The sequence below is a fragment of the Centroberyx gerrardi genome, chromosome 24, assembly GCF_048128805.1.
Source record: "Centroberyx gerrardi isolate f3 chromosome 24, fCenGer3.hap1.cur.20231027, whole genome shotgun sequence".
NCBI classification, from domain to species: Eukaryota; Metazoa; Chordata; class Actinopteri; order Beryciformes; family Berycidae; genus Centroberyx; species Centroberyx gerrardi.
The window spans coordinates 16,220,268-16,291,470 of NC_136020.1; the positions used below are offsets into that span (position 1 = coordinate 16,220,268).

At 42.9% G+C, this 71,203-nt stretch overlaps 4 protein-coding genes and 2 non-coding genes across 6 annotated transcripts; 4 read left to right on the forward strand and 2 right to left on the reverse strand.

Moving 5' to 3' along the window:
* Positions 1 to 10,278: 10,278 nt before the first annotated feature.
* Positions 10,279 to 15,869, reverse strand: creld2 (CRELD disulfide isomerase 2). Its single transcript, XM_078281851.1, has 10 exons — positions 15,497 to 15,869; positions 15,213 to 15,295; positions 14,633 to 14,743; positions 14,205 to 14,296; positions 13,826 to 14,002; positions 13,582 to 13,680; positions 12,577 to 12,660; positions 12,056 to 12,151; positions 11,034 to 11,174; positions 10,279 to 10,782 (listed from the first exon to the last, which is right to left on the reverse strand). Exons 1-10 carry the CDS (start codon positions 15,638 to 15,640, stop codon positions 10,670 to 10,672), a joined length of 1,140 nt encoding a protein of 379 aa, XP_078137977.1. The 5' UTR covers positions 15,641 to 15,869; the 3' UTR covers positions 10,279 to 10,669.
* Positions 15,870 to 16,182: 313 nt separating this feature from the next.
* On the forward strand, positions 16,183 to 21,522 carry alg12 (ALG12 alpha-1,6-mannosyltransferase). Its single transcript, XM_071899061.2, has 9 exons — positions 16,183 to 16,341; positions 16,448 to 16,580; positions 17,239 to 17,412; positions 18,166 to 18,360; positions 18,519 to 18,624; positions 18,779 to 19,000; positions 19,583 to 19,752; positions 20,453 to 20,528; positions 20,638 to 21,522. Exons 1-9 carry the CDS (start codon positions 16,183 to 16,185, stop codon positions 20,879 to 20,881), a joined length of 1,479 nt encoding a protein of 492 aa, XP_071755162.2. The 3' UTR covers positions 20,882 to 21,522.
* A 94-nt stretch (positions 21,523 to 21,616) lies between these two features.
* Positions 21,617 to 29,223, reverse strand: zbed4 (zinc finger, BED-type containing 4). The gene is made up of 2 exons (XM_071899055.2): positions 29,103 to 29,223; positions 21,617 to 26,368 (listed from the first exon to the last, which is right to left on the reverse strand). Exon 2 carries the CDS (start codon positions 26,167 to 26,169, stop codon positions 22,381 to 22,383), a length of 3,789 nt encoding a protein of 1,262 aa, XP_071755156.1. The 5' UTR covers positions 26,170 to 26,368; positions 29,103 to 29,223; the 3' UTR covers positions 21,617 to 22,380.
* A 1,334-nt stretch (positions 29,224 to 30,557) lies between these two features.
* On the forward strand, positions 30,558 to 47,499 carry brd1a (bromodomain containing 1a). Its single transcript, XM_078281905.1, has 13 exons — positions 30,558 to 30,697; positions 31,733 to 33,149; positions 34,068 to 34,224; positions 34,751 to 34,891; positions 35,543 to 35,671; positions 37,432 to 37,744; positions 38,592 to 38,918; positions 41,050 to 41,664; positions 42,470 to 42,599; positions 43,074 to 43,207; positions 44,165 to 44,274; positions 44,855 to 45,009; positions 45,602 to 47,499. Exons 2-13 carry the CDS (start codon positions 31,750 to 31,752, stop codon positions 45,783 to 45,785), a joined length of 3,795 nt encoding a protein of 1,264 aa, XP_078138031.1. The 5' UTR covers positions 30,558 to 30,697; positions 31,733 to 31,749; the 3' UTR covers positions 45,786 to 47,499.
* On the forward strand, positions 36,362 to 36,434 carry trnak-cuu (transfer RNA lysine (anticodon CUU)). The gene has a single exon. It is a non-coding gene; the product is annotated as a tRNA-Lys (tRNA).
* Positions 36,792 to 36,864, forward strand: trnak-cuu (transfer RNA lysine (anticodon CUU)). The gene has a single exon. It is a non-coding gene; the product is annotated as a tRNA-Lys (tRNA).
* Positions 47,500 to 71,203: the final 23,704 nt, after the last annotated feature.

The window sequence follows — 71,203 nt, forward strand, 5'->3', positions numbered from 1 at the left end:
GTTTCTGGCTATTAACTCGGTGCATGTGTGGGCCACAGTGGGCCACAGTGGGCCGGCTGGCAGGTCGCCGCTCGCTCGCACCAAGCTCGCCACCTAGTGGTCGACAGGTGTCAAGACAGGAAGTTCTTTTATTTTATTATGATTATTTTCTTTTCTCTTATCAGTCTACTCACATTCAACCTATGTATTTATAAATTTTTTTTAGTTAGGGCGCACGATATGTGGGTTTGAGAGGGAGGGGACTTAAGGGAGGGTGGGATTGTTATATAAAAACTAAGTGGAAGTTTGTGAATTTATATTCAAATTTGAATTTATTCAAATTCCTAATAAAAAAACACACACAAAAAAAAACACATGGAATGACTGGAACGCCAGTCAATGAATCTCTGTCAACGCTACACTGAGTCAAAATAAATACACTTAAACCATGGTGGTGGATAGTGGTAGTGGTTGTGTGTGTGTGTGTGTGTGTGTATGAATGTGTAGGTGTGTGTGTGTGTGTTGGTGTCGGGGGGGGGGGGGGGGGGGGGGGCGGTTGGTGCAGGTCGAAATAAGTCATTTTAACCTTGAGACAATTGATATACACATAGTGCAACTCAATAGTACGAAAGTGATCCTAATATTTTGTCCACTCCTTTTGAAAACTGCATTATTTTCAGGACATGAAACGTTTCTTAGCTGCATCCCAATCCTAACAAAATATTAAATGTGCCAGTTGTTCAAAATTGGACAGGGATGGGGGGGGCGTAAGGGGAAAAAAACACTACACCTGCCCACTACATGAATTGGACAAATCTTAATAGTTATCCCATAAGTCTGAGTTCGAGGCATTGTGTGACAGAGCAAAGTTGGAGCGGAGATGTAGGAAGTGAGAGGCTTTAACAGAGCGGACTGGAGTGGTGAATGAATGGCATGTCACTGGCCCAGCAGCCCTACATGGCTGATATATGTCCCAAACTGCTGAGCTGACAGAGGGGTGACAGGCAAGGCTTAGCTGACCCAGCAATGCTGCTCTCTCTCTCTCTCTCTCTCTCTCTCTCTCTCTCTCTCTCTGTCTGACTGCAGACTCATCAGGATAGCCTTCAATACAATATGCTCTCTCCTCCTGGAAACCTGACTCTCCCATCCACACTTTGCAATAATCTCTCGCTTTTTCTCTTCCATCCATCTGTAGATTTCATAAATGGATTAAAAAGAGGCAAATGCAGGGTTTGATTGACTTTAAATTCCACCTTCAAAACAATTTTTCAAAATTCAAAAACATCTGCTATCATAAAAGCAGCGATGACAGAGGATCTATCATGAGCGGAGAGTTGCAGTTTCGTTTTTACATGTTGACGCTGTTGAACTGAACGTGAATCAACCCTCACCCTGACCGAAAGAAGCCCTGTCAGTTACATAACCGCAGCGTCGAGGAGGTGGTCAGCATGGCTAAGCTGTGCGATCTCCTCTGCCGAGCCCTCCTGTGATCCCCTCCACTCTCCCGTCCAGGGTTCCCATCCAGAAAAAACAAAGCCATATGAGCTGATAAGGGCCAGGAAATGAGTTCCATAGAGAATGACACAAGAAGCAACGGCCTGTTTCATATCCAGTCGATTATAATAAGGCGAATATGGAATTGATGCCTGTTGTTATTGTTGTGATAGGCCACTTTTTGCTTTCATGTGGCCGTGCGTCTTTGAACTTTCATAAGAGACTCATGTCCTCTCTTATTGCGTTGCAATGAAACGCATCAGCTAAACTGCCCAATAAAAGGCGGATCAGACAAAATCACATTTAGGAATTCGGCCTAAGATGTAAGAATGTTTTGATGACCCAGTGCCGCCATGCAGTACTGGGCTATATTCTTATATAGATTTCCTGAAGCAAATGTGCCGTTGAGAAAATTGAGATTGAGAAAATCCCGTAACCAAATAACTACACTATGTGGCACATTTACAACAAAGCAACAAACACTGAAACTAGACTCAAAGAGGGAAGTTATATAGCTTTTTGCAAGTCACAACCCACTCATCGGCCAACAGCCAGTCTTCCACTTCTGAGGCGGTGTGATGTACAAAGTAAACCCCCGGAACAGCAGGCTAGTCTATCACAGAGTCTCACATCCACTACGTCTCTTTAATGCTCACAGAGGTGGGGGGTAAGCAAGCACTTGAAAGGATAAAATCCACCCTAAAACACTTTAACACTATTACAAAACAGCTATCGGCGATGTACTTTGCATTTCTGGACCCGTTTTGTTGTTTGATGGTGTATTTTTCTTATTTCTGTAGATAACTGGTCAAATGGATATGAGATGACGTCAAGTTGAGATATTTCCAGTGCAGCTTCAATGGGGTTTGATAGCAGAAATTTAAAACATCAATGGTGAACATCAGGTTTTGATGTCAGTTCCTCAAAATCAAAGAGCAAGGGCTTCTTTCTATATGTGTCATGTCATCTGCGTTTGGCCAATTATCCATAGGAATAAGAAAAACACACCACAAAACAACAAAATGGACCCAGAAATACAAGGTTCACCAGCAAAAATTGTTTTTTAGCAGTGTTGTAGGGTGGATTTTTCTTTTAAAATTGAGCTGACACATGGAATCAAACCTGTGACTTTCCGGTTACAGGACGGTCTCTCTCACCACTAGTCCGCCCTGCCGCCCCACCAGTCCTGTGCTGTCTGTCTGAGCCTGTGTGTCTTCCTCTATCCCCTGCACACAGCCACCTTGTTCCCTCTCCTCCATGTTTGTTTACACCCTGCAGTGTCAACACTGCCTGGGCGCCATGGCAACACACTGCTACAAGGAGAGGCAGGCGAGCTCCCGTTTCCACCGGGGGTTTACAACTGGTTTCAGGGACAACGTGAGGAAAATACTTTGCTCTTTGAAGTTGCATCCAACAGCGTGAGAGAAATGTGCCTTTGATGTGGAGAGTCGGCTCGTGTATTATGTTACTGCAGGTGTTAGAATAGGTTTACAATGAAAATCGCTGCCTGTTCATTCCAAAAAAATCCAGTTTTACAACCCCGGTATGAAGTAGGCCAGGCCATCACCTAGACCAGGCCTGCTAACACTTTTTTCAACCCGCCGTCTAAACTGAGGATGTTCTGCCTCATTTAGTTTCATGAAAACGTACGAGTTAATTTGGTCATGTGGGATCAAACTGGAAACAGGCTTTTGATGCATTTTAGGTTTCAACTCCTAATTAAGATCAGGGGTTCAGAAACGTATTCGGTCCGGAATGCCAAAGAGAAAATAAGTCTCTCATTCTGGTATCCAGGATTATGAAAACACTTGTCATGTGGGGGGGGGGGGGGGGGGAAGCCAGCAATAACTCCATGACCAATTTAGGGTCCGGACACCAGGGTTTAGTCCAATTCTAGTTGGACTAGAATTGGATGTTGATCCTCTATCTGGATCTATGAGAGCTGTATCAGTTCTTTGCTTTGGAGATATTATCCAGAGAAAACCCTGTGGGAGTTGGCATCATAGGTTCAGATCCCACTCTATCACTGACTCTCTAGAGTACAGTAAAGTAACATCAACATGTGTCATTTGTCTGAAAGGTGGCAGGATGGCCCATCGTTTAGAGAGATGGTCCTGCAAAAGAAAGGCCACAGGTTTGATCCCCAGAGCCAATATGTGTCCTTCAGCAACCATGTGTCCTGCAGCAAGACAATGAATCCCCTACCTGTTAGTCGCCCTGGCTAAGCGCCTAAAATGTAAATGTCTTATTCAAACAGGTGTAATAATGGTGCAAAGCAGGGTAGAGAAGTATTTAACAGCCGTCTTTCTCTGCTGACTTCCCCAGCTCTCTTATCTGAAAAACAAATAGAAGATTTTCGGAAAGGAGGACTGCAGCGTCTCTCTCTTTAAAAAGAAAAAAATAAAGTACTCTGGGAGATCAAAGTCACCCTCTCTGTCTCCTCTCATTCCTGATGGGTGTGAGAGATCAGAGGCCAGACGATACAGTCGCACTGTGGAGCTGCACGCAGACACACACACACACACACACACACACACACAGGCACACATACACACACGCATACACACACACACACATATGGGTGCTGGCTGTAAGATCAAAGAGAGGTGGGGTAACATCAATCCATCCTGCCTGTCTGCAGAATCTCTCTGTAGATGTACAATAGAGAGTGTGCCAGCCAGCGCCACGCCACTCCTCCTCCTCCTCCTCCTCCTCCCCCTCCTCCTCCTCCTCTGCCCCCCTGAGAAATATGCCTCTGACTCAGGTCTGCGGCACATTATCTCATTTAGCCTACCTGACTATTGAGTCAGTGCACTGTTCCATGGGAGGCCATGCAAAAGTGTATACACAGACTGTAGACTGAGCTGAAACTGGAAAACCTATAGCCGATAGCCTAATCATGGCATCCAGTGGCTCAGCAGGCTGAAGTGCACAATGTGCATGCAAAGCCATTAGGTTGAAGGCCCTTTTATTGCCACACAGCCAGACCGGTGAAATTCATTTCAGCACAGGTGAAAATCGCTCTGACAGTTCATCCTCCCCCGCTCTCTTTCTCCACAACTTACTTTCTGAACTCTTTACTCAAAAAAAATGTTCATGTTACGAAAAGGAAATCATGTAGTTGAAGAAACGCAACAATCTCCATTAAAACATCTTCCTTTTACTGTGGGAGTTTTAATGAAGAAAACCCATTCAAACTAAGGGGGCACTATGTTTAAAGCTTACTAACTTAAATGGGTTTTAAGTCCATGGGAATGAACTGGGAACTCACTGGCCAGGGTGAGGAGAACTTTTTAAGGGGACACAAATTTACACAAACATGTCCAAATTAGTAGACAATGCAGTAGATATTAACATAGTTATATATTTTATGCAGTTAAATCTACATTTTCCAATGCGGCAATATGTGTTGGTGCCAAAATTTTGAAAATGTGTACTTTCTCAAAGAGTTTTGGGCTACACTGCGCCCTGGGGTGAAAGAGCTGCAGCTGTTCATTTCCAAGAACATATACCCATTTAAGGTAGCATAGTATTTTTTTTTTTCTTCAAGAAAAGAAAATTATGCTTCTAGAAAAGACAAATCAAACCTGGCCATGGCCACAGCAATATGCATTATTGACTCACGAGGTGCAAGACATAAAAAAAGGTAGCAGAGAGGACTATTTTCTCTCCAACTTTTTATTTCTAGCACAATGAACCAAAGGGGCCACATGGCATAATGAATAATTGAAAATGTATGGATTGGTTCAACATTCCCATTGAACAAAAAGTAGAATATCATTTTTACACATTAAAGGAAAATACCAGTGTTATTGAATGTTTTGCTAATCTATTATTTCTCCACTGCTTCAGGCCCACCTTGGTTGTTGTTTTGTGAGAATAGTAGCACGACTCATGACCTAAATAATTCAATTTCACATTATGTTTGCCTGTTCATACAATCCCATTTAGTTTCCAACTCTCATCAAAATCCAATTGAATAGCCCATAGACGGACACACTCATCAATCCAAAACATAGTCTATAATTGCACACTCGGCAGTGTTGCTTGAGTTCAGTGTAGAGAAATAGCCTTCATGTTCTTTTTACACAATAACACAGCACACAGCAGCAACAACATAACCAGGTTTGGACTATAATTAAAACTTTAATTTTGCGTGTTTACTGGAATGATATTGTTGAGTTTGTCAGTGTTTCCTCATTCTTTCCTTGCTGCTGCCAACCTATGATATTAACACCAGATGACCTTTTGATTAAAGGAACCGTACACCAAATCATAACAATACAGCCTCGCAATGGGAAATGTCCTGGGAATTATGTAAAATATGGCTTCTATGAGGGAAATTATTTGAAAAAACAGTTTCTAGTCACCCAATCACATCCATTCTTTAGAGGAATTTAAACTGTGATGGATCTACTTCCATGTCTCAGTTTCTATCATGTCCCACCACCTCCCTCACTCTCCTACCTACTTTTATAATATTTAAAGGTCATGATGATTTTGGGCTGCAGACGAGCTAAAATAGCCTCCAACCTCCTTCAGCTGAGCACTCAATTTCACTATCATAAATGTATATTTTACATTTTTTTAAGCATTTCACAGACCTACAATGAGTAAGCGGGTAGGGATTACTGCTGGTTGTGGGTGGACACATTGGCTGTTGTGGGGATCGAACCTGTGACTGTTTACGGATTCTGGTCTCTCAAACCACTAGATCGCCCTGCTGCCCATCTTAGGCGATAACAAGAATCTGGATCTAGTGGAGATAAGAGTCATGATCGAGCACAGACCAGGTACTTCCATTCTCATCTGCAGCCTACCGTCAGTAATTAAAGTGCATATCTGTGTTCGTGTTTGTACCCCCAGATACAAATCAGATATGAAAACAAACCATCAGAAGAGCCTCTGTGGTGCAGTCCAGCACTGGGGTTCATCTGTGTTTCAGGGGTCACACAGACTGCGAGTCAGTGTATTATCTCTCTCTCTCACACAACACAATTTCCCTTTCTTAACCTCAGGCAGGCAGCTACAGCTACGCGTGCCGGCCCCAGCTGCTCCTCTGTCCTGCACCTAATGCCTTTACTTCCCGCCAAAGTCTGCGTTTTATCAAACTTCTTGGAGCAGGAGGGCTTGTCTCAGATCTTTCAACCTGGCTCTTTGCAAGCCATCTCTTTCACCGTTCCCTGAGAAACAAAACCGATCCCTGAACAGCACCTTGAGGAGTTCTTCATATGAATTCCAGTGCAGGGTCTGCTCAGCAGGGCTTCCAATTTGTCTGGCTTAATCACCGGCGGTTAGGCGTCCAGCTGGGTAAAAGGAAGACGGGCCCAACCGCATCAGAGAGGGCAGCGGGTTTAAGGAGGGCCCGAGATGAGAGGCGGCGCGGGCCGCTGACGGCTGAACAAAAGCACATGGTGGCACATCTGGCTTCTAGTTTTGAACGCAGTTTCCTTGGAAGCACCTCAGCACTATGATTATCTCTGTCCCATTGACTTACAATGGGACAAAGATGATTGTTGTTCACGGATAGTTTCGGGAAACAGCAGCCTTGAGCCTATAACCGCTGATGGAAGAGGACGAGGAGGAGGAGGAGGATGGGAGAATGGAAGAGGAAGGGTGGGAGGAGGGGGGAAGGGTTTGATGCCCAAAAGCTGGCCAACTGTTGAAACTGCCTGGGAACTATCGGTCTTCTCTATGATGTTCATCTTAGATCACTATGGAACAGGGAGACACACTAATCCCTTATATGGCCAAGACATTCATTTATACAAGTGTAACAATATCAGCACATGCTGTATGAGTAAGCACAGCAATATCAGTATTGTCTATATGTAAGTGTAGGTATACATGTGTATGGAAGAAATATTTGCAGGGATTAAGCATATGCAGGCATTAGCAAGAGAGTTGAATGTGCCAGACAGAACTGATTCAGTCTGGTTAGATAGAAATGTAAAAATGAGTGAGAATTAAAGGATACTCTAGATATTTATTCAACAAAAAAACCCAAACAAACAAAAATCCCATAATCACAGGCCGCTCTCAAGATGAAAAGCATTTCTGAATGGAAGGGATTATGATCCGAACGGCGAGTTTCAGGGCACGTTTTGCTCCCTGCATGCTGCTGGGTTTCCTCGTGCACTGGGTAACCCTGCAGTGTCCTCACAGTCACCCCCGCTGCAGCCGGACCATGTGCTGCACAGCTGAGCTTTACTGGCAGAAGAAAGCCACCACAAAGTCGAGAGAAAAGAGCACGGTACCCCTCCGACCACAGCGCACACACATGCTCGAGCGTGTGTAAACGCATGCATGCACAGGCAATGCCGTGCGTGTGCAGACACACAAGCGCCGCCCTCTTCTTGATGTGCGTTTTGTGGTGGAATCCTACCAGTGTTTTCACTCAACTTCACAAAAAGGGGATGCCGGCATGCACGCTAAAAAACACTCTAATTGCAGCAGCAGCAGCAGCAGGCAGGCCCAGTGGTTAGAGTGGCTGTCCCAGAAAGGTCACAGGTTCAATCCCCGCCACATGTGTCCTGTTGAGCAAAACACTGAATCCTTACCTGTCCACTCACTATCAGTTGCTCGGGATAAGAGCGTAAGCTAAATTCCTAAAATGTACAGTTCCTTTTTGTAAGTACTTGGGAAAACGATTGGGTTTCTCAGGGAGAGTCAAATGTGAAAACTATTTGTACTCAAAGACCCTTTCTTAAAGCTACACTAGGCAACTTTGCACATTGGCTGCTCCAAAAGGCAGCGAGGTCACTGTTTTTGAATTTGAACTTCAATACCCAGAAATCATACCAACCCAGCTGGTCACTTTATACCAAAGGGATGAGAGGCAAAAGATCTAACGTTGTGAGTCCAGCTTTCTCTGGACAAAGTGCTTGGTTGTTGCTGTTTAGGAGACAGTATTTCACTCTTAAGTTTTGATTCGTCACTTCCTATGGTTAAAAAAGTGTACATACCCAACACCAGAACTCCATTTGGGCAGAAAGAGCAAATCTATGGGTTCTCATTTAGTGGGGATGGGACGCTCTTCTCTATCGGGGTCCCACTTCATGATTTAGGCTGATAAGACGGGTGTATTTTTACAATAAAATCTTGCCTAACTTTAATCAACAACATCTCTGTTATTGCAGCTGTTGGGTGTGTGGGCTATGAGAAAAGCCCTCTAGAAAAGAGCCGCGTGAGTCTATGGTGATTACTCATGGCACTCTATAGTCACAGCATCAGCTTGCTGTGACATGATCACAAACTTTCCTGGTTGTGATGCGCCATTGTATCACTGAGGTGCTGAAAGTGGAGCGTCCGTCTTGTTTCCAAGGAATGAAGCATCATAACAGCCATTTCTCATACATCTGTCACCTTTCTATGAAAAGCTAGACAGGCTATATTTACCCAGATGGGTGTAGCATCAATTGAAGGTATTCTGACTCATGCTAATCCCCTCTCTCTCTCTCTCTCTCTCTCCCCTGCCCTCTTCCTCTATTTGGGCCCTCATCTTGCTTCAACCCCCTTATAAAAACAAACTACATCTTTATCCCTAGTGCTTCTTTATTATTAAGCTACTTACTGTAGCCCAGGAACGTTTTTACTTATTCTACTGTCTTGGCACTGTCATTTTGTCTCTCGCACTCATTATTTGTACGCTTGCACTGCTGGTGATACATAAATTTCAACTTCTTCTGCTGTTGCACTTATTTTAAGTCACTCTGGATAAAAGTGTCCACTATATGGTTAAAATGTAAATGTAAACTAATTGACATTTTTGAGTCCTACTTGACAAAATAAATGGTGGAGGTGGGAGGACTGCAAAAAATATAATTATATACTCAAAATCTGTCTCAAGGTACTAACTGCAGTATCCTGAGTTTTACTTTTATACCAGCAATCAGTGTCAGTGTAGGTGTCACATTTTCCAAAATGTGGACAACTCTTCCTGTCTTCCCTCATACCTTCCCAAGCAGTATGTCAAAAGCAGTGGTAAAAACTAAGGCTTACAGCGGAGTTAACAGCCAGGGGTGAAAAGTGGAGGGGGTGGGGGGTGTAGTGTGATTGCATCTCAGCTGCCTCACCACCAGCTCAGACAGGTCTCAACTGGCTGCTCCTCCACTCTGGCAGGCCCGCCGAGTCAAAACAGCTGACATCATCCCAGAGGAAGCCGGGAAGCCTGATTACAAGGTGAGACTCAGGTTGGAGAAATATGCTTTGATCCAGACCGGGCCGAGCATGGCCTTCCCAACAAGTATCACAGCACCTGGGTGATGAAGAAGACCAAAAGACCATATTGGTGTCAGGATGCTTCTGGGAAGTCCAGCCCGCACAGCAGTAATAATGGGAATGGATGTGGTGGTACGGAAATGCTTTAACATTGTGAACAAGATATGTAGTGTAACAATTCATCACTAATACCTGCATGTAGATTCCCCACCACACTCAAATCTGGGAATAAATCTAAGATGACTATAACGTCCTGAGGGTAAGAGATAAGTAGAAGCAGTGAGCCACGCAATCTAGTCTTAAAATATTACCTTTCCCCCTGTTATTCCATAAAAGTTACACTCAGGCTAATTATGCTCTTATCTGTATGAATACAGGTGCAGACTGAGAAGGCGAGTGTCCATATATCCATATGGCAAGACTGCCACCGTGTGGCCATCTATGAACACTGCAACACACTTTAAAAAAAAAATCTGTTGACCTTCACTTTCACCTGCTAACTTGCTGCATTTCTGTACATTTGCTCACGAAAAAAAACCCAACTAAAAATGTATGGTTGAACAACAAGACCATATGTATTTTGATTGACATGCATATATTTTAAATTTAATATCCAATTTATTTTTATTGAAACATCTTCATAACCCAGAATTGCTTTTAAAACCAGACAACAAATAAAGACAACATGTGGTAGTTTGAGCACAGCAGAGAAGCAACAATGACCAGGATACTGAGAGCTGAAAGTGTCTCTTTTTTGTCCTTTTATCCGTGATCCAGTGGGAGAAAAGTCTGTCTCGACAGCTTTGTGGGTTCTGTACAGTAAGGTGGGTTCTGTACAGTAAGTGCCATGTAGTCAAAATGTTTAAAAAGAGTGGCCTCAGACACCATAATGTGGTGAAGATGTCGTCCCAAGACTCAGCCAACAGAAATTCCAACAGTTCTTCCTGATTTGCTCCTATTGGCCCCTGCTGTGAGGTCAAAGGTCATCATGGGGGCTTGTGGCCGACTCCGACACCTCCGGCTCCTCCGACACCTCCGGCTCCTCCGGCTCCTCCGGCTCCTCCGGCTCCTCCGGCTCCTCCTCTTTTTCTGATAATGGAAGCATAAAGAAACATGCATTTTTGAAATGCTATGTCTTAAAATGGGTTTAATGGGCTCTAGCATTATGACACTTTATCATTTTGAACGTTATCGTCCCCCATGCATATTCAACTATTCTATCAACTAATGTGGTAAATAAAGGCTCACTGAACTAATGCTGATGTACTCAACTTGCTCTGCTCTCTCACAGAATAAGACACACATCGTATGAAACCAGTTAAACCAGCAGCGCTCCTGACCTGGCTGTGCTATTTGGACACACACTCCGTCTTGCTCCTCATAGCCACTAGCACAGATACACAGGTGGCTGCCTTTAGTGTTGACACAGCGCTGGTGCTCCTCGGTGCATACTGGCTCCGGCTGGGAACACTCGTCGATATCTGGCAACAAACCGCAAGACACTGTTACACCAACAGACTAGATCTGACTGAAACAACAAAGCTTTCTCTTCTATGGAAGTCATCCCAGACGGAGAGCACTCAGCAATAACTGGCAACACGTAATTATAAAAAATACAATTTAATAAAAGCACAAAGGACTCAAAATAATTGGAAAGACACAGATACCCTCCTCTTCTACTGATGGAAGATGAAAAACACTATAAACCACCAATACAATTCAATAGGGAGAAGGAGGACGCAAAATAAATGGGATGACAAATATCTTCGAAAAAAAACACAAAATAAAAAAAATATATATTTCTTTTAACAGTTATTGTTAACATTAATTACTAGCATGAATAGGCGCAGGAATGCCCATCACATTATGACATTACTGTAAGCTACATGCTCAAAGGGGGAATACACTGTAAATATTGCTTGTTCCTTTCATGAGATAGACTGAGCAGGGAGTGCAGGTCAATATTAGGGAGGCGGTCCTGATGTTTTGGACGTTAAGGAAAGTTAAGAAGAAGTAAAGAAGTAAAGAATGAGACAGAGACGGAAGTTCAAAGAGGCTAAGGAATTAAGGAATGAAAGAAATAATCAATGGATGGGAGAAAAAAGGGGGAAAATCATTCCCAATTGAGATATCCAACATTTGAAATAATGACGCTTACTCTGACAAAATGATTGATGGTAAGAAAGTAAAGCACATTATGCATTACAGTTAAAGTTATGAGTCATCTTAAGGATTTTGCTGATAAAGTAGTTGCATTTTTGAGCACAGAATCATCCGGATTTTTGAATCTCAGGTATTTTTTTTTTTTTTTCGACAATAGGAATGAAAGCCTTCAAACGGTGAAATATGTCCTAGTTCCTACCTGTGCAGGTGCCCTCTGTGTCTTGATACCCGCTGGCACAAGCCTGGCACTTATCAGGCCCGGCTCCAGTGCAGCCGGAGCACACCTTGTCACAAGCTGGCAAAGACAAACACAGGAGATATTAAAAAAAAAAAAAAATACAAGGTTACCTTAGCAAAGGCGAGTGTTTCAGCAAAATGCTACGTTTTCAAAGCCTTTCCATTGTCATTTCATGATTCCACCATACAGAAATCTCTATCAGATGAAAACATCACCAAAAAGTCAACGCTTTAAATTAACCGGGACTAGATGATTTTCCCATTTTACACCTATGAATTTTGTAAATTATACGATGCATTTTGAAAGGGTTTCACAGCCCCTGTGGTCATGAGACATCAAGCATATGTAATTTTTCCAAAAATTAACATTGGAAGTAGCCGTTTTCTATAGTACAGCAGCTTACAGGCCAAAACGTTGAAAACGGAATGACAAAGTGACACAGAGGGAGTATAACAGCAGCATAACAGCCTCGCTCTTCTTACCCTTGCAGGAGTAGGAGCCGTCTGTGTTGAGGCAATACTGATCTTCTTCACATGGAGAAGGGTCTTTGGAGCATTCGTTTACATCTGTGATAGATCAAACAGACTGCAGTGAGGAAGACTGATGTCTACACAACATCATCTAGGCCTTTACTTTCCCCATATCACACCGAAAAAAGCCCTGTATCATTCATGTTACTCAAAAAGTAGAGATTATTACTGAATTAAAAATCAATCTAGTGGGTGTGTGTGTGTGTGTGTCAGTGCTGAGCATGGAGACTAGCAGACAGAGTTTCTCTATCAGATCTCATTGTCTGGAAAACTCAAACTCCACAACACCGGTCCTTAAAGTAATTTTCCTGTATTTGTCCAACTACTCTAGGTACTGCTTGCTTGTGAGCATTGACCAAAACATTCTGCAACTTTGTTTATAGGTAAGCTAAAAATATTATAATTAGTGCTGAAACAATTAGTCGATCCACAGAAAATTAATTCATTATAATTTTGATAATCGATTAATCATTTTAGTCATGTATCAAGAAAATACCAAACATTTGCTTCACAAACACTAAGATTTGCTTGCTTTTCTCTGTTTCATATCATTATAAAATTAATACTTTTGGCTGCTGGTCAGACTAAGTAAGCAATTTTAAGACTTTTAACTTGTGATGGGCATTCGTCATCATTTTTGACATTTTATAGACTAAATGATTAATTGATAAAAAATAATAATTGATAGAAAATAATCTAAAGATGAATCGATAATGAAAATAATTGTTAGTTGCAGCCCTAATTATAATAACAATAACACTAATATTGGCCATTTGGTGGACGACTTTATCCAAACTTACCATACCATGAGTACCTACATTTATCATAGGTGGCTCCTATGGGAATCACACTCTGGCAGTGATAACGCCCCACCCACTGAGCTGTACAGGACCAGCTATTAATTTCTCCCCGACATTCAGAAACTACTACATGCAGACCTGTAGCCGGTCCTCTTACCGACACAAGCTTCCTGTTCGTCCTCCTCCCAGCCTTCCTTGCACTCGTCACAGTCCTGATTGGTTGCTCCGGAGCAGGTCTTGCAGGAAGTGTGGCATTCTGTAGGAGACAGGGAAGCTCAAATTCACACTCACTGTAGATTTACTGATCGTTCCTCACCTCGGTTGTTTACAAAAGGTTGATGACTTGTCCCAGAAATCATGGGAATTAGTGTAAAGCCTATTGAATAGTAGGTGAATTGTACCTGTGCAGAGAGAGAAGGTGTCGTTCCTGACTTCGTTGAAGTAGCCGTCGATGCAGTCGAGGCAGAACTCCCCCTGGTAACCGTGGTCACAGCTGCACTTCCCGTTCCCGCCGCGCGTCCCGTCGCCGTCACAGGCTCCGTTTCCATGGCAGGGTTTCTCTGAGCCCCCCACGCAGGCTTCGACAGACCAACACAAAAACATTTCACTCATTTCACCATCAGTTTTTTCCCCTTCTTGAGGTCATTTGTGGCACATTAGCAGTGGAAATGCCTGTGCGATGCAAGAAGTTAATATGCAACTGTATCTGGTAGTGGAATCTGTTTGCCACAAAATTAATCTATGTTGTTGTCCTGTGGTTTACCAAAGGTTTTTCCTCACCATTGCAGTCTGGTCCAAATGTTCCTTTCAGACAGCATACTTTGATGGTCTCAACGCAGAACCATTTATGCAGATCGGGATGTTTTGTTTTTCTGCATCGCAACAGGAAGGAAAGAGGAAAGAGACAACGCTTACCACATTTTATGAGGCCGAGTGATTACATCTCATTAAATGAACATAATGCCAACCGCCAGCCAAATAATTTTGGCTGTGGCTGGGAAGTCTGTCAATAGTCCTCGCCACGCTGGCAGGGAATCAGTCTGAGTGTCTTTTCTATTATACAAAGTGCTTCGGCTGTTCGGAGATCAAGTTGTCTGGTACATTTTGTGAACCCACTTGCCCCTGTGACTGGCTATCCTAAAGTTAGCTTCATACCCCGATACTGTGATTCCCTCGTACATGCACACACGCCCACACCCACCACACACCTCTTGAACCACCAGGTCTCAAAGAGCTCCTCGTGCTCCTCTAGCATGTGGTTGCAGTCGAAGCTGCTGCTGTCACACAGACCCTCCACGATCTCCATCAGACGAATCTCGCTGCGAGGAGGAGCGAGGATAAGGAGAGGAGAGACACAGAACAGAACAGGATGAAGAAATAGGAAGTTGAAAGGGAAGAGAAGAGATAGAAATAAATGAGAAGTATTGCACAAAAAGTTAGTCTTAGATTTGTGTGTGCATGCATGTGTGGGTGTGTGCAGAGGAAACAGGTTCCGGTAGTTTGTCTAATCAACCAGCCACTTTGTCAGGCAGTCTGCTGTTGTTTCAGTTGCATGTTGCTGTTCTAAAAATCTCATCAACTTGTAAAAGCAGCTGGTGACTTCTGGGTGTTCGTACCAGCGATTTTATTTTTGCTGTATGCACCAGTATTGGGTGTGTGTGTCAGTGGATGAAAAGGTTCCCGCTCTGTGGACAACAGTCTCTGGCGTAAAGCAAACAGGACTGCGATGACCTTAAACTGAATGTTTGCTGTGGCAGGGCGACCGGTGGACAGGATGCAGCGTCTCACCTCGTCTCATATTTAGACAGTTTCCTCTCCTCCCAGGCTGTGTTGCCTCCACCAAAGTTCTGCTTCACTGTCCTGTCAAATCCCTGAAATACAAAACCACAGTCATAATGCCCAAGTCAGTACAGAGAGAGGGAGAGACAGAACCATAGGAGGAACAGGAGTGAGAGAAATCATTACAAAATGGCAAATCATACATTTGGCATCATTCAACATTCATTATTAGGGAAATAAATACATTCATATGCTCAATTAAAAGAAAAACAGCAGAGAAGAGGCACTCTCACCTTGTTGAAGTTATCAGTGATCTGCTGGCAGGTAGAACAGGCGCTTTTTGAATCTTTCTTAGCATCAGAGAGTTGAACGAGTAAAATAAGAGTCACACAAGACAATAGCCGCATTAGCCGCAGCACTGGACCGGTTGACAGCATCTCAGCGGGTCAATTTCGACTCAAAGTTGCACATCAAGACACACTGTAGCCACTTGCCAGCAAGCTTGCTACAAATACAAACGTGCCGCACGGCTCAGCCACATCTAAATGAGCCGCTCTTAACATTAAATCTAAGTTAGCGTTATCTATGCAAAGCGCAACAAAGTAATATTTACATGCCGGTTGTAGAAAAAAACGATGCGATTTTAGATTTCCGCGTCAGCCTCTTGGTCGAATTGTGGCTCGTGGTGATTCGCTCTTTACACCTAGCAATCAAATATACAACCAATCACAAGCCGCCACGCGCGGGACAAAGGGTAGTTCTTCACCCACGTGGAAAAGTCAGAAAGGCTGGTAATAAAAACAATAATAATATTTTTCATTATGGATGAATTATGAAATGATATGTGAAAACAATATTTTGAACAATATCACTTGTAAAATAACGCGCGTGTTTTCACGGTAATGCACATTTTGATAATCACGATATACATTTCACTTCCTGTTTAAACCGGTAGTTCTCCAAATATCTGACAGCTGTCATGGCTGAAAAGAGGAATGTTTGGGGGCTGCCACTGCTGTTTTTGCTAATTACTGTTGTCCTATTACATTTATTTATTTGTCCGTTTACCAAAGTAGAGGAGAGCTTTAATTTACAAGCGGCACACGACATTCTTTATCACAGACTTGACTTTGACAAGGTAAGCTGGTCACATAGCTAACAGAGCTAGTTGTGTGCATAGCAACAAGGGATGCTAGCTGGGTGAGTGTTGTTGAGACAGACCCAGTGCCTCTCCTGTGTTTCAGTATGACCATCATGAGTTTCCAGGCGTGGTGCCGCGGACCTTCCTCGGCCCCTTGCTGCTCTCCATGCTCTGCTCCCCGGCTGTGTTTCTGTCTTCTCTGCTGGATGCTCCCAAATTCTACACACAGCTGATAGGTAGCTGACTAACTCCTCACTACCTCCAGTATTATCCAAGCCTTTGATATCTTAATAAATCCAAATGTCCCTTTTTTTAGGATCAGTGTTGCCTCTTGGATTTTATGTGTATGCATTATCCTGCAAGCAATATTACTGATGAAAGTAATCTTCCCTGCAGGAGATAGAAACTCTGTAGTGTCTAGTTCCAGTTGTAGGGCTAACTATTTTCATTATCGATTATATCAATTGATCGATTTGTCATTGAGTCTATAAAATGTCAAAAATAATGACGAATGCCAGAACCCAAAGTGATTCTTAAAATTGCTTACTTAGTCTGACCAGCAGCCAAAAAAACTCCAAAGTATTCATTTTATAATGATATGAAATGGAGAAAAGCAGCAAATCTTTTGTGAAGGTGTAACCAGCTGGTATATTTACTTGATAAATGACTAATCGATTTATCAAAATTATACTTGATTAATTTTCTGTGGATTGACTAATCAATTCAGCACTAATTATAGTTATGAGGTGTTTTTGCCAGTGTTCACAAGCAAGCAGTACCGTCAAGTAGTTGGACAAATATAGAAAAATGACTTTAAGGACTTATTATCGATTAATCGTTTCAGCACTACTTAGACAGACAAAATTAAAGCAGACTTTTTACTCTTCTGTGCAGTCCGAGGTTGTCTTGGAGTGTGTGTGGTCGGTGCGCTGTGGCTCATGCAGAGAGAGGTGAGGAGGCAGTTTGGCTCCACAGTCGCAGGACTCTTCTGTCTGACGTGCGCTTCACAGTTTCATCTCATGTTCTACAGCACCAGGACGCTCCCTAATGTGTTTGCACTGCCGATAGGTAAGGCGCACCAATAACAAGCTCATAGGCCAGGTACGCTTTATGTAATAACTCATGTTATGGAAATTTTGAAACTAAACATCTGTCTGTCAAGCACCCAGCTGTAAGGGCTGATGACATAAATGAACCACATCAACAATTATTCTCTCTGTTTTAAAGCTACAGTTTTTTACAGTTTATGCACTGAAATACTTGTGATGATTTATGTGGAATTGAGGGGGGCTGATAAATGAATCTTCTCTGTGAAAAGCTTTTCATCATAGTTTACATCTCTTTTGTAGGTCCAAAGCAAAAAAATTCAGCTTGAGGCTTGTAACTCTCTCTCCAAGAGGGAAAGAGCTGATCATTATCATAACACATGACTTGTAATTTGGTTGTTCAGAACAGTGGTTCTCAAACTGGGGTTCAGGACCCCACAGTAACTCACTGTGGGGTTCTGAACCCTAGTCTGAAAACAGTTTGCAAGATGATTTATGGGTGTTGTTGAAATATATGTCTTTCATCTTTGTGATAAATGCCTTTTTAGTTGGTAGATGAAAAATTTAGTTTTCTGCCCTGGCTGTGTCATTGTAAACCTACTTTTTGGATGTTATGGAATTTAGATATTAATATTCATTCATTGTGTGGCCAAAAGTTGATACAACCAAACCCCCAACCAAGCATTTTCTGAAGGTTTTGATTTCCTGGACAACAACCTTACAAATGAGCAATTTGTGAACAAATCAACAACCAAGGTTAAACTTCTCTCCCCAGTTCTCTTGGCATTCACATCTTGGATGGCTCAGAAATACGGCTCCTTCATCAGCCTCTCTGCCTTGGTCATCATCGTGTTCCGGTCAGAACTCTGCATCTTCCTGGGTCTCATGCTGCTGATGTCACTGCTGAGCAGGAAGCTGGGGCTGCTGGAGCTGTTCTGCTATGCTTTGCCTGCTGGGGCCTTGTCACTGGGTGAGTGCTGAACATGTTCACATACATGCTCAAAAAGCTTTTCACACTTTTCTGATTCATATTTTATGATGGAGTACCTCAGTATTCAGTATTGCATAAAGATGGGGACCAGGAAGCCAGCATTTTTAAATACCGTGATTTCCTTTTGTCTCTTGCAGCTCTGACTGTGGCTGTTGACTCATTCTTTTGGAGGAAGATGCTGTGGCCTGAAGGTCAGGTTTTGTGGTACAACACTATCCTCAACAAAAGCTCTGACTGGGGAATATCCTTCCATTTACATGAATACACTCCCAGTTATGTTTAGTTTGAATCCATTTGTGATGAACCATTTTTATAGCTTTAGATCTACATTTTTAAAGCCCTTCCACACGATGTCTCTGCACTCCAGCTCTCCTTGACTCTCCTCTCCCCAGTAAACCTCCCCCTTTCTGTGGTACTTCTACTCGGCGGTGCCCCGTGCCCTGGGCTGCACACTGCTCTTTGTCCCCCTCGGCCTCCTGGACAGGAGGATGAGGCTGCTGCTGCTACCCACAGTAGGCTTCATTCTCATCTACTCGCTGCTGCCCCACAAGGAGCTGCGCTTCATCATTTACACTTTCCCCGTGCTCAATCTGGTGGCTGCCCGGGGCTGCTCTTTCATGTAAGAAAAAAAAACATTTAAAAACTCGATATTTTACACTGAAAAATAGGCAGGGCATTAAATTGACTCAACAGCACCTCCAAAACACACCAGCCACTCTCACTATTTTACCAGCCAAATATGATTTGTAGAATATAAAAGAACCTCTAGAAGATGAGAAAATTACCTGTCAAAATGGCAGATAGAGTACAAAAACTTACCAGGAGCCAAATTGCTGAATGTTGTTAATTTCTCACCCTAAAAATAGATATGAAGGAGCTATTTTGTCAGGTGATATCATCAATGCCATGATCAGAAAGACATGTCATGCCTTAATAGTGTGACAGTGTAACAGTTAGAGAGTAATGGCCTTTTAACCCTTCTAACCCTTTTATATGAACCTTTTCAAAGGTTCATGTAAAAGTATTGTAATGTATTGCAATAATGTAATGTACTGTTTTATGTTTTGTGTGGATTCCAGGAAGAGTAGCTGTTGCATAAAAGCAGCATAAAAACAGCTATGTATATATATATATATATATATATAAAAACATAAAGGTTATTTTTGATAAATTCCTTACTTTTTTTTCCTATGTGCTTTAGCTTGAGCAACTACCAGAAGTCCTGGATGTATAAACTGGGCTCTCTGGTTGTGGTCGGCCAGCTGCTGACCAACGTAGCGTACTCTAGTATTTCTCTCTATGTTTCACACCACAACTACCCAGGAGGCAGTGGGATACAGGAACTACACAGGCTTTTGCCAGCCACAGCAGGTTGGTATCAGTTCCACGTCACTTTATATGCAGGCAGTTCCCCATATTTGTTTGTACACCAGTCTCCCTGTCATGTGAAACACAATATGTGACCCAATGTGGACAACACTGGGGAATAGTTTTTTGTTTGTTTTGTTTGTCATTATTGATCTTCACATTCAGAGTTTTAGTTGACATATTAACATAACAGGAGTCAGTGACTTATTTTGAGTTACTTATTAATGAATCAAAAAAGTGCATTTTGATTAAACATTTTCAGGTGTGAAAACTTTATAAAGGTAAATGTGCCTGGGTTCAATAGTGTTTAGTCACATGCAGTTGGTTTGTCAAGTGAGGGCTGTAGTTTGATAAACCTTTTTTTTTCTTTTTAGGTAAGATAGGCCATATTTTATAAGATGAATTTTTTTTTCAAGATCTTATAAACTAACTACTATAAATTAACTAATATTTACCTCTGCCAATGGATTTGGCTGAAATGTGGTGGACAGATAGCTCTTGGTCCAAGGATCGGTTGATTTTGGTGGTGATCTGGCCTTGCCACTTTTTAGATGGTTTGCACTTTGAGTGCCTTCTAGTTAGTTTTTCTTTCTTCCTTCTGTTACATAATTTGTATGTGCAAGTAGCTAAACTCATGTAAGTGATTTAGAAGCACACATGCACAACATACTCATATTGTTACACACTTGCTCTGTCCCCTCAGATGTCTTTGTTCATATTGATACCTATGCTGCTGAAACCGGAGTGTCTCGCTTCTTGGAGCAGAACAGAAACTGGAGGTTTGTGGATTTGTGTTTTGGACTGAATCTTCTAAAGTTTCAACCTATCGCTATATTATCACACAAAGGCATTTCTAAGGGTTTCACTTGTGTGCTATTTTTTCAACAGATATGACAAGCGAGAAGACTTGAGCCCTGAAAATCCAGAGATGAAAATGTACTCCCACCTGCTGATGGAGGCGAACGCCACTAAGATACTACTACTCCGAGACACTCATCAGCCTCTGGCCTTCATAGAAGGTTACAACAGCATAGCCTTGAACATGTTTCACTTTCCTCCACTCAGTGTGCGACTAGAGAGAAAAACTGTGCTGTTGGAGAGAAAGAATGAACCTCGGCAACAGAAAGAGTGAATTTACCAGAAATGTTTTGTGTGGGTTAAGGAGACACATTTTCTTAGTGACCAAAGCTGATATTGCTATGTAATACCAGTGTTTTCAGAGGTTGGAGTGGGATCAATGGGTATCTTATGGACATTTATTCTTCTAGATACGACAGCAACAACACAGGACATTTCTGTCATATTACACCACAGATCATCTGCTATGAAAGTAGCTGCAGTGTGCTACCCAAGATAGATGGACATACACTGAATTGAAACAATCATGCATCTTTACTGGTCAGGTTTAACTTGTTTAACCAGTTGAAAGTGATCACTATTCTTATGCTAAGGAATGAAAGTTGTTGAAATGCAAACTAGCCATTGGTATTTCTCATGTACACAAGGAAAGAAACTGCATTTTCTTTCAGACCATGAAACCGAATGCTTGTATCTTCTGAAAACATAACTTGGTATTTACCTCAGAACAATGTATTTTTGTATGACTTTGTAAATAGATTTTATAGATTCATAATAAAGTGCACTGTGAGCACTGGGTAAAACATTTCAAACAGTTGGGAGTGTCTGGATTCTTGGATTGGGCTTTCATCCTTCGATGTTGCAGATTACTGACAGCTATACAAATGTTCTGTACAATAAAATCAAATTTCTAAAATTGATGAATAAAACAAAAAAGAAAAAAAAACTCAGTATTGCATAAGGAAAACCTTTATTTACAAATGACCACAAAATTTGCATGGTTCCAGTCTCGATGCTAAAACATTTATCAAATTAGGTTCAGAAGTAATTTATATAAAAATGTACAGTACATTGTTTACTCAACAATAAACCCATAATTTAATCCCTTGGACATAAACTTAAATTGTGCTTAAGAGACAAATTGTATATTCCAAACAAACTGCTTATTCTGAAAATACAGCAATATTATACATGATCTTATTAGAAACATTTCAGCAAGTAAAAAAAAATCTATTTCTAAATGACAGTACCATGAGCCACAAATTCACAATGAAAGAATTAAATAACATAAACTTAAAACATCTTTCAGTCACAGCATTTATTTTTGGGCCATGTTTTCATTCAGAAAACAACTCAGCATCTATTTTTAAACCATCGTAATCAAAAGTCCTGACATGATTTGCGCAATTTAACAAAGTATTTACAGCATTTTGACCTGAAGTAGTTTTGGATAAGGCACAAGGAGAGAGCAGACACAGAAAACAAAAACATATCAATTTACAAGCAAACACATAACAACCCCTACAGCTAGAAAAACCCTCCCTCCCTGATACACTTTTGACTGAGACTTTGTGATCACATCAGCTCCAAAGTGTTTAACAGTAGTACACACTGAATACAATAAAACCTCCAAAGTCTGGCCTTTGCATTGAGAATGAATCAATCAGTGTTTAAGTTGATATCTTTTACAGTTTACCCGATACAAAAGACCCATTTCACAGCTATGTAACTTGGTCCTTGATAAAGGGTTTGCAAGTTAATGCTCCATATTCATCAGTACTGAAAATAAATCAAGGGGAGGTTGACCTTGAGAAACAGCAGACCCTCCATGTTTTCTAGTAAAGGCCTGGGCTGATTTAGGGCACAGTTCACACTAGCTGTGCTGAACAGTGTCTCTGCTGGGACGATGCTGGGAGGGCAGCCCACGTAATGGGCAGCTACTTTGGCAAGTTCGGGCCACAGGAACTTTTTCTGGTTCCAATAGTCGAGGGGGTCACAGCTTTGATCGAGTATGTCTTCCTCTAGGTACTCCAACACTGCCAGCTCTGAGGATTTTGGTTTCTCCTCCTGTTTTATCTTGTGTCGGATGTCAGCCATGAGGGACCAGAGGTTGTCCTTGTTTGAGTGGGAGCTGTTGGATGAAACAGGGGCCTCATTGCAGCCATTGGGCAGCGGAGACTTAGCTGCAACTGAGGTAGAAAAAGACAAATCCAGTTCTCGGATGAGGTCTTGTTTACATCGCTCGGCCTCTTCCTCTGTGAACAGTGAAGTCTTGTACCGTGGGTCCAGCATTGTGGCCCAGGTGTATCGTGGGTCGTGCAGAGTTGAGGACAATCGGCTCACCATGGCCTCCTTCAGAGACTTGAGCATGTTGTCTATGCCCACAGTCTCGTCAAACAGCAGGTCTATCTTTCTATTAAGGATGTGAATGAGTGGTATGACTTGTCCCAGAGTGGCAGTGCGGTTGCTCATCTCCCTGCAGGCGACTTCGAAAGGTTTCAGTGCATTGCAGACTGACAGCATCACCTCCCATTGATCACAGCTGATCATTTCCCTGAAATTGCACTCAATCGACATCTCGTCAATGGCTTTCTTCTGTTCCACCAGCCGCTCCAACATGAAAAAAGAGGTCATCCATTTGGAGGGGACATCCTGAACCAGTTGGTTCTCAGGCAGCTGGTGGACCCTCTGGAGTTCGGCCAGCTTCTCCTTGGCCTTTGCAGAGCGGTGCACGCGTTCACAGATCTTTCGTGCAATGCTCAGCAGGTTCTGAACCATTCTCTGGCTCTTTATGGCTTCGCTAACGATGAGGTCTATGGTGTGTCCGAAACACTGCACGGTGACGTGGTCATGGTCCTCCAAGGCATGTCTGATGGCATTGTTATCAGTTACAATGAAACCCTTTTTAAGCCCTGATGAGGTGATCCAAGAGTCCCACAGATACTCAAGCTGCTTCTGGATGTTAAGCATATGATCACAGTCAATTTGAGAGACGCTAAGGAGAGCGGAGCAGTGAAAGTCCTGGCCCTGAGGTCTGACACTTGACTCGTATGTCGCCCAGTGGGCAGTGAGGGTCAGGTATTCTCTTGTCTGGCTACTGACCCAAATACTAGTTGTGAAGTGGACAACACCACTTTCGGCCTCTTTCAGGTGCGTGAGCACGACCTCCTTCACCCTTTCGTACATATCTGGTATGGCAGTGCTGGTGAAGTAAGAAGAGGAAGGTAGAGAATACTGAGGCTGGAGGTACTCTAGTAGTCTGTTCAGACCAGCATTCTCCACCATAGCTGATGGCTGAAGATCCAGTGCAAGCATTTCTGCGATGAGTTTGGTGATTTTTTTGGCAACGGGGTGGTGTTCATCAAACCTCTCACCGTTCTCTTCATACACAGAAGTATCCATGAGCTCTTGTTTAACATGAATTTCAGCAGACGGCACATCACCTGAGATAGTATTGTTACTTTCAAGAACGTGTCCATGAAACCTCTGCATGTGCCTGAAAAGGCAACTTGTGCCGAGGTTTGTAGTCTTTTTGCCTCTGCTTATTGTGCGACTACAGTGCAAACAAACCACCTTTGTGGGGTCAGCAGGCGAAATGGAGAAATGGTTCCACAGTTTTGATGTCTTTTTACTGAAAACAGGCAGGGTTTGTGGCTTTTTCTCACTGGCAGGGCTCTCAGTTTCTTTGGCTGAAACTGCGTCTGTTGCAGTGAGATTGGAGTAGGGATGAGGGGAGGGTTCCTTGTCATCTATGCTTTTTTGGTTTTTGAGGACGTCTGGGTGGCGTCTCATAAGATGCCTCATCAGACAGCTTGTACCAAAGTCGCCCCGTTTCCCCCGGCTGATGACACAGGGGCAGTAACGGCACAGTGCTTTCAGCTGGTCAACCGGCGAAACAATGAAATGGTGCCACACTTCAGATTTAACCCGTTTCATGATTTTCTTGTTTTGCTGGAAAACTGAATGATCCTGATTGAGGCTGGGGCCCTCTGAGAGATCACATGGGGAGGAAGTTAAAGGTGTATCCTCCCCCTGAACTCTGAAGGAGAGATTGAGAGAGGACTCTTGTCCTGAGAGATTCAGAACCTCATCAGATTCCTCTTTCACTTCCACGCTTTCCTCCATGCTTTGGGGTAATTCATCTGATATGGTTTCCGGAGAGGATGGAAGAAGGGGTGATTCTTTTTTGATTTCCAGTGAGTCCTGCAGCTGTGTGCGGGACAAAAGTGAGGGTGGGTTTGTATAGGGCGGTGGAATGTGATTGCCCTGTCCATTTTCTTCAATGACAACCTCTTTGTGGGCCCTCCACATATGACGAATAAGACAGCTTGTCCCCAGGTCTTTCCCATTCTTACCCCGGCTAAATTCATTCATGCAATGGATACATACTGCTTTGGAGCTGTCAACAGGTGACAGGTAGAAGTGTTTCCATACAGCTGATCTGCGACGAGAACTAGAGCTTTTTGGGGTCCCTGGTAGGCGCTCAGGCCCTCCGTCTGACATATCTTCACTGTTGTTTTCACTGGAATGTGAGGATGAAAGCGTGCCGCAAGCAGTGTCAGTGTTGGCACACGGTTCTAGTTTTGGTTCAACTTTGGGTAACACTTCTTTGGATGACGGGTCTGAATTTTCAGCTGAGGAGGTGGACGGTGAAGTGTTCTTTGAGGCAGGAGTAATAATGCTATTTGTCAAGTCTCCATTTTTTGGTGAGTTTGGGGAGGGAGGTATCAAAGATGAGGCAAGAGAGCTAGTCAAATTGTTTGAGGAGGCATCTCCTCCATCTTGTAAAAGCACAGTGGGGTGAGCCCTTCGTACGTGCCTCATCAAACAACTTGTGCTGAGGTCTTTCTCATTCTTACCGCGACTGAACTCTTTCATGCAGTATAAACAGATTGCTTTGGTACTGTCTCGTGGCGATATGCAGAAGTGATTCCAGGCAGGAGATTTTTTCCTAGGGTTTGCATGGCTCCTCATGGATGACAGAAGGCTTTGAGTGACAGCGTCCATGGCAACATCATAAAGGGTGCTTGTGTATCCACTTAGTAAATTACTATAATCATCATTATCTCTAGTGACGAAAGGGCCCATGGAACTATCAAATGATAACCTTTCGTCATCTTGGGTTTCCTCCTCCATACCATTTGCATCGCCATCCTCCTCTTTGATATGTGTACTTGCTTCATTACCATTTTCAGACATTTCATTCTCTGTCTTTCCCTCAATATCAGTGTTTAGGCTTTTGTTTGAAAGAGCAGGAGAAGCTGGATGTGTCTCCATTGCTGTATCTGACTCCAACTGTTTGTCAACCTGAGAAGATAAATGTTTTGCTGCCCCCTGGAGAGAAGGGGAAGAGTCTTTATCCAGTGTTATTGAGGAAGAAGCAGGTGACTTTGCATCTGCAGTCTCATGAGGGTTAATGCTGTAGGATTTGAACACATAGCCATCCTGGCCCTCAATTTTCAGACAGGTCCCTTTTGCCTCTCTTTTCTTACTTTCTATGGAGCCATTAGGGTCACTGACCATATCCTCATTCATGTGAGAGACCTCTTCCTCCCCGTCCATCGCAGCAGCCCAAGGTTTTCTGCAGAATAATCAGGTCTGCGTTGTCAAATGGAATCTAGGATTTTTTCAGGCGTAGTCATCGATATTGCAGGTCTCAAGCAGTTATGGTCATGTGTGTGTGGCTGTCCAGAACATAGGGTGCCTGCTTGTCCCTCTCCTCCATTTATGATGGAAATAGTTCCACCTCTCCTCACAGGACCTAGGGGGAGGGAGGGAGGGGGGGAAGAGAGAGAGAGAGAGAAAATGAATATCAAATGTGTAATCTAAATAAACAAACAAAAACACTAGCTGATTCTAGAGCAACAAGTAATATGGGTGTGCTGCCCTACCAGAGAAATCCAGAGCATGAAATCAAAAACATTTTGTTTTCTAAAACTGATTGACCCATTGAAACAAACAGTGAAAACCTGCACACAGTGACTACCATCAACCCTGCATGAGCAGGCAACCATCTGGGAAACGGTACTCATCCATGAAGACCAAGACCACGCCTCACAGCTTCTTCCCCAGAGCTGTCACCCGACTCAACCAGCGCCCTGAATCATCATACAGGGTATGATGCTCTTCCCCACAATGTAAAGACTCTTTCTCACTTGGGATGCACCGATACCGATACTGGTATATGTATCGGTGCCGATACCAGGCTAAAATGGAATATCGGTATCGGAGATTTTACCCAAGACTAAAATCTGATAACGAAAGCCATGAGTAACATGTAAGAAATAAAAGCAAACTGTCTTGATTTTATGCATTTGTGGTACATAGAAGCTCGTATTTCTCAAACAAAACAAGGATTTTATCTCAATAATTTTGTCCATTGACCCCAAACTAAGGAAGTAAGCCTGCACTGTTCAGTAAAAGTAATGGATCAGATCGGCACTCAGTATCGGCAGATACTTAAACTTTCATACTCGTAATCGGTATCGGCATTGAAAAAGTGGCATCGGTGCATTCCTATTTCTCACCACCCTACAGAGCCGTCTGTAAACCTTGTCCTGTTACCACTTATAACATTTATTCTTACTGAAGATATATTTGCACAGTCTAGCAGTAATCACAATGCCTGCATAACCCAGTGTTAATGAAGAATTTGTATACCATGTCATTTCAGCTTCAGGAATTTCTTTGTATGCTCCATAATGCTAATACTTTATTTCTTATATCTCATTCAATTTAGTAAAAGTACCTCATGGCACACTGGACCTACACACAGCTGAAAACTTGCTACAACTCTACAGTTGCAACCATGTTGGATGCCATGCTGCTTGAATACAAATATTCAATCTGCTTGTAAATATTCAATATGTAAATATTCAAGCTGTATGCACATTTGTGGTGATATGTAGGTTATAGTTTGTTGCAGTGGTCTCCATCTATGTACCATTGAGAGCCTTGTGTAAGCAGGTTCTCATTCCATCCAAACACTACAGCAGGTGATTTTGCTGATTAGTGCCTTCAGCCAGGGAGGGGTAACTTATCAGTGAAATTAGCTGGTGTAGTGTTTGGTTGTAATGAAAACCAGCATACATATGGCTCTCAATAGCACATTGTTGGAGACTGCTAGTCTATTGTCTATGCCATAGAATCAGAATCTGAGTGCAACTACTAATGCATTACCAACGAAAGCCTGTCAAAATGATGATTGTGTCATTGTATGAGTAGCCTAATGTAGCTCTATATTTTGTTACAAAACCTCTCTGTGGGCTGGTAGCCATTTTATTCTATGGACTGGTATCGGGCCAGGTCCCGGTCGTTGGGAACCACTGGTCTATTGTACCTCACTTTGCACTGTATGACATGTCCTGTTATCCTTCAACAGTATATTACCAAGTATTGTGTTACTATGCAAGTTATTGATGTCTCAGTGCCATCATGATTAAGTACTGTATGTTTATTGTACTTGATTAAAAAAAGTGATCCTACCTAGTATAGTGAATACTGACACAACACTTATTCTAACTACAAAATTCCAGCTTCATGTTTACAAGATATGAATAAACAATACAATTAGTTAGTCAAACAAAAACTAGACCAGTACAAGAGGACTGAAATTCCACAAAATAGCCTACATGTGTACATGACTGGTCAGTTAAGCAGGCTGTATCACTCAAAACGCATAGGCTACTTGTTTCATTTACAGTACTCTCCATTTAATTACCATAAATCAAACAATCGGGCATTAATTTTAATCTAACTTTATGAATATGGTAAAGTTGATTATCGATGATCTTGTTTGATCATATAATAGTTAACTGCGACAAAGCAGCAAACCAACAACAAGCAAGCCATTTCCTAAGTAAGCAATGACAGCCAGCTTTTCCGGGTTTGGCTGAAGCGCTAAGATGCAAGAGGACAGCAGAAAATAGCCAAAGTGAACTGGCTTTCATCTTCAACTCACACACCAACTCATAAATGTTTATATACACACACTGGCTTGCGGCTTATGTGTGTTGAACAACAGCCAAGTACTAAGACTTCTGCGACCCTAAGACCAATAGCAAATATTTAGATGAAATATTGCTTGCAGTTACGCTACATCATCAGTAAACATGAGGGTGGCTATCCTGGTGCTAACTAGCTTAGCCACTGGGCTAATATACACACAAAACAAGACACAGGTATAACCCTTCTGTCACATGGATTTGTATAGCAGAAATTCGAGGCAATGCAACTTCTCCAACTATCCTGTCAACGTTAGAATAGGTCCGGGGGATATTCTAGTCTATTTCGGACCACACCACGACTGCTAGCTGGTTAGCTGCCAGCTAGGCCACACACACACAGGACATACTAACGTTAGCTAACCTGGCGAGGCAGAACCCAGCCGTTACAACAGACGAACCACACGGGATCCGAATCAGACCAGTAGTCACCACGACGTCCCAAGCACATTTAACCCCCCTTAAACATGTAGATCAACTCAGAATACGTACCATGAAGTATTACGGTGTGATCACTAGGTTTCGGCTCCTAAACAGTTAAATATGACACATTTGATTGATCCAGAGGGGGGTTCACTTTGTTGCTTTGTCTCCTGGTTCGCTAGCAGTTCACGTTCGGCTGAAGCAGCTCCACACAGCGTCGGACGGAAGGAACATGTTTTAATGATGTCACCGGGTGTAGGGTCTTCAATATGGCGAAAGGGGTAATAAAATGAAGCAGTAAGCCATACGACTCCGTGCTTTACAGTGATTTTACTAATTCGTACCCTCTCGTGACTGATTGCTTTTATATATCAAGTAATAAACCATTGTATTAAAAGAGAAAGAAAGTACATGTTTAATGAATGTTTTACTTTTAAATTGACAACAGTTGTATCGTATTAATAGTAATTAAACGCTGTTCTTCCGCCAAACGATGTAGTTCTTGAACAGTAGCTAAACAACGTGGTTGCTAAGCGACACGTTAGCGCCGATGTGAGTGGTGATTGTCGGTTAGCGCATAAATGTGTGTAATTAACAATTACATTTTAAGAGTTGGCCTATGTGGTCAAAGGCGTGTATTTATTTGGCATTTTACGTCTGCTTCGGACGTGACTGCGCCAATTAAATTAGAACCGAGGACCGCAACTGTCTGTTTTATAATATAAATACACATAAATAATATATAATATAAATAAATAATTGCTGTTGCATTCGAGGTCATTCGTTAACAATGGTGTGATTTGGCAATAACCGGATTTTCGATTTGTGGTTTACAATGAATGGTGTTGGTTTCCTGTTATCGCTGCTTAAACCGACGGGGTTTCTTGACCTGAAGGGTACCCTCTCAGGGGCACACTGGTCAACAGGGTGGGGCATAGCAATGGTTTGTTGTCATTCTGTGTTTTGTGTTTGCAATGGAGAACGCTGAATCAATTGCTCCAGAGAATAGTCTTACAAATTTGAAACTCAGCCGTGTTGTTTGTCATGGTCATGCATTTATTAGTAAACACACCCTCCGCCCCCTGAACCAAAACAGAAGCAGGGCTCTGCTTTAACGCAAACGGTGCTACTATTGCCCCGGTTCGCTTTGTTTGGAGCTTCATGAGCCATGGGATGTATAGTAAGGACCAGGGGTAAAGGCAATGCATTGATAGTGTGACAGATGGGCTTTTGTGTGAAATGTTCCCCCAGCTACCAAGCTACAACCAACATGACCTCCAGCGTCACACGTAGCGTTGTGTGCGTACGGGTGGGACTTGTCTGGTGAACCGCATTGTTATGTTGGGGGATGAGCCGTACTGCTGCTGCTTTTGCTCCACTTGCTTAGCTTTTGGTCGGCTGTGGCAAACGAGCGACTCCAGCCCATGAATGGTCCACAAAGCAAATAATTGTATGCTCACGATAGAACTTAATTCCGAAACTTCCCAGGCATCGAATAGGTTTCTTTTTCTTTTATTAATCATTGAAAAAGACCCAAGTATCGCCCGTTGGATGAGAACATTGTGTACGGAATTACAGCCGCTTAGCAGGCCGTATCGCCATTGCTTTGTACGGCTGCTGGCTAGCTACTGTCTTCAACTGGCAAAACTGTTCGTAGATCCGAGGTATGTGCTTTGGTGTTATTTGCAATGCAGTGCTTTATGCATGTACGATGAGGGTTGTATTGTGTCTGCAAAATGTGCATGTACACATTGAGGAAGCTAGCGGTTTGAATTATTTTAAGACCCCTTCTTGTTTTGTTTGACGCCATTTGCTAGGGTTGGGGGTGGCTACTGCTAGCTTCTCTTGCTAGCTAGGTGGCTAATGTTATTGTTAGCAACTTGGCCACTTATACACATTAGTTAGAGAAAAGACAACTGCACCTCTGCACCAAATGGGCAAGTACCAACTCCGACCCAGTCAAACTCGAAGTGCCATGTGTGGCCGCCTCCCAGGGTATTTAAATGCCTCAGCTCATTGAGAAAAAGTCATGAAGTGCAACACTATCACAGCCAACGGTACAACAGCTAGTTTGAGGAAGTATAACTTTCCAAATTAATTTCTTTTCGCTGTCTTTATTAGCTAACTTAGCAGTAAAATAATTTGCATCCAATTCACACATCGTTTGTTTTACTTTCCTGGTGTTTTGCCACAGAGGAAATGGATGTAAATTTGGGGAGCCTGTACTAAATAATGTAAGAAAAGGAGTGTTTCATTGTCAGCTGACCAGGGTCCAGTAATTCAGAATGGAACACATTATCTATACATATTCATAGATTTTTATACAAAGAGGTCATTCATTTGTTATCTTATGTTATTGTGACAGCCTTATCTCATGTTGCTGTGGGAAACTTGCCCTTATCTTTTGAACACAACATAGACTTTTGCCCTTAATTGTCCTCTTGGCATGTTTTTTTGACACATTTTATGCTATACAAATAGGGAGTCTATCATATTTGAGTAATGGACAAGTGTGCATTGTTACACAGAATACCGCAGCAGTGCTGTTATTTTTATCATGGTCTTTATTTTCCTAACCCCCTGCAAGGCAGCCACCCTGATAAGATTGATCCAGCTCAAATGCTGCTTGCTCTGTTTACTTTACCCCATGAAAGGCATGCTAATCTCAGGCTGTTTCTCTCCATCCTGTGTCTCCACAGCAACACGGATCTTCAAGATGAGGAAGAAAGCTCGGCACCACCGGGCCCCGGTGCCCCAGAGGCCGCCATCTCCCATCAAGCCTTCCCCCAACAAGCAGATCTTGACTTATGCCCAGGCGCAGCGCATGGTGGAGATGGAGATCGATGGCCGCGTCCATCGGCTCAGCATCTACGACAAGCTGGACGTGATCTCGGACGATGACCCCATGGTGCAGGAGATGATGGAGTGTACTAGCAATAAGGAGAATGCAGAGAAACCTCAGCAGCAGGTCCTCCTGAGGTCAGTCAGGCTAAAAAACAACCAGGAGAAGAGGAATGCGGCGCTGGGCATCACTACTCATGGAGAAGGAGGCGGACAGCATGCCAGTGGTAATGCCGGTCCGAAGCTTCCAGAGCCTAAGTTCCGTACAGTGGAATATAACCTTCCAGCAGTTCCCAAACGGCCAGCTGCCTTTTATAAATTTAAGGAGAAGACTGAGGAAGAGCTGGATGAGGAAACGGAGTATGACATGGACGAGGAAGATTATGCCTGGCTGGACCTGGTCAATGAGAAACGGCGAAGCGAAGGGGTCAGCCAGGTCTCTCACAACGTCTTTGAGTTTCTGGTGGACCGCTTTGAGAAAGAGTCTCACTTGGAGAGCATGGGTCGAGGCAGCGAGCAGCAGGCCCTCATTGATGAGGACGCCGTCTGCTGCATCTGTATGGACGGCGAGTGCCACAACAGCAACGCAATCCTGTTCTGTGATATGTGCAACTTGGCTGTGCATCAGGAATGTTACGGCGTGCCCTACATCCCAGAGGGCCAGTGGCTGTGCCGACACTGCCTCCAGTCGCCCACCCAGCCCGCAAACTGCATCCTTTGTCCCAATAAAGGTGGAGCGGTGAAAAGGACAGACGACGACCGCTGGGGTCATGTGGTGTGCGCCCTGTGGGTTCCCGAGGTCGGCTTCTCCAACACCACCTTCATCGAACCCATCGACGGGGTCAGCCACATCCCTCCAGCCCGCTGGAAGCTCACCTGCTACCTCTGCAAGGAGAAAGGCGTTGGGGCATGCATCCAGTGCCACAAGGCCAACTGCTACACCGCCTTCCATGTCAGCTGTGCCCAAAAGGCGGGCCTCTTCATGAAGATGGAGCCAATCAAAGAGGTAACGGAAACAGGAGAGCCCACCTTCTCTGTGAAGAAGACGGCCTACTGCGGCGCTCACATGCCGAACGGCTGCGTCAGGAGGCCTCTCACCATCTATGATGATGCCAAACCCAAAAACGGACTATGTAAGAAAGTGGACAAGGGGAGAGGAGCTGGTAAAGGAAAGTCGAAAGGAAAACAGAAGAAGAAGAAGAGTAAGAAGCCTGAGCCTGAACCTGAAGAAGAAGTTGCGACGCCTGCTACTGTGCCTAATTTCCCCCCTCACAGGTAGATTTATGAATCAGATGTATAACGATGCTATGTGTAGTATTTGCTTATTAATATGCATCAGCGTGAATAGTTGGGATGACGCATTCAGTTGCATTTACATTTTAGGCATTTAACTGATACTCTTATCCAGAGCAACTTGCAGTGAGTGAGGAGGTATGGAGGGCTTCACTGTCTTTCTCAAGGACACTGACAGGACACATGGCTGTTGATGGACAAACATTGGCTGTTGAAGGATTTGAGCATGTGATACAGGCCAGTGTTTGCCATTACAAACAGAAGCCCCAAAGATCTGCTTATGTGCATCTGGTCCATGTTGTGAGTACTTGAGCTTCACACTACATGTGATCTCTTTTGGCAGTCTTGTAAACCATGCAGCCAAAGCAGCAGGACGATTTAGGGCTGGTTGCTCGGTCATGGATTAAGCCTAGTCCTAGACATTTTTTTTTTACACAAATGGAGATCTCCGCTGAAAATGAAATCTTAGTCTTGTGCTAGGCTTAATCCGTGTCTGAGCCTAGTGAATTATGCTTTTGGAAAGCAGCTTACAGGGACCAAGGAACAGTGTTGATGGTCATTATCATGATTAATTTGACAATGAAATATTCAAAAGAAATTTGCCTATCGACTAGCCTATGGCCCAAAATAGATTGTATCTATTCTATATCCAGGGCGGGCAATTAACACCAGTCAAATCCTGGTAAATTTAGGCTGTGGCTGGTCATTTTCTCTACTCTGACAACCACACTGACAGGTAACCAGCCATCAGTTTGAGGTCCTATTCTAAAAATCTACTTGGCAGGTAAAATAGTGAAAGCGGCGGGTGAATTTTGGGATGTGCCAGCTGTGGCCAGTGCACCATAGTTAGTTTTCCTCCCTGGCTATATCCATCTAATATCTCTCTCCTGGCTCCCCCAGGTTACAAACCATTCTGAATCAGGTTTCAGTCCAGAAGAAGAAGGCGTTTGTGGAGCTGGTCTTGAATTACTGGACACTGAAGAGGCAGTCCAGGAATGGGCTTCCCCTGATCAGACGCCTTCAGACAAGCGTGCAATCTCAGAAAAATGCACAGCCGGTTAGTCAGTCTGTCAGTCAATCACACACGTGCATGCAGTCACTCTGCATTCTCATTGTTTTCCTTAGTATACTTTTAGTCTTCACTTTGGCTTTTACTACTTTTACTACAAAGTCCTCACTTTGCCTCTGTACTACTGTTATTTTCTTTTCCAGCCTGCTGAAAAAATAAGCTTGATGAACTTTACATAGGCCTGCATGCTGCACTTTTACATATAGCCAGTCATTTGCACACTCTTCATGAAGTCAGTACATTCTCACTGTCATGTTTATGCTTTAAGTCTTCACTTTTGTTTCCACTACTGTTGCTACTGTTGTTTTCTTCTCAAGTCTGTTAAAAAAATAAGTTTGACAAACATGCATGTTGTACTTTTACATACTAATTTATTACTTGTTAATGTTGCTCTGATTGCTGTAACAAAGTAATAATCTCATTGCATGGAAAAGTGAATGTCTCCAAAGAGAGAGAAATGCACCTATTACACCGCTGTTACTGTTATTGTTCTATTCGGTTCTGTTCTATACAGGGTCTCCAGAGGCAGAGTGAGGAGGAGAGCAGGGCTCTAAAGGAGCAGTTGAAGGAATGGCACCGTCTCCGACATGATCTGGAGAGAGCCAGGCTGCTGCTGGAGCTAATCCGCAAGAGGGAGAAGCTCAAGAGGGAAGAGGTAGGGATGGATGGATGGATGGATGGACTTGTCAAAATGATTTTTAGACCTCCCAACAAGTGGTTGCTTACATACTGAACTGGCTGGTAGGTAGTTGGCAGAAGACTAAGTTGTCAACAACAGCCAAACCAGCATTCGACTAGTGGCTGGTGTTAATTGTCCACCCTGGATGAATGGATGGAGGGCTAGATGATTAGATAAATGGACTAATGCTCTTATGGAAATTGGGGAGGGTAATTTTGGTTCTGTAACCCAGGTATGCCCCTCCTTTTTATCAGTACCTGTTGTTATTTAAAAGTTTACTATCCTGTTCTACATCATAACTAATTGTAACAACATTGTCCTACATTTGATTATAATAATAATAACCTTTATTTGTATAGCACCTTTTATACACAACATGCAGCCAGTGCTTTACATCAATAGAAGGCAGATACAAAATGCAAAATGCATTGCATTAAAAGAATCACATCAAGAAAAAAATAGAAAGATAAAAGACCATTTTCAGTAAATTATGAGGTTAGATCATGAATTTTCATCATCTTAGCATTTTACCAGCAGTGGGGGCAATTTTCCAACAGATGAGGGTCAATACTGCTGAATGAATACAAATATAATCTGCTAATGATTTTCCTCTTCCCTGTGTTGTAGATGAAGCTGCAGCAGACCCTGCTAGAGATGCAGTTGACTCCCTTCAGTATTCTGCTCAGGGCCCTCCTGGACCAGCTCCAGGAGAAAGACCAGGCCAGGATCTTCACCCAGCCTGTTGACGTCAGTGAGGTGAACTTAAAAAGACACTTGAACATTTTTAAGTTTAGGTTCTGTTATTGCACTTGTGTGACCCTACAACATAATGTTTTTTTTAAACCACAAACATTGAAACTAACCCTTGCACCTTGCAACCTTCCCTTGCAAGAATACTAATACTGTGAACACAATCTGCTGCAAAACATGGTTTTATTTCTTGTGCACGATTTGGGGATTTTCTAAGGAATACTTTGGTTTTGGTTGTGTGGTTGTACTTCACTTGACTCTACAGTAGAACCTGTTTTTTTTTTTCTGCAGGCCTCAAGCACCCAAACGGATTGTGTAAATGATTAAAATATGCAGCAGTAGTGAACTATTTTTCATTAATTGTGTGCATTTGTTGGAATTTTAGAATCCATTCACAATTTAAACTTTGTGAAGGGATTTGGAAAACGTGCACATTTCATGTTTTACATTTTGATTTTAAATTCCCATGTATTTCAGTGATGTGAATTCATATGTCACTTGTTTGAACGAGTTAAGTTCATAATGTGTGTAACCTAGTTGTAGACTCAGTGCTTTGATCCTTTCTGAGTAGACAGTGTTGAGTAATATGATGACTTCCTGGTATGTGGAATGTGAAACCTGAGAGTAAGCAAGGTTCACAACGTTCACAGGCAGACTGTGACGTCTGTAAACAGAGGTGTGTGTCCTGAGCTGCAAGCCCGGCTAGCTCAGTCGGTAGAGCATGAGACTCTTAATCTCAGGGTCGTGGGTTCGAGCCCCACGTTGGGCGGTAGCTTTTCATTCTGGACCCCATTACGCTCCTGGGGGATTTATACATTAACAAAAAAAGTGGACTTTCAGAGTTACAGCATGCTAAGCCTGGATAAAGATGGTTTCAGTGAACTGTCGGAACACTTGCCTCCATAGTGCCAACATTTTGCTGCAATGTTGGTCTGGTAGATCATTTCAAAATAATGCTGGGCATTTATCCAACTTTGAAATTGGATTTGATTCATGCTGTCATTTCCTGTCTGTTGATATTTACTGTTATACAATATGACAGGATCTCGGTTTGACATAAAACATGTGAAAGGGTAAGTTTCCCAACCTTTCAGCAAAAAGGGGCCAGGGCCCCCCATTTTCCCAAGCCCGGCTAGCTCAGTCGGTAGAGCATGAGACTCTTAATCTCAGGGTCGTGGGTTCGAGCCCCACGTTGGGCGATGGCTTTTGGCATGTTTCAGCTTGAGAGAGTCCAGCGTAATATGGTCTAATTGACAGTCAAATCGCCCTTGCTCATTTTCTCCCCTCCAGAGGAGCATGGAAGGGAGAGTAGCATACAAATAACAAGCAAAGTTCATTTTATCATAGTCAGAACATACCTAGAATACTAAAAGATAATGAGAGATCTAAATAATCCATCTGAAACAAGTCAGCATCTCTGCCTCCTTGTTTGTGGTGGGCCTTTGTAAATTAAATTATATGAAAAGTGTCACACTTACTGGCACAAAATGATAGATGGTACAATAACTTATCACAGTACTTTTTTTTAATAGATTGTGTAACTTGATTCCCTGGTTGAAAAATGGTAACACTTATACAGACTGGATCATCTATTAAAAAAATTATGAATGAGAAGCTTCTGACTTTTTTTTAAATATTGGATAAAGTGTCTTTTCATGTTTTCTGCCAGCACCAAAGAGGATATATATTAATGTGCATGAGCATTCATAACTCAGCTGGATCTGTATAAAGTATAGCCCTCTGTCATCTCTCATCGTCTCCCGTAGGTGCCTGACTACCTTGACCACATCAAGCACCCCATGGACTTCTCCACCATGCGGCAGCGCCTCGACGCCCAGGGCTACGGCAGCTTTGAGCAATTCGAAGACGACTTCAACCTCATCGTCGCCAACTGCATGAAGTACAACTCCAAGGACACCTATTTCCACCGGGCGGCTGTGCGCCTACGTGACCAGGGCGGGGCTTTGCTCAGGAAGACGCGGCGTGACGTGGAGAGAATCGGTTTTGACGTGGGCAGCGGCATGCACCTGGCCGACGCTCCCGAAATCAAAACGCAGCCGCCGTTTTCTTGGGAGGACGGTAAGGGCAGAAGCAAAGACAAATGCCAGTGTGGAAATGGAGACAGCTATTGCTGAATCAGTATAACCAAGTTGTAATTATGGCTGAAAGATATTGACAAAAAATCGAATTGGGATTATTTGACAGAATATTGCAATTGTGATTTAAACTGCGACTCATATCATGAAATAATTTTTTGTCATTAATTTTTTAGAACTTTAAAATTGTTAAAAGAAAAGTGAGAAAAAATAGATGTGAGTGTGCAGGATTTACTGAGTTTGAGCATGATGAAAAGTTTTCACCAATATTGTACTTGATTCATGGACCAAAAATTACCTGGATTTCTAAAATACCTTGTTCAGACCTCTCTCTCTCTTAAACAATTAATTGCAGCTTCTGCGATTTGAAAATTGCATCAGTTCATATTGCGATTTTTGTTTTTGTTTTTCTTTTTCGATTAATTGTTCAGCTGTAGTTGTAATCAAGTGGTATCTATAGATGTAATCATATGGGTAGTTTCATGACTGGCCAATTTCAAAGAATCGGATCAGTGGTATGCCGACAGGGTGTCATCCAGTAACATCCCAGGGTGGCAGGGTGGCCTCGTGGGTAGACAGACCCTGTTTCTCCCTGTTTCGGCAAGCGTCCGTCCTGCTAAAGTGTTTTTGAGCAAGACACCGACTCCCAGCCTGCTCCAGGGCTGCTGTCCTGTAGCTGACCCTGCACCCTGACCTGCCTAGAGTGCGGTCAAGTGAAAAGAGAATATCCCTATGGGGCTCAATAGAGTATCATGATGTTGTTATTATCCCAAAGCTATGTTGAGCAAAAACAACTCATCTCCTTCTGATTGTTTCATTTTATTCCCCAGTGGACCGCCTACTGGTGCCAGCCAATCGGGAGCATATGTCTCCGGACAAGCAGCTGCAGCAGCTACTGGAGAAGTTTGACCTGACCTGTGCCATGAAGTCCAGCCCCTCCCGCAGCAAACGCGTCAAGCTGCTCAAAAAGACCATCAACGACGTGCGCAGTGAGATGAGCCTGAAGAGGGTCCTGCCCTCCCACCACCACTGTTCCTCCTCCTCAACCTCTTCCTCATCTTCCTCCTCCTCTTCTTCTTCTGCCTCCTCCCACCCAGAATCGGGTAAAGCTAAAGAGGAGAGTGTAAAAGCCAATGGACACTTCCCAGATGATGAGGGTATGTATGGATCTGGTTTGGCTTTACTAGCGAGGAATCTTAATTTTCTGACTGAACATTCCAAAGCTGTTGACGCTGTGCTCGTCAAAGGGAGGCGCTGTGATTTTTACAGGCATCACATGTTCCTCAGTATCCCGAAACTCTGGTCAGAGATCAGGGATCAGGGATCAGCCCCTAACCTTAACACCAAACTTAGCCTCACAGAGCAAGCAAGTCACATGCTATCACCCCTTCCCAGTGTGTCTGGGATATATACGTATAGTCCACTTGGCTGTTTGAACTATGACCTATAAACAATGTAAGCCCTACCCCGTTTCTGTTTAGGGGAATAATCCATCTGCTGTTTAGGGAGAATCTGTTCAGAAGATTTTGCTTATTTTGGAAAGTTCAGTCTAGAGATGTGAACATTAACACCTCTTTCCCAAAACTAGAAACAAGAGAGTCAAAGCTTTTTTGATAATGTCATCAACAGATAAAGCCCATGACTATAAATGGGATTATTAGTATTAATATTATTTATTAATGCATAAGGAGATTTTCCAGGGACACTGTGGTTCATAATGTTTATTGCTGTTAAAATCTGTCTATGATTCATTGTCAGTGGAACAGCTGCTGGTTTTGTGTCCTGATGGCATCATAGATTAAAGTCTTAGTTCACTGGTTTCTAGCTTTGGGAACGAGTTGTTCCTGTTAAAAAGATATTGTTTGAACTGTCAAGCATAGAAATGGCAGATGTGTATTTTTGCTTCAAGCATAGAAGAATGGTTTCATTTTTATTCAGGAGGAGTGTTAGCTGTGGTAGGTGAAATATCAGAGGACAGAGGAAGGGCAATCAACAAAAACAACTGCTAGATAGATTGTACATAAATATATACTATAGACACAAAAGCTATTCTGAACGCTTTATTCTGCATGATGGAGATGGAAGTTTGCACCCAGACAGTAACCATAATTAATAGGAGGTGACAGATCTGCAGTTGGATGTCTGCCCTTCTTACAGGCGTAGGTGTTGAAAATAGGGATGCAACAATACATCAAAACACATCATATCAAAAGCAGTGTGTAGTATAGCAGAAAGCAGAGTAACGCGACCTGCACTTTGAAGAAAATGGATTGTATCTCCATCTTTTGTGTCAGCTGACCCCAAACTAATTGCCTAATTAGTTATTGTTCAGTAAAAGTAAATGGATCAGATCAGTATTGGGTGGTATTTCAAGTTTAGCGCTCTATCAGCAGTGAAAAAGTGTATCAGTGCATCCTAAAGTGTTCTGTAACTGATCCCTGAATGAGCCCAAGGAGCAAACCTGAGTCTCAGAACCAAAATTACCCACAACCCCGCACATATACAAAATAATTCCTACTGAAATCGCTAAATCTTGTAGACATTGTAGTCACATCACAGTAGTAGTATCATACTGAGTCACTGCAGTGGCTTCCTCAGTATTCACTCACAGCTCTCTGGCTGAGTCACATTTAGACTTGTGTAGAATGCATTATCATGTGCTGATGCAAAAATGAAAGAAAAGAAAAAGTCATTCTGCTCTCAATGTTTATTTATGAAGGCACCTCAGTGTTATGCTAATCACTGCCTTGTTTTACTTGTATGATAAACCCTAAAGGCATACGATAATGTGCACTGTTGGCATTTTTACAAATACAGAGACAACCTGTGGGTGTAGCAATGCATTACTGTAGGTAATAGGTCATATTTGCAGTTATATTTTCCATTTTTACATTTGTTTTCCTTTTTATGTATATTTTTTATTGTCATGCCATCAAAACAAGATGTCAAACATCTTCATTTGATTGTAAATATTTTTTTGTGTATCGCTGATCCAGTACCAAAAAAAAAAAACAATGAAAAAGACAGAATACATTACATTAAAAGATAAATCTTGAAGATGACAAATGGAGGCTGGAGGCGCTCCACTCAAAAACCCCCCAAAAAGACAAAGTGAGATGCAAAAGGATCAAAAACTTGGCAATAACTGGAAAATAGCCAGCATGCTCATGAAATGAATAATTAACTCAGCAGTCGCAATGAAAATATTTCAGTTGATGAAGGCTGTATAGTCAAAATTCAAACTTCTAACCTTTTGTCTGTGTGCTTTGTATTTTTTTCCCCCCACAGGAGACAAGTCTCTTCCTCCTAAACTGGAACCGTCGGACTCCATACCTCCTCTCATCCACTCGGACGGAGACGCCGAACCTCCCACCCTCAAACCAATTGACGCCGCCCCAGACTGCAACGACAAGGCCCACGGCAAGCGGGTCAAGTTCGACGGGGAAAAAAATGACCCGCTGTCCTCCCCTCCGCGCCTCAACGGTCACACCCACGGCAGCTCCCAGAATCCTTTGTTGGAGGGAGACGTGAGCGTGGTGGCCACCTCGACTCTCGCCGAGCCCACGGGCACGGTCAGCCGACGGACCGCCGTGCTCTTCCGCAAGTCGAAGAGCGGCAGTCCCCACAAGCCCCAGAAGGATGGAGACGAAGGGGCGGAGGCAGAGGGAGAGGGAGGCGAAGGCAAAGAGGCGGAGGAGGGGGTGGAGGGGGAGGAGGATGAAGACGGCCCACAGCTCGGCTCCAAGTCCTTTCTGTCGGTGGTCATACCCAGGCTAGAGACCCTACTCCACAGCAGGAAGAGGAGGCACAGCGGCAGCAGGGACAGCGAGGAAGAGGGAGTAGGAGAGGGCGAGGCAGAGGGCGAAGGAGAGGGCGAGTCCCCGGTCAAACGACTTGACACAGGTAAATAGTGTGCAGAGAAAAATAAACAGTCACATACATCCTACCTGACAAAACTAAAGAGCAGTAACTGCGTGAGCAACAAAACTGAGAAGGATGACCTGAAAGTTTATATCCTGCCACAACAAAAGTATTGTTGAAGTGGACTGTATGTCATTTAATAGGATTTTTATATTTATGTGGATTTATTTTAGAAAGTTTAATAAACTCTAGTCATGAAGGTTGACACTTAAAACACAGCAATACACAAAAAATACAGCTTTTATTTAAGGGTTAGGTTTTATCCATAATGTGTACATTAGCGTGGCATCGTATGTACTAGGGATGTCCCGATATTTTTTTTTTGTCTCCGATACAGAGACAGGTTATGTATCTCATTTTTTCAGTACATCTTCTAATGTTTGCTACTTGGCTGCAGACTTCTTCTGAGCTACTGTCTGTGAGAACTCGTACTCGAATGGTGTTCAGGTGTTTTAACTATTTGTATTTGTAGTATTAATCTCTGCTGCTGCACTTGCATTGCAAACATTACAATTAGCTGTTTTACTGCTTTTGGTCTCCAGTTTAAAGTAATTCCAGATAGATTCCAAACCATGTGCTGCACTGGCATAAGCAATGGAAGGCGGTTGTGTATGGCAAATGCTTTTTGTATGTCAAATTCCTTAAATGGATTGGAGGTCGATTGAACAACCTGTAGCCGATGCGGTCCGATTCTAATACTGGATGTCGGATCGGTGCATCTCTAGTATAGTATATTGCTGATTGGTTTTGAATTTGTTGCCTCCTACTGTGCCGCCTCTCCTGTCAGGCCTGTCCAACGGTTTCCTGGAGGAGGAGGAAGAGAAGGAGCTAGAAGCCAGTAGACCCCTGGAGCCACGGAGACGCTGTGCCTCAGAGTCGTCCATCTCCTCTTGTAGCAGCCTGCCAGGCAGCACCAGGTAATCCCCAGCATCTAGCAGATAAATGCCTAATCTGGTGTTGGAGCTTTTTGGGGGGGCATTTTTTAACTGAGCTCTTGATACATGGACTGACAGCTAAACATGAATAAAAACGCTGTGAGTGAATGATTTGTTTGCATTCGTGCTGTTTGTAAACATCAACAGAAGGATGAGTATTTTGAGTTACAGAGGAATCTGAAAATCAAAATCTTTGAGAACGTTTTTGGAACATATCAACATTGACTTTCAGTTAACTGTAGGATGAGAACATGGTGATGATGGCAATGATGATGGTGACAGTGCAGATTATGCCAATATTATGACCACAGTTTTTACCATACAACAAGTTGAGCTTATGTTGTTTAATGTAAACAACATTAAACATGACCTTGCCTACATCAATTGCAGATGCACAAATTTCTGCATGCCACCAAGTTGACTCCATTGTATGGATGTGTGCTCTTTTGTTTCTAGCACCACTCTCAGTCTTCCAAAATGTGGGAAGGGGAAACCCGCCTTGGTCCGGAGGAACACTGTGGACGACAAGAGCGAGCTAATCGCCTGCATCGAAAATGGGAACTTTGCAAAAGCAGCTCGGATCGCCGCCGGTAAGTTTGGCTTCTGTTATTTCGCATTGAGTGTCAGAAGAATCTGCATGTGTGTGTGGGTGAGTCTACAGACTGAATATCAGAATCAGAATCACTTTATTCAGTAAGTACAATAAATGTACAGGATTTTGTCTTGATGTCCCTTGTTGAATTTAAATCAAAATACAATATTGATTATATTACAATCAGTCTTGTCCATGAGCCCAAACTCATGAACTAAGTCTGTATTGTTTAATATAATTCAAGGATTGGATTTGTTCAAAGTTGATCAGTCGATACTAATAATCTGAATTAGTATTTGCAGTGAAAGAATGGTGTTGTGTATCCCTATATTCCTGTGTGTCTGCAGGTCCTGAAAGTCTTAAAATGTATTAGATTATATTATCTAAACTCAAGGCTTTAAAAGATTTTGAATACAATTTATATATAGAATTTTAAGACTTGATTTCAGTTGTAGAGGTATTAAAAATGTTGTGGCCTCTTGGTTTGCTGCTTTCATTTTTGTGTTGTTTCATTGTTGTTTATTTCAAGTGCAAAGTTGGTCTTATATTTCATGCCAACAGTAGCATTAACAAGGTTTGCAGACACCTGGTATTCATATACACATTAGAAGCAGGGATGGAAATTAACAGCAGCTACCAGCCAAATGAACTGATGAATTCAGGATTTTTGGCAGTGGCTGGTGAGTGTTTCTACTCTACCAGGCACTATGGCACGTAACCAGTCGGCATCTGGAGGTTCTTCCGTAATATAAAATTCATATTTGGCTAGTTAAATGGTAGAAGTGGCTGATAAATTTTGAATTCTGTCATTCACTATGGCTCGTGGAGGAAAAACTTAATTTCCTGCCCTGATTGCTAGTGCTCCTACACTTGAAGCATGGCTTTAGAAATGTGTTTCTGTGTGTGTGTGCTAAACCCGCTCATAACTTGTTTGGTGTTGTTCCCGCTTCCATAGAGGTTGGCAACAGCAATATTTGGATGCCCGCTAGTGCTGCAACAGTTGCGCTGGAACCCCTAAAGCTAGTTTGGGCCAAATGTAGTGGATACCCTTCCTACCCCGCCTTGGTGAGTGTGCGTTTGTGGTAATGAATGCATGACAATCAGTGACAAAATGACAGTCTTTTTGCTCCAAAGTGCCTTTCTTTTGGAATCTCTCCAGGAAAAAAGTGTACTCATACAATTGGAACCTAGATATGACAGTTATCCCACAGGTTTTGAAGCAGTAGTCCACTGTTTTATTACGACTGTTCTTCTAGGTATCAAGTTGGGGGAAAAAGATGGATCGCCCACTTCCCAAAATGATTAGATTTTTTTTTTCCTTCTGTAGATATAATTGGCTTGAAAGACCTTCACATGGTTCTCCTCTAGGTGGCAGCCTTTCATTATAAACCAGTTTAATTTGACCTTAGCTTGAAAGGACAAATGGTATTTCTTATTACCACAAGCCGGTAGTGTGTGTGTATATGTACACACATGCATATATGCTTGTGTGTGTGTTAATGCATGTTAGAGTGCGTTTGTGTGCTGGTAACCTTGTGTGTAATTCCACAACTTTGCTCATGTGTGCACATGCACCTTTAGGCATGCGTTTACATTCATGAGCATGCGTGTAACTCCTTCCCCTCTCCCCTCTGTTGCGGTGCAGATCATAGACCCCCACATGCCGCGGGTGGGCTGCCAGCACAACGGGGTGTCCATCCCCATGCCCCCTATGGATGTGCTCCGCATTGGGGAGCAGATGCAGTACAAGGCCGAAGAGAAACTCTACCTCGTCCTCTTCTTCGACAACAAGCGCAGCTGGTGAGTGCTGCAGTCTGTGGGAATGATTTAAGCCGATGGAGGCTTCTACAAGGGTAAACCCGTCACCCTGGCTTTCACCGATCATTATTCTCTTGTGGCTGCATGACATAAATTGGAGAGAGACAACAAATAGCTCTCGCTTCATAGGCTTTTTGAAAATTTCGCCCCGGCTCCATCACCGGTGAAATGTTTTTCAGCACTGAACAGTGAAGATGGTAGTGTTTGTATCACACTGTTTACCTACCACTATGAAAGAATATTCCACATGTTGCAGTGACAAATGAAACTTGAAAGTTTTTTGTTATAGGAAGTTTTTCTGGTTTGAAATTGGTCAATTTACCAGGTTTAGAATTGGTAGAATTCTCCTACTGCTGCTGCTACAACATGTACTACTCTTCCTCCTACTCTTACTACTACTACTACTATTAATGCCAACTACCTGCTTCCCACTGTCTCTGCAGATGACTCAAATATCATAGTCACAGTAGCAGTAGTAGTAATAGCAGTGTTGGTGTTACTACTACTGCTATTAAGTCTGCTGCTCCGACTGCTATTGCTATGACTTATTATCGATGCCATTCCCCCCCACCAGGCAGTGGCTTCCTAGATCCAAGATGGTTCCTCTGGGGATGGACAAGACCATCGACAAGATCAAGATGATGGAGGGGCGAACATCCAGCATCCGCAAGGCTGTCCAGATTGCCTTCAACCGTGCCATGAACCACCTGAGCATAGTGCAGGACGAGCCAGTCAGTGACCTCAGTGATGTGGACTGATGACACTCGCTCACTCACACACACACACACACACACACACACACACACAGACTCGCATAGACTCGTACCTCTCCTGTACCAACTACCTTCTTCCCGCTCTGTCTCTGCAGAAGACTCAAATGTTTACTGGGCACCTGCTGTAACAGGCGGTGCCTCTCCTCTTCCATTCCTTCTCGTACACACTCCTATCATTTGCCGATCTGAAACGGCTGCTGCTTAAATGAATGTGCCCATCTCTCCTCTCCATCTCCATTCTTCTAACTGTGCCGAAAGACTGCTCCCCTCTTCCTTACAGCTCCTGCTGTATCTTACCACTCCCTCCTCCGCCCCCCCACCATGACTGTCATTTCCATTCATCTAATTCCAGGCAAAATGCTATGTATTAATTTCATATATTTGGGTTACTTGTGCTTGACTATATCTGTGAGGTTTGCGGTGTTATCACTCACTAGTAGGGTGAGAAATTAACACCAGCCATCAGCCAAATGCTGGTAAATTTTGGCTGTGGCTGGTAAGTTTCTCCACTCTACTAGCCACTTTGGCAAGCAGCCAACCAGGATTTGGAGGTCTTATTCTGTCATATTTAAAAATTTTAAATGAGTTAAAGTAGCCGGTGAATTCTGGGATGAGTCAGCTACAGTGGCGGGTGGACAAAGTCGTTCGTGTCCTGCTGTTCAATTGTGCGGTCGGTTGAATCAGCCATAGCCAAAGCCTCCTTTTTACGTCGGGTCACTCTCACATACTTAAGTCATCTCCACTTAAGAACACCTTCCTTTGTATTTAACAGACTGTAAATATTCTGTACAATTGCCTGACACTAACTTATTTTGTAGTTTTGACAAAATGGGTACTGTACAAGACTTTTCTTAGTATTTATACTTTGATGAATTGTTAGCACTAAGGTGTGGTCTTTTGCCAGTGCTGTGTGATCAAGAAGAAAAAAAAAAAGAACGTGTAAAAGCCTTAGCATTAAAGATTAGGGCTAAAATGTCATGTTTCTGAAAAGTATGAAAGTATTCCCTTTTTCATTTAATTTTTTTTTTTAAGTTATTGAAGTTTATAAGCATAAGCTTCCATTTGGCATTAATCCTTTTTGTAATCAAAAAATAGTTTTAGTATATTTTTGTTCATACATATTTATATGATTGAATATATATGTAAGTCTCTGATGCTCATACAGGAAGTCTGATGTTGTGGAGACGGAACGTGCATTGTTCTCAAGAAACCAAAAATGTTGCTACCCAGAAGTTGTTTTTACCGATTCATTTCTGTGTGATGTGTGAAATTATTGCAAAAAAAACTGTAAAAGGTATTTTTATGTAATACATTTGACTGTTACTTGGTTTTGCTGTAGTTTTAGGGAGATGTGCCTGCGTTAACTTATTGTAAAGTATTTGCATTACTTTATATTCAAGGAAAGATGTGCAAATTGATTGTGGTAAAAGTGGCACATTTTGTGGTGGATACTTTAGGTTGCCTTCTTTTTACGTAACCTTTTCTAACTTTTTTTTTTCTTACACTTTAGCTGTAGACTTCATGACATTCATTTTATACTATTGCCTATTTTTTTTCTGGGTAGCATTGGGTAGTTTTGGTATATTTCATTTTATACTTAACTGTAGTAGTTTTTTTTTTTTTTTATCAGGTCATACAAAATATTGCTGGGACTGTTTTTTTGTAGCAAATCAAAAAATAAAAAAAGACAACAATATGATATCACTATGTGCCTCTCCTTTTTTACGTACACATAATTTTGGTTCATTCATAGTTCATCTAAGTTACGCAATGCAGTTCAATCTTAGTATATATTATCACTTTGAATATTATGCCTGTCAAATATAAACCCATTTTATTTGTCTCACTGACACCCATGTATTTTTGAAATGATACACTGGGGTTTAAACATGTTTCAAGTGTCACAAAACTCACTGAACATATACATGACTAAATTTCAGAAAAATAAAAATGCCAAAATTGCATTTAATTTGTCCCCCCCTGAAACAATCCAATTATCAGTGCCACTTTTTCCATTTTGTGTATGTTGCTGCGCACTCGGTATGGAAAGAGATGAATTACATCAATTTGAATTTGTCCTGCTCATATTGAACCATAGCATTTAAAAAATGGATTTGTAGAAAAAAATGGGTGAAAAAAAATCAATTTGTAAGGCAAAATTTGAAATTGAATGTGATTACTACTGAATTAAACATTTAGCTATCATTTCAAATTCGGTTTTCCCAATTCAAATTCAGTTTCACACCTGAGACACACCTCGGGGCACAAGGGACTTTTAATCCCTGAGTGTCGACTGGAAGGCAAGCCGCCTCGTTTCATGGCTGCCAACAGTGGGCTAACACTCTTCACAAAGCCAACCACAAGCCATGTGCCACTGTGCCTCGCTCATCTCCCCAGCCAATGACTGAGCCTTATTCTCCCCATTTGGTGAATGAGGTGCAAGTTGTGTTCTCACCAACTAGTTGCTGTGCCTGTCTTGTAGGTGCTGACTAGGCATCAGCTTCCTTTCTCCATTTCCTAAACTTAATCTTTACTGCTTTAGTGGAGAAACTTGAAGACTGACTGCAGATCAGCGAAGAAGGGCATGACCACCATACACCCAAGACTCTCATTTTGACTCCAAAAGGTACAAATGAGATAAATGTATGGCCTAAGGCAGTGGCTCTCAACCTTTTTGGCTCGTGGCCCCTTAAAACAAAGCGATACCTACTCACGACCCTGTCAAGACAGAGTGATGAACAGTTCAACCAAAGAATGATTTTCCCTTTTCAGATCATTTCATCTGATTATCAGAGGAGGCCTAGAGGCTGAAAACTATTCAGTATTTCACAAGAATTAGAGAAAATTCTGAAAAAATAGACATATTAAATTTGTATAGCAGAAATATGTTTTCTTTTCCCCATTCATCATCTCGTGATCCCCAAAAATTAATCTCGACCCCCAGGTTGAGAACCACTGGCCTAAAGTACATCAATTGCCCAGAAAAGATACAGCTAGGTGCCTTTTTTTTGTAAGGTAGTCATACCCTCACAGGCCACTGCCACAGTGACAAAAGTTGGGTTTGTCTACCTTTTTTTTTTTTTTTTGGGGGGGGGGGGGGGATAATCTTGCAGACAGGAAGTTCTTCTGGGTCTGAGAAGAAGTGTCTTTCCAAATCCCCCTCTTCCTCTTCCAGTCCTGGTGGAAACACTTACCTCACCAATTCAAGCTTTTAGAAAACTCTCACTCTCCAGGCTTTCTGTTTTCATGCAGTGCTTGAAAAATAAAAACTGCATACCTCAAGCTAACAGAGCGCTTAGGGTTTTGGATCACCTTCATAAGAGAGAGGTTGTCATTCTCCTCCCATCCACAGAGGGGCGCTGTGGCTCCACAGAAAGTCTCCTGCCGCTCTGCGAGCACGTCCTTCACAATGAAACCGTACCTGAGCGTCCACCTGCCCCGGCAACATGCGCTCAGGTAGGCATCAGTATTCAGCCTATGAACCATTTTCATCACTGTGTTCAAATGGTGAATGCACCGATTAGAGAGAATGTCAATTAATGCTAAATCAGTTTGAAGACATGGCTGCAGTTTGGAGCTTCTCCTCTGGCTCAGCTCAAGTCTGCTGTTGCCAATCACTGGCCGCTGTTTTTTTTTCAATTTCTTTTTTTTCACAGAGAGTGGGTAGACAATCTCCTCTTAAGTATTGTATTGTTTATATGTTAAAATTCAGATGAAAGTTACCAAAGGGAGATGCAGGGGGGGAAACAGCATTGCGTAGGCAGCAGTTGAACCTGCACTGTCACACTTGTGTACTTGCCCAGCAGTTCATTCACCAGTGAATCTTAAAAGGCCAAGGCGTACCACATTTTAGATGCAAATTTGGATGAAAACTGTTGAAATATGCATTTTACTTAAGCCAATCCAGCCTTTGTTATTTCAAGCTACTGACATTCAGAGAGGTAAAATAGCTTTATGGGGATTAAATGAGCCGGTAATGGCCCTGCGATATAGAAAGCCACCTTCAAGTCACGTTGAAAGACATCTCCCATCTTTATAAACAATTGGAGCTAATGTAGTCGCACAAACACACAGCGGAGTCTATCTCGATCCCTCTCTCTCTCCTTCCCGCTCTTTCCATCTCTCTCTCTGCCTTCACTAGATACTAATTGTGCGGGGAGGTAAACACAGCAGTCAGGTGGAGAGGACGGCGAGTCAAGCGTGAATATCAATCTCCCCACATCAGTGTCATCAGATGACTTTGACTGAGTTGAGGGGCGCTCATTAGAGTGGCGAAGCCGGGCGCCGCGGGCGGCAATAACAACCAGGCGGAGGACTCTGAAGTTATGGAAGCCTGCAGAGCTCACCAGTTAACAGGTGAGTGTGTGTGTGTGTGTGTGTGTGACAAGACCGTGGATGCATAATCTAATCCCCCACACAGAGGTGTCACCCGGGTTCAGGGAGGAAATGTCACGTTCCCCCCCACACACACACACTATGTATTCACACGCAGGTAGGCACGTTGCACGAGTTCCTATGCACACACACACACACACACATACAGACACACACACATCTGTACATGCACGCACACATATTCCATATTCATGAATCTGATTATTATGAACTCGTGCCACCAGCAGTTCTTTGGCTTCATGTCAAAAAGTGACAGCCAGAATTGCCTGTTTTGCACATTGGTGTCAGGCTTGGCAACCAAGTCCTGATAACTTTTCCTCAGTCTCCAGGATTTTGGTGATGAGAGAGCAAACTTTGGCCCTTTTCTTAGATTTTCTTGGGATTTCTTGAACTTTATTCACCAGATTAAATCAGGACGGAATGCCATCAACCCATGAGGCTGGCGTCTTTTTTGCACCTGATCCATTGTATGTGTGTGTGTGTGTGTGTGTGTGTGTGTGTGGGTATGACTTAAGTCACTTTCAGGGACACACACCAGACTTAAGACCAGTTGATTGGGGATGGCTTGTGCTGTTTTTATCAATTGGGGACAAAAGCCGTGTCCCCAATTGGTAAAAAGCTGATTTTTGGGTCAGTGGTTAAGTTTAGGGTTAGGTTAAGGTTAGGGTAAGGGTTAGTTTTAGGCAAGTAGTGGTTATGGTTAGGGTTAGGGTAAGTCTCCAGGAAATGAATGTAAGTCTATGTAAATACCCCAAAAGTGACTTAAGTAAGACTGTGTGTGTGTGTGTGTGTGTGTGTGTGTGTGCTTCTACAACAAATTACTCATATTCCATGTTTAAGATCTAAGAAGATTTCGCTGTCAGACACTTTAAGGCAGTTTAGCTTTGTATCTGTACCATGATGAATTCAAACTGAATAAAGCATGTTTTTCACTTGGGATTTAGCAATAAAAAAGATTATTGTTCTGAAGAAGCACATAAGCGCTGCTGAGGAGTCCATCCTATTTGCGAGTGGAAATTCGGCGGCGTGTGAGGTGAGTCGTAAAGCAAACGCACTCCGAACCCTGCCCCTATCTCCTGCATTAAACATTACAGAAACCGTCCACTTTCCATTTTGGAACACATACAAAAATATTATCCCCCGCCGCTCCCTCCCAACTCCTTTCCTCTCTCCCTCCTCTCTCCCTATCTCTCTCCCCGGGTCCCTGATAGGCCCAATCTCCAGTGGCTATGTTCAAAACACTGGGCCAGAATAGCACGGGCCCTAGGTAGATAAATATTTATGGGGTGCGTTTACTTCCACCACAGAGGAGAAGTAGAAATAGTCTGTTTCCAAGGTGAGCAAAACAAACAACTTCAAAGGAATTTAAATGCAGTTCATGTAAATTTTCCTACAATCATATGTTTCTGCGGAGGGGATCGTTGCTTAGATTGTTAATGAAGGATTCACGCCTGATGCCAGATGACCTGATTATTGTCTGTTTGCAGAACTGGAGCCCAGAGGCTTTGGCAAGTGGATGAATCGAATACATATGAAAGCATATGCACACACACATACATACTCAGACACACACACACACACACATGCACATCATGCATTCATACAGACACACACACACACTCAGTCATGAAGTCCTGCCATTAACTCATGGCTTTTGGGCACCAATCAAACCACTAGCTGCATTATTCATCGATCAGAGTCGACTGTGATCAGAAACAGCCCCACTAATGGACGAGATGAAAGAAACTGCTCAGCATGGATGAAGCCATAATGCCATGAATACAATTAATCAATGTTCCATCGGGACATCATTTAGTTACTCCTAGTCCGCCACAAACTACCGTAGGCCTTCACACAGCCCACAGCTCAACAGTGGAGTTCTCAGCTGAATCCTAATAGGTAGAGCAGCGTTAGATCTGATAGGTTTGCGTGTGTGTGTATGCGCTCACCTCTCTCGCTTAATCTCGCAGTAGTGTTGACTTGTAGACGGCTGCTCATCACATGTGGCCCCATCAGATGCAGCGAGGCGATCGTCTAATTGTCTGTGAATGTCATGATTCAGCTGGCGCCGGAAAAAACTTGGCGGGAGGGTGGGGTGGGTGGGGAGAGGCCTCAGAGCGAGGCCCTTTGATGTGAAGGATAATTACTTGTGTAGTTAAGATAATTAGCAAAAGTCCAGCATAAAAGTAAATAGGCTAACTGTCGCTTCCACTGCAGCCTGACTGCACTGTTGTCCAATCTGCGAGGTGCAACACCAAACAGCCAAACAGCAAGCCATTTCTATTTTTCCATGAGTTGTGCTGTGCAAATAGATTTGGTACATGCATGTTAGTATGTTGTTTATGTACACTACCAGTCAAAAGTTTGGACACACCACATTTTTCTTTATTTTTGCTATTTTCTACATTTTAGAATACTAGTAAAGACACCACAACTATGAAATAACACAAATGGAATTATGCAGCGACCCAAAAAGTGTCAAACAAATATAAAAAACGATCTTATATTTTAGATTCTTTACAGTAGCCGCCCTTTGCCTTGATGGAAAGGCAAAGGCTTTGGAAAGAAATTCATACATAGGATCAACTTCACTATTTATATTTGTCTAAGAAACAAATTTCAAGCATTTAAGCATAAGACTTTAGATCAAAATGGCTTTAAGATCATGAAAAACATGGTACATTCAATCAGGTATGTCCAAACTTTTGACTGGCAGTGTATATGAATGAGTGTGTGTGTGTGTGTGTGTGTGTGTGTGTTTTTGTATGGTCTTTTGTCTGGCTTTCACAGTAGTAGGAGGCATATTACCCTCAGTGTTTTAGTACAGTTTAGATGCAGAGGAGTAGATGATGTCCCGGAGTGGCGTGTGTGTGTGTGTGTGTGTGTGTGTGTGTGTGTGTGTGTGTGTGTGTGTGTGTGTGGTAGGGGGGGATACAGTTTAGATGTGGGGATGCTGAGGATGTCCTAGGGGTGATGTGAGTGTGTGTGTGTGTGGACTTGCTTATGTGCTTGTACAGATGTGTGTGTAAGTGTAAGTGGCTTCATCCCAGCTCTCGTGGAAAGAGACTCCCCCGCGGTTCTCATCACCATTCTGCCGCATTCCAAGGACACTGTTGTGATTGACGGGGCTTAATGTGTATCTTGCCAGAATTGGATTTGATCCTGGGGGCTCTGCCACAGGGCCCTGTGTTAGATTTACACTTTCCCCCCCTCCTATCTTTCCCTCCCTTTCTCTGTCGAACAAACAGAAACAGAATTACCTCTTCTGGAGCGGCTCCTGCCCGCCTGCCTGCTGCATTGTGGTGAGATCATATGTGGATCTGTGTCACAGAGTGATTGTGCTGCTTGTATTTTTGCAGGGGTGGCAAGGGTGTAGGGGAGGATTTGTGCATGTGGGATTGTGTGTGTGTGAGTGTGTGTGTGTGTATATGAAAGAGACAGACATAGCAGGAAAAGAGCAGGTGTGACTGTGTAAAATAGCTTGTTTTTGATGTGTGCATGCATATTTTGTGTGTGTGTGTGTGCATGCCTGTACAGGTATGTGTGTCTCTCTGTCTCTCTGTCCATGTTTGCATGCCTGTTTATGCCTGGGGATGATGGGGATGATTGTAGATGCACCTGCTGCCACAGAGCTGTAATTTCCCTTGCAGAATTTAGCTGAATAATCCCACTTCCCCCTGCTGGCGACTCACGCTTCAAAGCACTGATGAGATGAAACAAAACAATGATTTGTGGCGCGCTTGTCAGAAGCGCCACACCCCGCTTTGTCTGGGGTGAGGTGGCGGGGCACCTCCCAGTTGCATAACGCGCCAAACTTTTTCCCCCACCCCTCCATATATCAAAGCCTAATCACGTCCGTCAGCGACAACAACGGTGCCGGAAATCAGATTGGGCTCGAGTCAAAGGCAACTGAACAGTCTCGACGGTGACATTTGCTGTCACAGCCTCTTAAAAAACAGACGGCGTTTTATTCCCGCCCAACCCGCTGACAATCACAAGGACGTCCGAAATAAAGATTGTCGCTGTTGTGATGCTATTGTGATGCAGATGTTTTTGCAAATTGCAGCATCAGTTCAGCAGGAAAGGCCACGCTCCGGTGAAAGCTGTGGGCATATGAAGAGCGGCCCATTCTCCTTGGCTTTTAGATAGCTGGCTCTTGTCTCACTGAGATCTGCGGCGGTAACATCCTTATCGCCAGGGAGAGGCCTGCCATCCAGGTTTATCCATTTGGGGCGAAGACTGACATTACTGCTATAGCGTCTCTCCTTATCTCTATCTAATTCTGAGGCTGAGGTACCTTGTGCCGACCAAGACAGATTCCTATTTCAGCTGAGCAGGAAACAATGGCTTTCTATCTTGGTTACATGCGGAGGCACTGCTGAAGTGACGGCCTTTATCCACTCACACATGTGCGGAACACACACACACACACACACACACACACACATACAGGCCCTGGCCCCATATCTTGGAGATTGTGATGGGCTTGTTTTTTTTCCTTTATCTCTTTTTGTCTGTATTTGTGTCCTTTGTTCTCCGTAAAGCGCTTTTCGATCAACCTGTACATGAAAAGCGCTTCATAAATAAATTTGACTTGACTTGGCTTTAACGTATATATATATGGAGTGATGCCCCTTACGACTCGCTGTGAGGTGAGGCGCTTGTTTGGGGAATGGGATGCGTCCCCATAACTTACCTGGGTTTAAGAGAATGGGATGGATGCTGCTATGTCTGTAGCTGCTGATGCAGAGAGTGCATCCTCTCAGCTTTGGAGGTTGTTAAAAAATAAAGGATGGTCTGTCCAACTGGTTAGAGGTGGAATAGTGATGTACTTTCTTCCCCACTCTCCGCTTCTCTTTTTTTATTACTGGATCTGACGCCATTTTCCTGTCAAATGAACCCACTAACTTATCTTCCTAGATGGCTACAATAAAGTCACTGCTGTTTCTTTCCTCCCCTCTTCCTTCATTCTATCTTGTATCTAGTGCCATCTTGGATAACATTCCCAACAGACTGCTGGATTAAATAAAAGTGATGCTTTCTCTCTCTCTCTGTAGCCCCTCTGCCTTATATTTCCCCACCCACCACCCCCCCATCCTTGTCCTGGTACAGGCCCTGATTTCCAGGAGGGGCCTGTTAATGCCTCTAGATATTTCCCTGTTGCACCTGACTATTTAAGTGTTTGTGTTCTAATGTGTTTTGCTCTCCCACTTGCCTAGACTCACAGTGTTAAATGATTAATGTTGAATAAAAGGCCCCACCAACTTGCTCTCTCTCTCTTTCTCTTCCTCTGTCTTCCTCTCTGTCTCTCACACCTTCTCTGAGGCTATTGATTGTAGAACAAAGGGGAGGGACTCAGGCCGACCCCCCAGATTACAAGTGGATGGAGTATAATTACCTGCAGTGCTCTCTCCGCTCTCTCCCCGCATCCCTTCACTGACTCCCTCTCTCTCTCTCTTCAACAAAACACAACGTACCCGATAAGGCAAAAAACGCTTGGCTAAATTAAACATGTCAGTTTTTTAATGGAGTTTATTTACTTTGGTGTGTTTACCTATTAATGTCGGCTATGATTTCATCTGCATACCGGCCCTGTGTGTGTGTGTGTGTGTGTGTGTGTGCACGCTTGCCTAGAGGCTTACCCCTGCTCTGTATAATGCATTAGTAGCTGAAAGTGAGGCTGTATTATCCAGTCAGGAAATCCACATTTGGGCATGCTGACAATGTCCATCACTGCATCCCTTTCAAAGTAAGGCCTTTTTGAATGTTAGCTCACGGTTAGCCTTCAATGGTAATTTTGAATCCTTCAGATGAAAAAAAAAAAAAAAAAGAGTTCTTTTAAGTTTCGATTTGAATGATGTTTTCAAACCTCATTATCTCAAGACTGTATGTCCGAGCATTATCTGCATGCAAAGTACAACACATTAAAGGTGGTGCGCCTTTTCGTATTCTAAAGGTTTTACATTGATTAAACAGCTGCAAGTGCTTTTCACAGTTAGAAAAAAATTTAAAAAATCACATCGGGCTCATGGTTTTTGTGCTTATGGGTTTATGGTATTTTTATGTGGTTGTTCAGTGCCTGAATTGGACTGGGCGTTTTTTAAGTTGCCACAGCAGGGGGTCTGCTGGGTTCTGTATTGATGTACAGTCGCTATGAAGAGAGGAACTGCCTTACTGAGTTAATGAGAAAGTCATGATCATAGCCTGCGATTTCCATTTGATTTACCAATGCATCGAGTTTGATGCCGTGTAGTTTCAGATCTTTGAGGTGTCTGAGAATTTCTTTTTGAAGCATTTGCAGTTTAAGATGAGGATTGCTTTATTGGCCAATTCATGCAAGGTAATTGCAGTTTGTCTTTGGCCATATCCACACACACAGAGCCTCCTACACATATGAATTTCTTCAGAGATGTCAGAATGCAGGCAGACCTGCAGCAGTTTAGGGCTCAGTGCCTTACTCAAGGGCACATCTGCAGTAATAGTGGGCACTGTAGATGTAGTATGAGACAGGCTCTGGTCTCCAGCTCACAGCAGGAATAGCTATATGCCAACTGTATGAATGTGTGAGCATCCCACGAAGCTGTTTGCTTGAAAGTCATGAAATTCTGGAAGAAATGAAATATGGCTTGTGCTCCAAAAATAATATGCATTCAAACACATTCCAACTGCAAAGAAAAGAATAATGCTTGATATGTTATCTGTAAAATAAAAGCTGTAATAATTGGCCGAGTGCTTTAAGCTTTAACCTCTGTTAGTGGCATAACACTTTTTTAATTGATTAGGAAAGACAGAGGGAGAGACAGTGTTAAAAGAGAGTGTTAGAAGCTGGGAAATGCTTTCCATTAAATGTTCAAAACAAAAACTCGTATCTAGGAGCTAGCAGCATGAAAACTGTGCTTTGCCACGGTTATATTTCCATTTGGCTCCCCAGCACCGTGGTATTTCATTGCTTTAGAATAAACATGTAAATAATCCAACTAGTTCACGCCCACCCACTTAAAATTTCAGTGGAGCATTTCCTTTACTGACAAATTGACACCCTTTTCCAAATGACAAAGAGCTGCCTTTGAAGACACTGCTGTGCTATGAAATGGGGACACCCTGCTAGGTAAAGGGCCACAGCACTTGTGAGAATGACCAGCCAAGTCCAATGGAGGGCCTGCAGACCTGTAGACTGAAATCAATAACATAGCAGTGCTGTCTCTCACTTTCCATTGTAGAATATGTGGTACTTGGGTCCTGATTGTTAGTGAAATAGTTGCAAACTGTTGGCAGTAAGCTTCCCAACTTACATTCCAACTGTTAGCCAACACCTCCGTTGTAGCACACTCTGAAAATGTATGTCACATTGTGAAATGTTAAAAACTTGTGAAACTCATCACAGCTTGAGACATTTTTATTGTTCTGTTTGAAACTTTGCAACTGCCACTAGAAAAACAATCTATTTAGCTGGCTCTCCAAAGCAATCATAACAACAGAAATTATGTTTTCTCTGCTATCTCTGCTTCTCACAAATAATAGAATGGGATTCAGCAATGTGGTTAGCATAATAGAACACTATGTCACCAATGATGGGTGTCTTCAAAATGTGTTTAGAAACACACACTGTACTGTACATAATATTAACACCACATTCCTGGTATTGAGTTGCAGCATCCAATTTGAGCAAACCAAGTCTCAGTTGTCTAGAAGCTTAAAAAAATCCCTTTTAAACTTCAGACACTGCTTCATGAAGGAGGTGAGAGCAAAAAGTGACCACAAATTTCACTTGGATCTGCCTAGTCTGTTTTTTTCACAGAAAGATCAGGTGGCCTTAGTATTTTTACTCCCAGTGTATGCCATATTGATTTTTGTTTTGCATCCTTCAAGCAGGCATAGATTTTAGGCTTTAAGGCTCTCTGGATTGCACTCCTAAATGCTTATTCATTAATTTGTTAATGCCTATTCATGGGTTATTAATTAATTCAAGACCCAAACAAAGGTCCACTGATTCTTCTTTGTGTCTGTATGCCTGGCTGTTGAATCAAGAAATTAATAGTGGATTTAATCTTGTGGTATTAGCATTTTGATTCAGTCCTGGCCTTGGTGAGCTCCACTTGGCCTTGTTGTGGCTCCTAAGTAGGCCGGGCCAGTCCGGTCCAGACCAGACCGGGCCAGGCGGCCTGCCTCTGTGTGCAGACTGGCTCCATCCATCTCTCCTCTGACAGGGCCTGGCTCGTGCCCAGCCCTTTAGCACACCCAGTACAGCACCAACCACCGAGGTAGGGCCACGCATTTGCCTCCTCAAGACACCAGGGGAACTGTGGGCCGGTGTGTGTGTGTGTGTGTGTGTGTGTGTGTGTGTGCGTCTGTGTGTGGTAAGGGCCCAAGCCCAAGTGTAATAGGTTGATAAATCACCCACTAGCTGCAAATTAATGAACAGCATATGGGCTCGAGGTAAATACGCAGCCAAACTGAGAAGATTGCACCAAAATTACTTTATCTTACAAAACAAAAATCAATTAAAACGTGCTATATATCTCATGTTGGTACAGTGCTCATGCTGCAAAGGAAACAGAAGCAATGCAGGGAAAGCGCAAGTGTGTGGTTTTCAAGCGGTTATTTGCATTAGAAAGAGAGAGAGAGAGAGAAAAGTAAAAGCTCTGGTGAAGGTCAGGTTAAATGGAGGAAGGCAGAAATTTCTTTCCGACTTGTTTGCCTGAAAAACATGTTAAATAAACAACCCGGAGTGGATGGAAATTGGATAAAACCTTCAGGGCTACCTCTCAAGAGTATGAATTCCATATTCATTATGTTTGAACGTCGTCGTAATTCGGGACCACTTTGGACAAAAAAAAAAGAAAAATCCAAAACAAAATAGACTGCAAGGATGCATCACTGTAATGGTATTCCACATTTTTCAGTAGAGGAGACCTTCAGCCTGATGGCAGTCCACTGCTGTGAGATGGGGAGAGACAGGGGGGGAAGGGAGGGAGGGAGGGAGAGAGAGAATAAACTGAAAAGAGTTAGTTAGGTGGTCAAGGCGCCACCTGTGATCCGCAGTAAAACTAAACCCTCTCATTCCCCATCCTCTCCTCTCTCCCTCATCCCTTTGTTTTTAAGGTCCTTGGAGGATATTGCCGCCATATTCTTTCAGTGGTAAAATGTCCCCGGGCACAAAGCTATTTCAGATGCTTTACCGGCGGGCCCAAAGTGATAGAAAAGGCGTAATTTGTTTTGACTTTGCCTCTCACACAAACCAATCTCCCTGTGTTATTTAAGTCCCCGCTCTTCTCTCGCTCTCAGCAGCGTGCGACGGCAAACAACAAATCTCAGGTTGCCATGGATCTCCGCTATTTATAGTTTGTTTGTGTGTCTTTGCATGTGTATGCATGTGTGCTTGTGTGTGTGTTTATTTGCTTGTGCATGCATCTCTCTGTGTGTGTGTGTGTGTGTGCCTTTGTGTGTAATTGTCGGTGCTCATGCATGTGTTTGCATATATGCTTTTTTTTGTTTGTTTTGTTTCTATCATGCAGTTGAAATACTGTCATAACCAAACTATCGCATTGCGGAATTAGTTGCAATACATTGTTGCAAGCCAAAAAAAAGCTTTGTAACTTTGTAACTTTGAATTAGGCTTAAAAAATGTATTCATGCCGTATTCCCAGTGCACTCATATCTGGGCTGGTAGGATCCGAGGATACAGAGAAGCAAGAGAGCCTAGGAATAGCGACAAGAAGCCTAAAAAACACCTGATGGTCCCAAAATAGAGAGCTTCATTATGCCAAGGCAGGGAACGTTCCAGCCCCCGCCTGTTGATAATCAATTCCCTCTGGTGACTCCCGAACTTCACTCTTCAGCCATGATGCAGGAAAGAGAGGGAAGCTAAAAGAAGCTCTATAAACTTCTGTAAGTGAGCTGTGTTCACAGTTTGCTTTTCGCTGCACAAAGAGATGTCGGATTGATAAGGCGTTTCAGTTAGTTTTTTGTTTTCTTTTAACTCTACTTGACTGCGTCTGTGTTTGTTAAATTCAAACGGGCTTTAGTGTGAGGAAATAATTCAGAATCTTTGCCAAAGCAAACAGTGTGAGAGAGAGAGAGAGAGAGAGAGAGAGAGAGAGAGAGAGAGAGAGAGGAAAGGCAATTTTGATTTTGCCTCCCACACAAAACTGTCTATCTCTCTCTCTGTCTCCCTGTCTCTGTCTCCCCCTCTCTTCCAATACATAGCCACCGATCAAACAAGTTTCCCCGATCATCATGTAAAACACACCTATACATTCTCATATTGTACCTTCGGCCACCACTGCGGTCCCGTCTCAACATGCATTATGGGAAATGCGGTGCTTGGGGGGGAAGTGGAGGTTGTACATGAAACCCATCATATATCTAGGGCTCTAATTACTTTCACACTCCTCCCTTATGTCTTCTATGGATTCCCAGGAGCCAGAAGTGGAGGATCAGCACTTTCTATCCCTCCTACCCGCTCTCCTTTCTTTTTCTCCTTTGTCACAGCGGGGCTTGTGTTATTAACCTTCTGTCTGCTCATGCAAATAGGACGCTATAGTCCTCACTCTCTTTTCTCTCTCTCTGCACCTCTCTCTCGGTGACGCTCTTTCTAGACAGCTGGGCTCCCTTTCAAACATTCCCCTCTCTAGTTTCCTCCACGTCTCCAATAGAAATGCTGCAGCAGCTAGCCGGAGTCCAAAAGAGGGAGAACAGGAGAATAGGACAGGGACGGGAGAAAAGAATCGGACTGACTGGACACCGCAGGTCAATTATAGTCAAATCGCACTGGAGAATAAGGTTCAGCAGAAAGGGAAGAGAGGGGAGAAATACGGGCAGAAGGAGAGATGAGAGAAACAGGGAACCAAGGCATTAAGAAAGAGAGTCGGAAAGAGAATCTTTTCATGTGTGGGTCTAGAGTGTGTGTGTGTGTGTGTGTGTGTGTGGTTGAGCGAGAGGGAGAGACCGAGAGAATCAGAGAACGAGAAAATAGAGACAGAAGGGACTGCATGATGAAGTGCAAGTTTGACTTGAGTGTTTGTGTGTTTGCACTTGTGTCTGTGTGTGTGTGTGTGTGTGTGCACGCGCGCACGCTCGACTACGTGCGGCTGAAAATTTACTACTGCAGAACACAAAGGGTCAGGGGTGTACTTATGTTTGATGGCGAGAGCCCTTCACTCCCACGGCTAGTTCCCCATCCTCTTATTGTACCGCACTCTCAGCCGCGTCGTTACAACCACTCAGCGCCTCTCAAGGTGGTTATTGGGCCTCTCATCAGCGCTGCACACCGATTGGACGGCGATGGCAAACACGAAAAGCCAGCCAGGGACGGCAATAATCATCCGATGTGAATCAAGCGTGAACTGACATCTTTACACAGGCCCTTCCCGGCTGATAAACGGATAGCTCGCGGTTAAAGGACCCGCTAACACCCTCATTAGCATGCCCGCCCCCCACTGCCCTCCATCCCCCCCTCCCCCCGCTCCCGGCGATGACCAATGATAAAGCCAGAAAGAGGGAGGGCTGGGGCTCGCAGACCGGCGGTGCTGCTGCGTGACCGATGCCACACAACGGCACGTAAAAGCCATATTCATGCCCTACTCTAAGGACACATAAAAATGACAGCTGCACTTTAAAGTGTTACTGTGTAGCTCGTAACGACAGACACAATGAGATACACAGTTGTTAAAGGCCTCTAATTTGGCGGTTATGGGAATGGAAATGCTGCATAGGTAGCCCTGTAAAAGTGCTCAGTGATTCTCTGACCAAATGCCATTGCTGTTTTTTACAGTTCAACAAATAAAATGTGGAATATAATGTGGAATATTCACACATCTTCAGCTCACATGCCTGTATTATATTGGTTGCTTTCAGCAGGTTTTGTAGGACCTGGACAGCGATAAGTCCAAAATGTACAAACCCATTTTGATTAAATAAAAACAAATTTTAGTCTGTTGAGGCCTAAGAACGAGAGCCATTGCGTGCTTGGGAAACAGAGCTGAAGTATTTGATTCAGGATATTTCTCACTTCATCCTGTAATTAGCTGCCAAAATAAAGACAAAGCGTGAATAAATGAGGGAAACAAATTAATGAAAGCATTTGGGGCCCGTTTCCCTGCCAGGGTTTGTGTCCAAACAACCTCTCAGAATCCAAGGTAAACACTGATAATCAGTGCACCAAGGGGTCGGTGTTCCCGCGAGTCGGTCTGGAGGGAAAAGGTTCCGGAACATATCAAGACAACGAGCGCATTGGAGGCACGGTGGTGCTCAGTACAGCCATATAGCTTACTGTAGACCAACAGCCTAAACATTACTAAATGACTATATGACCTTAGAGCTCAGACTACTGGGGACCTATAACAATATTTGATTATTGCATAGGCTACATAATGCTTATTTTTACAAACCTGCCCTTCAAGTAGTGGACTAAAGATATAACTGCACTGTGCACAACATAAAAATGCCCACATAGGCTACTATGAGACATCCTAATCATACATAAAGGAAACTGCAATGGCTTCAACCATTTACCAGATAAATTCTAGTTTGAGTAGTTACGCATCAATATTCAATACAAATACTTTCATAGGATATTGATTTTGAATGTAGGAAACTATGTCAGCGAATAATGCAATAAAACGTCTCGTGGTGCAGCTAGAAGTCGACCTAAATGCGACACTCAGCTGGACTGCGCCGGTTTTGAAATGCCCACAGTGATGTGGCTTACAGCCCTTCACGTCAACCAGTTCTCATGTTACTACCAATTATTTCTGGACACTCAACATAACGTGCGCAATTGCCTGCATATTTAGCTAACTGTGGGACTTACAGGTCCGCACACCAAAAAATTTCTGTTCGCAGTCATCTATGCAAATATGAATTTTGATTGTCCCAGCAGAGACCTAATAGATTACAAAATAAAAAAAAATCATGCTTGCCTTGTCTAATTTTCCAAAATAGTCCACACAGCGGACATATGGACAGCAAATTCAACTTTTAGCCATGACGCTGTCTGAAGTTTACCATAACACATCTGCAGAGCAGCTCACTCATGTGTGAAGTGATTACTATGCGCTTGTTGTTACTTTCTAATATCACCTGTCTTCATATGGAAATTAGACGGTTAGGATTTTGGAAGGGAGGGGAAAGGAAAGAAGAGTCAACTATTGGGAGTATTACATAGCAGACAAAAAAAAAAAAACGTTTCATGCCACCAGGTGCCGGGTCCACGCAAATAGGTACTGGAATGCAGGTAGTCCAAAACTGCGAGGTGCCAGATCCTGTTCCTGCAGGATCCGGCACAAATTAAGCACTGCTGATAATACCGAGCCACCCTGAATGATTATATCACCTTTATGTGGCGGTGAAGTATTTCTACTTTGAGGTAAATGGTCTCTTATATGTTTACATTCTACTTTTTTTTTCATTTAGTTTGCAGTCTTATCTAGAAGGACATGTAATGGCTGCAGCAATAGAATAAGCTTCAAATCCTATCATCAACATCACAAGCAACCAGTAGGAAGGAGTGCAGCAGCTGTAGCGCCCTTGGGCCCTAGAATGACCATGTAAGACAGAATTTCTTAGAAAAGGAATAGAAAAATAAAGCCTATGGAAAGAGGTATATGTATTTTTTTTTTTGCCTTTTCCAGGAAGGCAATACCCTCATCCACAGCACATGGGTAAGTGCTGTTACTGACTGACTGATGAAGATGAAAACAATGCAAACCATGTACTGTGGCTATCTCACTCACCAGACCTCAACCCATTGAACTTTTATTTGAGCTGTTTTATTTGCGTGTTTTTTCTACCATCAACAAAACACCAAATAATGGAATTTCTCTCTCTCTCTTTCTCCCCTCTCTCTCTCTCTCTCTCTCTCTCCCTCTCCCACACACACACACACACACACACACACACACACTGGTGCCATAACCACAGCGGTTTCAGCGGTTATCACATGCAACAGCCAAATGTGTCACATGTCCTGTCAAATTATCCTTGAGCAAGACACTGAGGCCTTACCTGCTCATTCACTGTTATCACTCTGGATAGGAGTGTGTGTGAAATGCAGAAAAAACGAAACACCAAATAATGTAATTTCTCGTTTAAGAATGGTATCTCAGCCCCTCTAGAGAAATATTCTGACTCCTTGCTAAGGTACATTGAAGCGGTTCTGGTGGCTCCAACGCTCTGTTAAAGGGACAGTTCAGGATTTTCAGAAGCTTTTGATTTACATTTTAGGCATTTAGCTGCCACTCATATCAAGAGGGACTTACAAAAAAGTAAGCAGATAGGGATTCAAATCCCCTCTTAAGGCATTGTAAACACTTTCACGCCAGTGCTTTTGCTAACATTTGTCAGTGAAACTCTTCTACTCTTAGTTTCAAACCGTCTTTTCAATGAAATGAAATAGTTTGAATACAATTTTGATTAATGATCAATAGCATCGGCTTCTAAAATCCCAAACCTTCCCATTAAGACGCTTAATGTTGGTGGTGCATGAGAAAATCGACTGCTTGCTCCGTTAAACACGATGCCTCTACTGCGTGGAGAATAGGGATGGGAGTTCTGACTCATTTCACTGCTGATTAATCTAAAGTTATGCAACCGACTTACTTACTCTGACATAGAAAGATGCCAAAAACAGACCTAATTGATGGCTCTATTATTGCACACGCTAAAAACATGCAAACCCCTATGCAACCCAGGTGATGGATGATGGCTTCGGTTTTTCCCCACTAAGTTTGATCAATAGAAAACATGTGAACTGCCCATTTTTATTAATATTGATGAGTGATGGATTATAGTGTTTGGCTTTAGCACCTCTGGCAGGTTACATTTAGTTCAGTATTTCTATTTCTATTTACTGACTAGTATATCACCCATCAGACGATTAAACTAGCCTATCGCTACAGAGAATCATAGGAAATAAAAGTATTTATTTGTATTCAAAACAGACCGCCACACAGCAAAAAATGTCCATCTTAACAAGCCATTTAGTCTAGTATTGAGTCTTAATATGTTGGTTTCCTTAAAACAAGTGAAAAAAATCTGCCAATGTGAGTTCATCTTACTTTTTAAGTATTTTCTTGAAACAAAATATCTTGAATAACAACAATATTTTAAAAGAAGGCAGATCACTTCGCTGGTATCAAGATAATATCACTTGATTGAAGAAAAATGTTGAAGCAAGTCAATTTGCTTTGGAAACAAGTGAAATTATCTCACCCCACTGGCAGATTTTTTCACTTGTGTTAAGAAAACTGAGATTTTAAGACTCAGTACTATAGACTGAATGGATATTTGTTAGTGTACAGAATGTGCTGCTTGCAGTAACAGTTCTGGTTGTTACTGCAAGCAGACAAGTGAAAATATCTCACTCCACTGACAGATTGGTTCACTCATTTTAAGAAAAAAACAATTTTCTTGACATCTTCAAGACTAAATGCCTTGTTAAGGTGGGTCATTTTGTAGTGTACTTGAGCGTTCTCTATTTTTCTTTCCAAGGCAAAGAGCAGCTTGTGTGGAGCAACTCTCTCCAGCCCCAGTTTGCTGCAGACACTGAGGATCTCTGTTTTTATGACAGGGACAATTGGAAAGCCTGAAGCCCCAAATATAAAATACAGAATTAAATCAAACTCCCTCTGTATTTGTGTGCAGTGATAGTCTGAGTGGTCCAGTAATCGTATTTCTATTGCAGAGCCTGATAGCTATTGTTTCTCCTCTTGTTTTTGTTTATGGACCGCAAAACTTAGTGGACGTGCAGCGAGACATTCAGGTTTAGGCGGGCTTGAACATATTCATGCAGACAGTAATTGTGCTTTTGTTTCCCCTTTTGGTAACACATTGTTGCTATGGTTTCGTCCCTGACTTGTTTTTTTTTACAATACGTGCCGGCGAATATTGCAGCAAAGCTCTTGTACCCGGGATTACCAGCGGCACAACTTGTTTCTCGCTGAATCCGTCTCGTACAGAGTGGATGTTCTTTTCTCACTGTTTGGTAGTTATTGTTTAGGAGACGTGCTGGTTAGGATGATCAAATTGGGGACATTGCATATGGGAGTATACATGTGCAGTGGCAGGCTGGCACGTGTGCAGCTCTCTCTCTCTCTCTCTCTCTCTCACACACACACACACACACACACACACACTCTCTCTCTCTCTCTCTCTCTCTCTCTCTCTCTCTCTCTCACACACACACACAATGGCCTTGGGCTGAATAAAAAGAAGAATACACACAACCGGAGAGAAGAGCAGCCTCCACAAGGAATTCCAAAGCATACACAGGCTTTCCTTTGTCGTATAGCAGAGTGCAGCACTGTATAGTACAGAACACTTCCACTATAGAATCTTGTATGGTTCAAATCACCGTCTTTTCATTTAAACACCCTGAGGTGCTGTCAGCCCAGCTCCCAATGGGCCTTTTGATGGGTTGTCATAGGAACACACACTGTCGAATGTCACAATGCTGTTGAATGTAGTGTGTGTGTGTGTGTCGTTGTGTGTGTGTGTGTGAGAGAGAGAAAAAGAGAATGTTAACCACTCGATAGAGTAAGTGAGCCACTTCATGGTTAAATATAACTTTTTTTTTTTTTTTTTTTCTTCAAAGCGATCAATATCCCATTTGTGGGTTTTAGGGCCGGTGTGTTCCCCAGGCTTTAGCCTCCTCAGTCCCATACTGCATCAATAAATTACATTTGGTTTCTGTGTCCAATTGCTCTCCAAGCCTTGACGTCCATAAGAGAGGATTTCTCTATTTCTCTTACTCAAACAGTGATAATGTGGTTAACAATTTCTTTCATCAGTGTTAATAGTTATTTTTGTATTTTATATATTTAGTAATGGACTAGTTCACCAATTACATCCACTTAAGTCATGAAGGGAAGCTGTTGAAAGGAAGGAGTCAAGTAAAAAAAAAAAAAAAGATTTTTAAGCCTGTGTACAAACTCAAAATGAAGAAAGTGCTCTTAATATTTTGTATATTCTGTGTATACAGCTTGAATAAGGCATAAATATGTAAGAAAATATTCTGCTTACATATTTCTGACAACATATGCCCACAACATTAGGATCTCCAGCCTCGGTTTTTGCTTAGTTACTGCACTTAGCTGCTGTTACTTCAGGACAAGACGTTTGCTCACATATTCAGCTTAAAGAAATTATCAAATAAGATGACATGGCAGCGCAACTTAAAGTTATGGCGGGGAGTCTGCTTTTATGTACTCCCAGTGCAGTTTTTAGTGCATAAACTCCATCAGAAGGTAAATAATACAGCTCTCCCCCCCCCCCATCACCACCACCACCAGTACATAAAAGCAGATCTAAGCAGGTGGTAACTGGGGTGGAGGTGGGCGAGCAAAAGCAGCAGAATCTTCATATCATGCAGCAGCTACAACAGCAGATCGCACAGCAACAGATTGAGTGGGCAACAAATACACAGTTTGCTCTGTTCATGGAAAGTGTGTGTGACTGGTGGTTTATAGTGATCGTGCAGCAGGGTGGACCAATGGACTGCAGGCAGTTGAACTTGCATAGCTCGTTACAGATATGATTACCACTACTATCACTACAGAGGTTCCTGTATTTCAGCCTGCAGACACTTTCACAAACTCTCCCATCCTTTTTTTTCTCTTGCTCTCTGCCTCCATTCCTCTCTCTCTCTCTCTCTCTCTCTCTCTCTCTCTCTCTCACTTTAAGCCGCTCACATCAGATAGTATCTTTTCAGTTCCATGACGGCCCATCTTCCACCTGTGGGGCAGACCTGCAGCACCAGCGCCAAAACCCGCTTTGCAACTGCTCCGAAGATCACATTTGGACGAATTGCCGGTTCTTCATTTCTGACCTGATATAGTCCAGAATGTCATAACTCTCCCTCTCGCCTTTCCCTCTCTCTCTCTCTCCCTGTCAGCGGCAGCAGTCATGATGTATCAAACGTCATTTGGATCAGATGGTGTATCTATTTCCACTGTGGCTACCTAAAGTGACCGCCCCCACCCCCCCCAACACCGAACAAACACATTCCCTGCCAAACGCACCCCTATCCATGTCTACCAAAAAGATGCAGCACAGAGCCCACCCCATTATTTCCAATTTCTCCTGGAGAAAGTTAATCTAATGAGCATTATCGGCAGCTAATGGGAATTATAATTAGTCAGATGCAGCAGATTATCTGCGCATAATTAGCTGTGTCTGTCAGCTCCAATTAGCATGACGGGAATTAGGAGAGTGCAGAGTTTGTAGCAGAGAGGAGGAGAGGCAGAGAGAGAGGAGAGGAGAGGAGGGCAAAGAGAGGCAGAAAGAGAGAAGACATGGGGGAGAGGAGAGAGAAAGTGACAGGGGGAGGGAGAGAGAGAGAGGGAAGGGAGAGAAAGAGTGAGACAGGAATAGCGGGAAGATGGGAGGTGTGGGTGGTTGGGAGAGGCAGGTTTTTGGCTCTGAGCTCAGCCTTGTGCTGTGGAGAGCGGATGTGCATAGAAAGTAGGACGGGTGCAAATGATTTTGGAGTGCGCGAAGGGATGGTGCTGAGATGGGTTTCAAGCAGAAGGGAGAGTATGGTGGGAGAGAGAGAAGAGAGGAGAGGAGGAGATAAGAGAGGGAGAGAAAGGGAAGAGAGGAAGGTTAGTGGGTAAAGACACTATTTAACCAGTCGACACCAGTTTGATACCCGCATAGCTAATACAGATCTATCAGCAGCCATAAGTACTGCTGAAGTGCAAGTGAGCAAGACACTGAACCTCTACCTGCTCACTCATTGAAAGCCCCTCAGGTTAACCGTGACAGCTAAATGCCTTAAGTATAAATAATAGAGAAAAAAAAAATGAAAGGAGAAGACGGGTGGAAAAAGGAGGAAAGGAAAAGAGGTACAAAGATTGCCTCTGAGCCGCTACAGGCTGTTTGGATGGAAGCTCGGCACAAAATGGTAACAAATCAGCAATCTAAACTGAATTACACCAATCATTTTTTGTTTCCTGTACATAAAGCACTTAGACACTGTTTTTGAGAACCGCTATACAAGGAGATTGCTATATTGTAGAGTAGCAACCGTGGTCAAAGTACTATTGAGTAAAAGGAGCAATCGTGTGTGTGTGTGTGTGTGTGTGTGTATGTGCAGTAAACAGTGAACTGCTCTGCTGTTGTTCTGCTTTTGAGGAAAAACATAACTGCAGTTTTCTTAATTGAATTGATTCCATGGTTGTTTATGTGTTCAGTGAGTTTCATGGCATTTGGACCATCAAAACCTGATAAAAATACATTCGTAAAATTTCAAAAATACATGGAGGTCTATGAGAAAATAATCTATATTATTTCTTCCTGAAAAACCTTATTTTGCAAATGCTTGTATTTTTTTGTCTGACAAAATATGATGATGAAACGCGCCTCTGACATCCTCCCTGCACGACTTCATTTTGCGTTAAGTGTGCATTAAAAGAACACAAATTTATCTGGCGTTCTTGCAGCTAAACAAACCACTTTGTAATGTTTTTAATCAGTCTCATATCACCAACCCAGCACCACTGGAAGCCCTCTGGGAACTGTCTCAATGAACGCGTACAGGAAGATACACAGGCGGCTAAATGGCTTTTGATTGAGAAAACACTGTGTTACATTTGCATAGATTATCTCTATCTATTTGACCAGGCTGTATGTGTCAGTAAAGCACAGTTGGTAAATAGCTCCAGTCAACAGCGAGGAAGGGAGAGATGTGTGGGCTGTACGCATGACCTTACCCGATGTATGTTCGCAGTATAAACACACACACACACACACACACAATCGCACACAGGCGAGCGCACACAAACACAGTTAAGCTAACATGCGTGCCTGTAAACAAACATGCCTGCACGCATGCTCACACAGACATGTTTGTGCATGTCTGACACACACACTGACACACACACACACACACACACACACACACACACACAGGCGAGGTGGCAGGAGCATAGATTTTGACAGTGTAGAGTTAATGTGCTTAAGCCCTAAGCCTCTCTTTGCTTGGGGTTATTGATCAGGCTCAGCTCATATTTACCGATGGATACGTGACTCTTCGCATGTACATACACACACACACACACACAACCAAACAGTCAGGCACATAATGCAGGCGCAGTCGTATCCACATGCACGCATACACACACTCGGAAGCACACACACGCTCCCTCCAATCGCCGCTCAAGGCTAGTTCCCTCCCCATCGACTCATGCTATGTCAGTGTGCTTCCTGTCTTCCCGTCCGGCTGTGTTGATGTCTTGCTTCTTTGACAGGCGCACTCAAACTGACAGCATGATTTGTACTCCAGCACAAACATGCCTGTCTGGCAACGTCAAATCCCATGGTATGGCTGGGTACTTTCAGATGCCTGTGAGTGTGTATTTTGCATTTTTAGGTATTAAACTGCAGAGCAACATGGAATGAGAGAGCAGGTAGGGGTTCAGTGTCTCGTTCAAGAACACTTTGACAGGACATGATTGTGGTGATGGACACACGGTGGCGGTTGAGGGAGTCAAACATTTGATTTTTCAGTTTTGGTCTGTTGAGTCTCTGGAACCAATAGGTGCAGTGTCATTTTGTCTGGTTATAAACACCTTAGTTGTGTACCAGTAGCATTCAGATTGAGTGTAATGTCTGCCTCATATGAGGATTAGTGTTTTCATGTGTTGGTTCAGAAGATGATTAACATATTAATCTAAAGTTGTTATTTATTTATCAGTTCTGATCAGTTTTAGAATACATCTTCACACCCACTGGAAACTTAAAAGTAAAGCTGTTTCATCTATGCAAACACAAAATTTCTCTGTACTGTGGAGATAAAACTACATACTGTATATACTGTACTTCATATCATAACAATATTCCAACCTAAATAGAAAGGAGAACATGTACAACTGTGTACGACTGTGTACGTCTGTCTGTTACACAGACATACAAGTACTTCAGTGTATTTTCCATTCAATTTTCTGAATGGAAAAGGTCATCTATCATTTTTATGTCTTGCAAAGAACAATAACATTGGTATCGTGGTGAAA

Coding starts and splice junctions, on each gene's coding strand:
- creld2 (XM_078281851.1), bottom strand. CDS start 15,640: ATGCTGTCAACCGGTCCAGTGCTGCGGCTAATGCGGCTATTGTCTTGT. Junction 14,297..14,632: donor GAGACCTGGTGGTTCAAGAG/GTGTGTGGTGGG, acceptor GTTGCGATGCAG/AAAAACAAAACATCCCGATC. Junction 11,175..12,055: donor CACAGAGGGCACCTGCACAG/GTAGGAACTAGG, acceptor GTTTGTTGCCAG/ATATCGACGAGTGTTCCCAG.
- alg12 (XM_071899061.2), top strand. CDS start 16,183: ATGGCTGAAAAGAGGAATGTTTGGGGGCTGCCACTGCTGTTTTTGCTA. Junction 18,361..18,518: donor TGCTGGGGCCTTGTCACTGG/GTGAGTGCTGAA, acceptor TGTCTCTTGCAG/CTCTGACTGTGGCTGTTGAC. Junction 19,001..19,582: donor GCCCGGGGCTGCTCTTTCAT/GTAAGAAAAAAA, acceptor TATGTGCTTTAG/CTTGAGCAACTACCAGAAGT.
- zbed4 (XM_071899055.2), bottom strand. CDS start 26,169: ATGGACGGGGAGGAAGAGGTCTCTCACATGAATGAGGATATGGTCAGT.
- brd1a (XM_078281905.1), top strand. CDS start 31,750: ATGAGGAAGAAAGCTCGGCACCACCGGGCCCCGGTGCCCCAGAGGCCG. Junction 41,665..42,469: donor GGTCAAACGACTTGACACAG/GTAAATAGTGTG, acceptor CTCTCCTGTCAG/GCCTGTCCAACGGTTTCCTG. Junction 42,600..43,073: donor AGCCTGCCAGGCAGCACCAG/GTAATCCCCAGC, acceptor TTTTGTTTCTAG/CACCACTCTCAGTCTTCCAA.